The 71,797-nt window shown below is 46.3% G+C and overlaps 1 protein-coding gene and 1 long non-coding RNA gene across 5 annotated transcripts; one reads left to right on the top strand and one right to left on the bottom strand.

Annotated features, from left to right (window-relative positions):
• Positions 1-47,694: 47,694 nt before the first annotated feature.
• Positions 47,695-65,556, top strand: TRIM39 (tripartite motif containing 39). 4 transcript variants are annotated; one of them, XM_088662699.1, is made up of 8 exons: positions 47,695-48,183; positions 49,116-49,207; positions 50,254-50,778; positions 53,234-53,329; positions 56,190-56,420; positions 57,905-57,927; positions 59,084-59,199; positions 61,041-65,556. In XM_088662699.1, the coding sequence occupies exons 3-8, from the start codon at positions 50,362-50,364 to the stop codon at positions 61,586-61,588; spliced, it is 1,431 nt and encodes a 476-aa protein (XP_088518825.1). In that variant the 5' UTR covers positions 47,695-48,183; positions 49,116-49,207; positions 50,254-50,361; the 3' UTR covers positions 61,589-65,556. The 4 variants fall into 4 exon arrangements, with proteins under 4 accessions (XP_088518825.1, XP_034962914.1, XP_060127214.1 ...); XM_035107023.3 differs by having other exon boundaries at positions 53,231-53,329; XM_060271231.2 differs by having other exon boundaries at positions 48,992-49,207.
• Positions 65,557-67,969: 2,413 nt separating this feature from the next.
• LOC148687014 (uncharacterized) lies at positions 67,970-70,652 on the bottom strand. Its single transcript, XR_015948305.1, has 2 exons — positions 70,544-70,652; positions 67,970-68,490 (listed from the first exon to the last, which is right to left on the bottom strand). It is a non-coding gene; the product is annotated as an uncharacterized LOC148687014 (long non-coding RNA).
• Between the last annotated feature and the right edge of the window lie 1,145 nt (positions 70,653-71,797).

Here is a 71,797-nt window from a genome sequence, read left to right as displayed (position 1 = left end):
CCTTCAAGCTGCAAAGCCACTGTATGTACTGCAAAGTCTCTGTGAGGGATGTGAGATCCCAGGGATTCCAAGTGCATAACCATGAGTACTTAACCACGAGTGCTTAACCAAGTGCTTATCCCTGAGACTGGCATATTTAAGATTTATTATTATTATTATTATTATCATCATCATCATTTACACATATATACAACCTGAGCCTAAGATGGAGGGGCTCCCAGCATTAATACCCAAAAAGTTCTTGCTTCTCTTATAATGATTGACTTCCAGGAGAAGTCAAGCATAGCTCTTGCTCACAGCTTCCGCCTGCAACCAGCTCTGAGCTCACACGGATTCTGCACTCGCTAGTGCCTTTCTCACTACCAGCCAGGTGAGGGAGGGGGGGGGTCCACCCTTTTGTTTAGACGGTCAGCCAGTCCATTTGTCTGCCTGGCTTCCTGCCTGCCTGCCTCCCTTCCTCTGTTCGCTGCTTTACCTTCTTATTTATTTATTTACTGCTTTATATTTTTTAATAAAAATCTCAAAGCGGTTTACACCATATTAAAATCAACAAATCAATAAGTGGAAGTGGAATTTGCTACCAAGGAGTGTGGTGGAGTCTCCTTCTTTGGAGGTCTTTAAGCAGAGGCTTGACAGCCACATGTCAAGAATGCTTTGATGGTGTTTCCTGCTTGGCAGGGGGTTGGACTGGATGGCCCTTGTGGTCTCTTCCAACTCTATGATTCTATGAATAAAACATTAGCTGGGTGATGTTCCTCCGGCCTCATGAGGAGCCTCTTCAGTAGGGCTGGTGAGTCTGGGCCGCACCCCCTAGGCCAGGTGGAAAGGGCCTTCCAGGGAGCGGCCTTCATGCCTCGCAGCCGGGCAGTCTTCTTCCTCCCTCCCTTCCTTTTCCCTCCTCCTGCCACTCTCATATCTGTGGCCGACTGGGTAGGGGGCCCTTCAGGGCTGCTGCAATGGCCCATGCCAGCGACCAGATGCCTCTACCAAGGAACCTGGGGGTGCCTTTGTGACTGGCCTGACCGCCCAGAGCAGCGGAGGAGCAGAGGAGCGGCCAACGGGAACATGGGGGAGCTCCTGGCCACTCTGATCAAGAATGGAGATGTGCTTGCCAAATGAAGGTGATTGAATTTATGGAACTGGCTGAGCTGACAGGGAGACTACATGATCAGGGAGAAGAGTCAGTGGAAGAAGATTGGAAGAAATTTAAAGTTTATATAAAAAAAGAATTGCAATGTGGGAAGTGTTTAATTTAGATTTGGAAGTACATAAAGGTTGTAGAGCAAAGATATGTTAATGTTAATGTATTATAGGATTTAGGTATAAGTATTAAATAAGAAATGAAATGAATGTTAAGAAGATATAAGATGACTGGAATTATGATATATAAATTACTATAGATGATTTACAAGGAAACACAGTGAGGGGGGACACGAGGAAGTCATAAATGTTAAGATATAAGAATTATAAATATGAACTTTTTTCTTTTTCATTTTTATGTATTTTGTATTTTTGTGTTTTATGTTTTCTTTTGTCTATTTTTGTATTTTGTATTTTTCATTCTTATAAAATGAATAAATATTATTTGGGGGGGGGGAAATAATGGAGATGTGCTGCTTTTGCACCCTCTGGGCCTGCCCCCTCAGCAGGGACCAACCTGCCTGTCAGGGCTGGAGTCAGATGCATGTCAGCAAGAAAGAAAGCAAATATCTGCTGCCTGTGAACTCTTTATTCAAGGAAACGAAATACAACTCAGCCTAGTGGTCTCAGATTCTTTCCCAGTAGGTCTTGCCCCTATGGAACAGTTGCCAGGACTGAAGGTCCCCACCTTCTACCACCCTTAAGGCCCTCCCAGATGTTCCCAAAGCAGTCTCAAACCGTGTCAATGCACCTCTGACCTCTGTTCTGCTCTTCTCATTACTCTGCTCTTCTCATTACTCTGTGCATTCTTGGAGGCCAGGGAGGAAGGGAGCTTGTCACAGCTGGAGGAGAAGACTCCCTGGCTTCTTCAGCAGCCCCTTGATCACCATCGCCGCCCTTTGCTTCAGCCTTGGAGTCTGAACTGCTCCCTGTCACAGGCTCCTCCTGCTCACTAAACCCTGTTGCCCCTTCAGCTTCCGACACCTCTTCTCACCAATCTTCTCCCTTTGACCTCTCCTCTGTGTCCCATCACCAGTCCCCTGGCTCTGAGCCTTCCTCCTCTGGGGGGTCCCCCAGCTGGAGCCTCCCAACACCTGCCGACAGCCCTCCTCATTACCACCTTGGGGAAGGGGTCTTCCCAAGACATATGTCTTCACAGTGACATAGCACTAACCTCATTGCTCTGGGAAACTTCTTGCCCTCAATTCATTGACCTCTTTCCCCTAACACACTCTGCCAATATTGTAGTGTGCTTTGTTTTCCCCTGGATTTTCAGGATACTTCTAAATTTTAGCAATCTGAATGCCACAGCTAACTAAATTCAAGGACTTTGAAGGTGCTGCTCCCCCATGGGATGAAGGGGTTAATCTACGCCAGCTCCCCACCTGTTATGTACTGAGCTGAATCATAGAACAATAGGATCCAGAATCAGCAGTCTGATTGGTCCGCAGGAGCCACCCAATCAGGCTGCTGGCAGAAGTGAGTCCACAAACTGATTGGCCCACAGGTGTAGCCCTGAAGTAGCCAATCACGCAAGGCCCATTGTGTAAATAATGTATATAAGCAGATGGTTTGGGCCATTCTTCTCTTCCTCTCCTTGATGACTACGAGCTGAATAAAGAGCATGAAATTCACTCTCGACTCCAAGTATATTTCACCACCCATCAGTGTGTTTTGATGCTGATGGCAGCTTGCAACAGCCTCTTGTGCAATGAGCCATCCTCTTCCTGGTGTCATGCCCCAGTGAAGAGCTAAACAATGACTTCCTCCTCCACCAACACCACATAAGCATATAGAGTTTTCTTATTGCAATACAAACACTTTATGCTGGCTGCTTTCACCTCCTTTCTTCCTCTCCCCCCGCCGCTGACAGCAAGGACAGATCCTGGGATCTGTCCTTTCTGTCGGCGGTGAGGGGAAAGGAACAAACGGAGAGAAAGCAGCCTTTTCTCTCCGTTCGTTCCTCTCCCCCCCACCGCCGACAGAAAGCACAGATCCTGGGGTTGCTGGCTCTGTCGGGTGGGGGGAGGGAGAAGCAATCCGATCCTCTGCTTCTCCCTCCCCCCGCCGGACAGAGCCAAATGCTGGCTCTGTTGGGCGGGGGGAGGGAGAAGCCGAAGACCGATCGGATCTTCTGCTTCTCCCTCCCCCCCACCCGACAGAGCCGGCAACCCCGCAGCGGGGGCTTTTCGCCATTTGCCTTCCCCCCCAGGGGGGAATTCCTCCCCTTTTTCCCGCCGCCGCCAAGCCAGTCCCCCAGACGAAATGCCCGCTTCCGCTTTGACTTCCTCGGCTATGGCAAGCAGGCAGACAGCTGGCCTGCTTGCCTTCGCTGAGGAAGCGCTGTCCCATGCCGGCGGTGTGTGGCAAGGCGGCAGGGGGGAGGAGTGCTTCTCTCCCCCGCCGCCTCGCAGCGCACCTCCAGCATGAGACGGGGCTTCGGAGTGGCGGTGGGCGGAGCAGCGGTTGTCTCTGCCTCCAATCCCTGTGTCCCTGGGGCACATGCGCAGTAACCCAGGGACACACGGAATGCTGGACGCAGAGACACTTGCACTTTATTATATAGGATAAGCTTTTGTGTCTGGGATCATCTTCACTATACACTTCAGTTGTCCAATCCTGCAGGCATCAAACACCCATCTTCATCACAGCACACAAAAGCGTAGAGTTCTTTTCTGTCGTTGCTCAGGAATTTGCGCTGGCATAACTTTGTGCTTTTGGCAATGCAGGTCCTTCGTATGTGCTTTACGGCATCTGTTTCAACTGTGGAGACAAAGGCCAAATGAAAGTACGTCCTCAGTACAAGTAGAGTGCTAAGCCAGGCTGGTCCACCCATGAGGCAAGGGGAGGTAACTGCCTCAGGCGGCAGAATCCACAGGGGCAGCAGAACTGGCCTCCATCGCCCACCACTGCTGCCACGGTGCCAATGACAGCAGCAGCATGCTCTTTGAAAGCCACATATGGCTCCTTCTTGGCAGCTCCCACCACCATACTGCCTCCACTCTCGGTAAATAGGAGGTATCTCCTCCCACCACACTACCTATATATATAAAAAGGTAGGCATTCCGCACACGGATGAAACAGCCTTTCTCCATAACCGCTGAACCGTAATGTTGAGATTCATTCCCTGTCCTGCAGTCATAGGATTATTGTTTATCTTATGACTGTATGTGTTTCCATTCCCACAGAGTGGATGTGACGTAGACAGGATGTTCGTCTACTGTTGTGTTCCTGAAGTGGAACTGTTGTTCCTTTGTTCTTTCTCTTTGCTGCCTGTGATGCTAGAGAGAGGGAGCCATAATGAAAACCTCCAAATCTGTTTATATGTAAATAAACTAGCTTAGCCAGAATGCTGCGCTGCTGAGTCTGTCACGCAACTGTGCAAACCTCTGTGGATCTCTAAAGTGTGCTGGTGCTTCACATCACCAGTCACTGTGAAGTTCGGGCTGAAGAACGCTCAAGAAGTAATAATAATAATAATAATAATAATAATAATAATAATAATAATAATAATAATTTATTTATACCCCGCCCACTTGGCTGGGTTTCCCCAGCCACTCTGGGCGGCTTCCAACAGAAAAATGAAATAAAATAATCTATTAAACATTAAAAGCCTCCCTAAACAGGGCTGCCTTCAGATGCCTTCTAAAAATCTGGTAGCTGTTTTTCTCTTTGACATCTGATGGGAGGGCGTTCCACAGGGTGGGCGCCACTACCGAGAAGGCCCTCTGCCTGGTTCCCTGCAACTTGGCTTCTCGCAATGAGGGAACCGCCAGAAGGCCCTCGGTGCTGGACCTCAGTGTCCAGGCAGAACGGTGGGGGTGGAGATGCTCCTTCAGGTATACTGGACCGAGGCCATTTAGGGCTTTAAAGGTCAGCACCAACATTTTGAACTGTGCTCGGAAACGTACTGAGCAGCCGCTCCCAGTCACCAGTCTAGCTGCCGCATTCTGGATTAGTTGTAGTTTCCGGGTCACCTTCAAAGGTAGCCCCACGTAGAGCGCATTACAGTAGTCCAAGCGGGAGATAACTAGAGCATGCACCACTCTGGCGAGACGGTCTGCAGGCAGGTAGGGTCTCAGCCTGCGTACCAGATGGAGCTGATAAACAGCTGCCCTGGACACAGAATTGACCTGCGCCTCCATGGACAGCTGTGAGTCCAAAATGACTCCCAGGCTGCGCACCTGGTCTTTCAGGGGCACAGTTACCCCATTCAGGACGAGGGAGTCCTCCACACCTGTCCGCCTCCTGTCCCTCACAAACAGTACTTCTGTCTTGTCAGGATTCAACCTCAATCTGTTAGCTGCCATTCATCTTCCAACTGCCTCCAGGCACTCCCACAGGACCTTAACCGCCTTCACTGGTTCTGATTTGAAAGAGAGGTAGAGCTGGGTATCATCTGCATACTGATGAACACCCAGCCAAAATCCCCTGATGATCTCTCCCAGCGGCTGCATGTAGATGTTAAAAAGCATGGGGGAGAGGGCAGAACCCTGAGGCACCCCACAAGTGAGAGCCCAGGGGTCCGAACACTCATCCCACACTACCACTTTCTGAACATTTCATCCCACACTACCACTTTCTGATGACGTCCGGTTCACCACGGACATCTTAGGGAGCGCAGGATAGCCCTTCGGGGAATCCTGAGCTTTTTGGGGGCACACGGAGGTATCGCAAAGGCTCTGCGGACCTCCTAAACCCCAGGGGGGGGGTTACCCTGGGGGTCATGGCACCCAGCGGCGCCCATCGTGCTCTCCTGTACCCCGGTTTTTCGTCGTTAAGAGCCGAGGAAAGGATCGAGCTGCGGGCGCGAAGGGGAGAAGACCACTAGCCCCATTAAGCGCAGTCTCTGGCTCCTGATGTAAAGCGGTGAGCATCCAAGAAAGAAGAAATTCGTGGTGTATATAAAAGGAAATTAAGGATTACCTGAGAGATTTGGCGAATTCGGATGGCTGAGGACGCAAAAAGGGAGTCCGTCCCAGCAGCGGTGTGAACATGGCGCAGTTGTGAAATCGCAGGAATGGAGAACTCAAAAGTGAAACTGCCTGCTGAGTGAGGTACGCTAAAGCCCTTTGTTACTTTGTAATGAGGCAACTGTTTTTCTTTGTTTAAGAATTGAATTGGAGTTTTGTAAAGAGTTACTTTGTCTCCTTGCTGGGAAAACGGACCCTGCTGTGAGCCTCAGGCTATATGTGTCTGATTTCAGCTCAAAAGACTTAGCTGCCTGCTACGCAGCAACTTTTAAACCTTATTAAACCCTTGCTGAAGGGGTGTAAAAGGCGGAAAAGAATTTAAATTGTGGCAACACTGAGGAGGGGAAGGACTTTACTTAATTTTACGTACATGCCTTTTGGCTTTGCATATATATATACATTTATCTCTTTTGAGAGAGCAGCGGAACCCGCTCTCTTTGTTGCCTTGAGATCGGAAAAGGATCCAATTGGATTAAGCCTGTAGCGGCTGAAGAGGATTTATCTTCTTTTTTGTGGTATATCTCCTCCTTCTTACTGTCTGTGGTGGTGTATTTTTGACTCCTGATCTCTCCTGTGACGACCTGGCTCTGATCTGCTATGGCTTTGGCGTTAAAACCTGCATTTTTCCCCTAAAAATTGGATTAGGCCATTTAGAGGCTGAAGAGTTGCGAGACTTGGCTTCTTTTTTACAGGTATCGTGGTGGATTAGGCCAGTAAGCGGCTGAAGACGAAAGAGAAACTAACCAGTAGAACAATAGACAAAATTATATCTGTTTATTGACTGAGTGGTAAATGGAAAAGTACTGAGAGAGGGGGGGAGAGGGATATCGGGTGCCACCCGGTGGGGAAAATATAATACTGCATGTTTATTTGGAAAGTGTATTAGAAGTGTATTAGAACGCCACCTGGGGGCCATTCCGGTATTACACCTATTTATAGTTGTGGTATTAGAGCTCCACCTGGAGGTCGTTTGGGTATTACACCCCTCTAAATTTGTAATATTTGAAATAAGAGCGCCACCTAGAGTTTAAAATTATAATTACAGGTATAATTTGAAGAAAATGGCAGGAAAAGATGGTAAAGACGGAAAAAAAGGATTGGCAACACCAACAGAGAGAAGAGGATCAAAACAAGAAGAAGTCAGGGATCTAGATGTTTTATGGCAGAAAATTAAAGATGAATTAAGACAAAATGAAAAACGTATGGAGAAGAAATTGGGGGAAGTACAAGATACCTTAGATAAAAAATTTGAGAAAGTGGAAGGAGCAGTGGGTGAACTCACAACAAAAATAAAGGACTTAACAGTGAGATCCAAAGTAACTGATGAGGCGGTGAAGAAAAATCAGAAAGAAATCAGAGATGTTAAGAAAGAATCGGATAAAGTGAAAGAAAAAGTTGATAAATTAGATAAAGCTCATGAACAGATGATGGATAATTTGGCAATGATGGAAATGAAACAAAAACAATTAAATCTGAAATTAAGAGGTATACCAGAAGAACAAGATGAAGACATTAAAGCAAGAATCACCGCGGAACTAGCGAAATGGATGGAGAAAACAGATGAAGAAGTGAATAATTCCATTGTCACTGCATTTAGGATTAGAGTAAAATCAGCCAAAGCCAAAGCAAAAAAAGCACCAGGAGACTGTTTGGTGATCTTCAACTCAATGGAAATGAGGAATGAGATTTTGAGATTAAGCTTTACTAACAAGTTGATCATTGGAGGAAGACCTATAATAATCTTTAAAGAAATACCCTTCGCAAACGGGACGCGTACAAATCAATGGTGTCATTATTGAAGAAGAACGGAGTACAACATAAGTGGGAATATCCAGAACGAATAATGTTCTACTACAAAGATAAGAAACATATACTGACGAGTATGCCAGACATCGGGAAATTTCTAAGGAAATATGAGAAGTTCCTGGGGCCGTTGGAACCAAGTTTAGCAATTTTAGCAGAAGAGATAGAGGAAGAAGAAGAAGATGTCAGACCAAGGAAGAAAAGAGGAAAAAAGAAAGAAGAGGAAGAAGAAGAAAAAGGAGAAGGAGAATCAGGAGAAGAAACAAAACCAGAAGAAGAAGAAGAGGAAGATAAAGATAGTAATATAACACCCATCCAAGACTAAATCAGATCTTGTAGTAGAATTTGAACATGGCACTTAAGGTGTTGTCATGGAATGTAAATGGATTGAATGATAAAAAGAAAAGAAACAAGATTGAACATATTTTGAAGAAAAAGAAATTGGATGTGATTTGTTTGCAAGAAACCCATGTAGCAAAGAAACACAGTCATATTTTAATTAATAAAGGATTAGGAAAGGAGTTTATAAATTCAATTGTCAATAAAAAGAGAGGAGTAGTCTTATATGTAAAAGAGAAATTGGATCCGAAACTGATCTTAAGGGATGAAGAGGGAAGAGTGATCGTTGTGCAGATAACATTTTATGGAGAAAAATTGTTTTTGGTTGGAATTTATGCACCGAATGAAAACAAGGCAGAATTTTTTAAGAAGTTGGAAGAAAGTTTAACGGAATACATGGATCAAAAGATCATTCTATTGGGAGACTTTAATGGAGTGGCGATACCACACTACCACTTTCTGAACACGGCCCAGGAGGAAGGAGCGGAACCACTGTATGACAGTGCCCCCAGTTCCCAACCCCTCTAGACGGTCCAGAAGGATGTTATGGTCAATGGTGTCAAAAGCCGCTTTAGAGATCCAGCAGAATTAGGAAACAACTCTCACCTTTGTCCCTAGCCGGCCGGAGATGAGAAGCAGAAGTTACTATTGTTTAATTTTATTTTTGGGGTTGTCATTTATTTTGGTGGGCATTGTATGATTTGGGCATTGTTGTGTGTTTTGTGGTTGGTTGGTTGGTTTGGTTATTTGGATTTTCTAATTTTGGAGTTGGAGTTTTGAATGTAGGATGTGGTGTTGGTTTTTATTATTGTGCTGTTTGCAATGCTTTATTTCTCCCAGTTGGGGTTGTCATTTATTTTGGCGTGTAGTTTATGATTTTGGTGTGGGTGGTTGTTTTTTTGGTTTTTTTTATTTTTGGTGTAATTTTTTGGAATGTAGGGTGGGATGTATTTTTAAAAAAATGTGTTGTTTGTAACTTTTTTAAAATGGTTTTTATTGTGGGTATAATTGAGGAGTATTTGGTGTTGAGGAAGGTGGAAAGAGGTCCGCTTGGGCAAAATCCAAAGCCAGGGGGGAGAGGTCTGTTTGGGCAAAGAAAAGGATCAGGGGTGATGGTGCACCCCAGGACCCAGAGAACTACTTTATAAATCCCAACCGGGGGGGGTGAAATAGTGAAGCCCCAGAGCCCCGCAGCAACAGAAGGCATGTTCCGAAGCGCCCGAGCTGTTCAGTTCCATAAAAAACCCAGGAAGTGGCAAGGGGAAGGTAGGGGGTTGTAAATCGGGGGGGGGGCAACACTCCCTGGAGACAAGAGAGGGCTCAGACAGGGGGGTGGGGGAGGGGGTCTTGATAGCTCATGAGTCAGGACAGGGTGGGGGCAGTCACAGGGATGAACCGGGGGTGGGAGGAGGAGGGGGCAGGATAAGTCATGTGTCTGGACAGAGTGGGGGGAATCACAGGAAAGAACCACAGCAACGCGTGGCCGGGCCAGGTAAACTGGACAGTTAAGTCCAGTCAAAGGCGACTATGAGGTTGCGGCGCTCATCTTGCTTTCAGGCCAAGGGAGCCGGCGTTTGTCCACAGAGAGTTTTCTGGGTCATGTGGCCAGCATGACTAAACCACTTCTGGCACAACGGGACACCGTGACGGAAACCAGAGTGCACGGAAATGCCATTTACCTTCCCACCACAGCGGTACCCATTTATCTACTTGCACTGGTGTGCTTTCGAACTGCTAGGTTGGCAGGAGCTGGGACTGAGCAACGGGAGCTCACTCCGTCGCGGGGATTCGAACCGCCGACCACCTGATCGGCAAACCCAGGAGGCTCAGTGGTTTAGACCACAGCGCCACCCACCTGTCCTAGGGGTTGGAGCAGAGAGAATGCAAACACCCTCGACAGAATCCTTACCATCCATAGTTATTAACTGCAAGCAATATCCGTTCTCGATTGTGCATTTGCTTCTCCTAGGCCAGCACTGCATATTCTCCTCTGGCACCAGTTTGCAGACCTGGCATTTTATTGCTTCTGCTGTAAAATAAATGCATCATTTCAGCTCTTCCTGGCAAGCAACCTGCGTAGGTGAGAAGGATCTAAGAAGAGTTCTGCTGTGCCAGACGACCGGCCCTAAACATCCACCGAGCTCACCATCTCACTTTTCGCAACGACAAGGTGGATGCTTCCCAGAACCCTCCCACAAATTTATTTGCACCATTTCTGCCCTGCCCATTCAGCGGCTGATAGCAGACCTTGGGGAAAATCCTATGTCCCCTGAATGGGAGCTGAGCTATAAAAGTGAATCCCAGTTTCCAAAGCGCATGTGTCTTCTTGAGTTTGGGGGTATGTGAAAGGGAAATAGCTAGCTAAGGGGAAGAAGTGTACTAAAAGTGGGTTCTTTGAAAGGGGGGAGGAAAATAGATTGTGCCATTTTATCTATCATCTATCTATCTATTTATCTATCTATCCACACTGCTACCTTGGTTCACAAACTTAATCCGTTCCGGAAGTCTGTTCCAAAACCCGGCGGGGGGGGGGGGAGAGAGAGAAGGAAAATGGAGTATACATAGGAGATCAGTCATGGGCAGGTGGGAAAACACAGTGGGGGGAAGGCACTCTGCATATGTACAGAGGACCCTCTTTTGCATGCAGGAAGCCTGGGGAGAGGTCGGCAGAAAAGGAGTATGGTGGGAACAGGGGTATAGTGAAAACCCAGGTACAAAGGAGGCTGCAGAACAGGAGGAGCTGGATGCTGCAGAATTGTGTGTGAAATGGGGGCTGGGAACGGGGGCAGCAACGGGGGGGGGGGATGAGTGGATAAACAGCATGGGGCAGTAGCACTAAGCAGATTGCTTCATCAGCACACAGATTTCTCCTTTGAAAAGGTCTCTCCCACTCCTCCCCCCAGGGAACCACAAAATCTGTTTCAGGGCTTTCTCCCAACTCTCCAGAGCAGGTTCTGTTTTTAGATGGCAGTGGCTCGCCCTGGGACCTTACTGTAATCAATAAAAATAAAAATATGTTACCTAACAGGAAGAATAAAAGACTTGAATAATAATAGTTGGAACACTAGGACCCCAAGCCCTTCCAGCTTTGCTTCCTACCACTTGTAATCGCCACCAGTTGGAGGTCTCCTCCTCCCTTCTATACCCAACGTATCACTGCGCTCTCCTAGAGAGAACCTCCTGCAAGGGACCATCTTATCAGGAGGTCCGTTCCACACAATTTAGGTCTTTGGTGTGTTGTGGCACCTGCCTACTCTTTGGAATTCCCTTCCCTCCATTTTTAGCTGGTTGCCACCTCTGCTGTCTTTTCAGCACCTGCTGAAAGTTTCCCCCCCAAAAAAGGGACTCCCCTCCTTTCTCGTAAGCTGGACTTACCTCCTGGCCCAAAGCAGAAGGCAACGCAGGCAGCAAGTAGCCAAAGCTTTACCAAGCGTGGCCTCTGGGTCTGCAGGATGAAGCTGTAACACATCGTACAGCCTGTTGGCATGAAGGAGAAACTGACCTGACCTCTTGCTGCTGTGGAGTCTCTTTATCTTTTGTGGGCAGCTGGGTTTTTGCCACCCTGGCACCTGGGTTGTCTGAATGGAGGAGCCTGAAAAGGAGCATTCATTATATAAAGCCAAGTGAAAGCCTATTGGCTTCTCTCAGGTCACCTGACTGACGTGGGCTTGATAGCCAGGGCCAGTCCTACCCTGAGGTTGAAGGGTACTGAGTGGGCAATGCTATCTTTGTGAGTGCCATGCAGCCTCTTCTGTGCTCCTTAAGCCAGTCTGCTCCTCTCAGGTGCTATAGAGGATGCTGAAGTAAGATTCAGGTCGCATCCACACAATGCGTTTGAAGCACATGGCTCCCCCCCCCAAAAAAAAAATATAGGGACTGTTATTTGCCCCTTGCAGAAATATGATTCCCAGCACCCTTAACACACTCCGGTTCCTAGGATTCTTTGTGGGGGGGGGGGGAACCATGTCCTTCAAATGTATTGTATGGATGTCACCTGAATCTTACTTCAGCATTCACACACACACACACACCCTATGGTTGCAATCAGATGATGATTGCAGGATCTGGGTTTTCCCTATCCAATACCCATGGAACAGAGTACAGTGGTACCTCTAGTTACGAACTTAATTCGTTCCGGAGGTCCGTTCTTAACCAGAAACTGTTCTTAACTAGAGGCGTGCTTTCGCTAATGGGGCCTCTTGCTGCCACTGTGCCGCCGGCACACGATTTCCGTTCTCATCCTGGGTTCAAAGTTCTCAACTCGAGGTAACTCCTCCAGGTTAGCGGAGTTTGTAACCTGAAGCATTTGTAACCTGAGGCGTTTGTAACTTGAGGTACCACTGTATTATGGAAATATATTGTGCCAGAACTGAAGATGTGAGTCCAGTGGATGCCGTTATATGTTATGTTCAGTTGACATTGAAATAAGAGGGTTATCCTGTAACTTTTTATACCAGGTATGTTCTGGTTCATAAAGAAGCTTTTGTTCTACTACAGCCCCTCCAGACAGCAATAATGTGGTACTGTTGGGGAAACATCACAGAACAAACTAAAGCAAAGAAATTGACCACTATGCACTGTTATTGGGTCAAGAATATGCTGCAGGGGCTGGCTTTATTAAATCTGTTTATAGATAACCGTAGGCGTCCTATAGATCCCTGGTGTCCTAAGATCCTGTTACAAAGAACGTCCACACTCCAAAAGCCAAGCCAACCCTCCAGATGTGAAAGATAAGCAATTGTGGCCGGCAGTCTGCCTGATCAATGCTGGAATTTTAAATCTTGGCACGTTATAACGACTCCGTATGAAGTTCTAGGAGTTGCCCCTCATCCCTCAGTGCTTTATTGAGTCCTAAACATTCTCCCTCATACACATAACAGTGTAGGATGAACCCACAAACCCACAAACAGCGACAGCTTTACATTTACCACATTCACCTCACAAAACAAAACGCAGTGTATGCACTTTCTGTGTACATGTGGCCACTCTGTCCTGGATCAAATTCGTGCACCCGTCTCCGAATGTTCTGTTTCGTCATTTATCTTTCCACATGTCAAGCATTAGTTCTGGAACACAGAGCCATCCATATGCAGCGACTGCAGTAAATGAGAGCTTTGTGGGTTGTTGCTTTTTTGAGACAAATGACTACCCAAGCACAAATGACTACCCAAGCACATAACTTCCCTGAGCCTTGAAGTATATCATAGAGATGAGGCTCAATGTTTACAAAGGGCAGAGCTGAGATGGCCATTTGATAGAGCTAAAAGCCAAATGTTCAGCTTCCCTGGTGCTAATTGAGCCACTTGTGAATACGGCTCACTGGGTTTATTTTACACATGCTGTGCTTGCTAAGGGCTGATCTGACGAGATAGGGAGAACAACAACACAGATAAACATACTATATAATCTGCCACATGTAGAACTGGGATGGATTAACCTAGTTCGTCGTCACGGTCAGACGTCTGCCTGTCCTGAAGCACTATTGTGTGTTACTGCAGCTATCAAGCCCAGGTTGATCAGGTGACCTGAGAGAAGTCAATAAGGCTTCATCTGGACTTATATAATAGATGGCTCTTTCCAGGCTCCTCCACTCAGTCAACTGCTTCCCAGCTGCTAGGGTGGCAGAAACCCGACTGCCCACAGAAGAAAAATAGGCGCCCCAGTGGCACGATCTCGTTTTCTCTCTGTTCATACCAAAGGGCTATAAAATGGGTGACGGCTTCATCCTGGAGATTCAAAAGCCTCGTGTGGCTCCAACTTGGCTACTAGCTGTCTGCGTTATGCTCTGTCTCATGCCAGGAGGTAAGTCCCACCTACACATAGGTGCCAAATCCAAGGGCCCCAGGTCCCCTTCGGCCCCCAATAAAATATTTGCAGGGACTGAGGGGAGGGGCTCCAAAGTCGATGGGCATTGCAGCCTTTCTTGCTTTTCCACATTTAAACCTCATTTCCCAAGAAGCCCTGTAAAGGAATTTGTGAAAAGGTTACTAGATGGCATAGGAGCTGGGATTGGTCAAAAACCTCTAATGTCGTTTCTTATGGCCTTCGCAATTGAATCTAGAAGGGGTAGCTGTGCAGTGGAGGGGCATGGAGCAAGCAGAGGAAATCTCAGCACTTCAACTTCCAAACAAGAAGAAGCATGTGAGATTTGTGTTCTCTGGCTACTTCTGCAATGTGTGTGTGTGTGTGTGTGTGTGTGTGTGTGTGTGTGTGTGTGTGTTGCACAGTCTGTCCGCCATAAGATGCATAGATTGCTTAATCAAAAGAGAAAAATCCCTAAGTAGTTTTCATCTAACAATATGTGCATGCACGCACATATAGAAAGACAGGTGAACTAATATCAGTGTACTGTAAGAAGCAAAGATCACCAGTGTTGAAGCAATGATTCTTCAACATCAACTTCGTTGGACTGGCCATGTTGTGCGGATGCCTGATGATCGTCTTCCAAAGCAACTACTCTATTCCGAACTTAAAAATGGAAATAATAATAATAATAATAATAATAATAATAATAATAATAATAATTTATTATTTATACCCCGCCCATCTGGGCGGCTTACAACAGAAAAATAAAACACAGTAATCTATTAAACATTAAAAGCCTCCCTGAACAGGGCTGCCTTCAGATGTCTTCTAAAAGTCTGGTAGTTGTTTTTCTCTTTGACATCTGATGGGAGGGCGTTCCACAGGGCAGGCACCACTACCGAGAAGGCCCTCTGCCTAGTTCCCTGCAACTTGGCTTCTCGCAACGAGGGAACCGCCAGAAGGCCCTCGGTGCTGGACCTCAGTGTCCGGGCAGAATGATGGAGGTAGAGACGCTCCTTCAGGTATACTGGACCGAGGCCATTTAGGACTTTAAAGGTCAGCACCAACACTTTGAATTGTGCTCGGAAATGTACTGGGAGCCAATGTAGATCTTTCAAGACTGGTGTTATGTGGTCTCGGCGGCCGCTCCCAGTCACCAGTCTAGCTGCGGCATTCTGGATTAGTTGTTGTTTCCGGCTCACCTTCAAAGGTAGGCCCACGTAGAGCGCATTGCAGTAGTCCAAGCGAGAGATAACTAGAGCATGTACCACTCTGGTGAGACAGTCCGCAGGCAGGTAGGGTCTCAGCCTGCGTACCAGATGGAGCTGATAGACAACTGCCCTGGACACAGAATTGACCTGTGCCTCCATGGACAGCTGTGAGTCCAAAATGACTCCCAGGCTGCGCACCTGGTCCTTCAGGGGCACAGTTACCCCATTCAGGACCAGGAAAGCGTAATGCTGGCGGACAACAAAAGAGGTTTAAAGACTGTCTCAAGGCAAATCTAAAAAAATGTAGTATAAGCACTGACAACTGGGAAACACTGGCCTGCAAGCACTCCAGTTGGAGAACAGCATTTACCAAAGGTGTCATGGGCTTTGAAGAAACTCAATCTCAGGACACAAGGGAGAAACGTGCTAAGAGGAAGGCACGCTTGGCAAATCCACACCGTGGTCAACTCCCGCCTGGAAACCAATGTCCCCACTGTGGAAGGACGTGTGGATCCAGAATTGGTCTCCACAGTCACTTACGGACCCATTGCTAAAATCGTGTTTATGGAAGACTATCTTACCCGGCTATGAGTGATCGCCGAAGAAGAAGAAGAAGATAGAAAGACCAACAAAATTAGTCTTCTTGTTCCTATATATGCATAAAGACCAATAAAATTAGTAATATTTAAGACAAGTATGTGTCTGGGTAGGTTTGCTGCAAGAAATATGTTTTTAGCAGGTGTCTGGAAACAGGTGGCCACACTAGAAAATAGTTTCCTTACCGATCTGGAATGAAGATACATCTTTTTCATCCCCTGCTCGTGATGCCCTTCCGCTGCTTCTCTATTGGAGACACTTCTCCCCACAGTTTCCCTTTGGGTACATGGCTGTTAGCCCCTGCTCCATGATTTTGCATCCAACATTCCCTTTTCTCCCTCCCCTACTGATAAACCCTCCTTCTCTCCTACCCCACCATGAATCCCACAACTACATTTGTTCTGATTTAACGTGGCACAATCTACTTTCCTCCCCATTTCAAGGAGCCCATTTTCAAGGAAATCACTTTTAGTACCTTCCTGCTCTAAATCACAGCAAGCAGGTGCGGTGTCCAGGAGACCCCAGAGGGCAACCCCCACCATTTCCCCCCTAGGGAGAGTGGAGACCAGCAGCGCCTCCTATTCACCAAGAGGCCACTCTTTCTTTGGCGATCACTCGTAGCCAAGCAAGATTGTCTTCCATAAACACGGTTTTAACAGTGGGTCCATAAGTGACTGTGGAGGCCAGTTCTGGATCCACACGACCTTCCACTCCAAGGAGACACTGCTGTTCCGGCAGTGGCAGCAGTACTGAACAATGCATTCCTTGAAGGCCAGATCTGCTGACCCTGTGGCTCCTGCCGCCTGAGGTCATCACCTCACCTTGCCTCATGAGTGGATAGGCACTACCATCATCCTCCCAAACTCTTCATTTCCCTCTCAGACCATTTCTATCTGGAAATAAATATGCGGGAGGGTTCTCAGAAACATCTGGCTAGCGGCTGCAAAAAACACACAAGATGCTGAGCTCGGTGGATGTTTGGGGACCTTTCCTTTGGCACAACAAAACTCTTCTTACATCTTTCCCACGTGTCTGGGACTGGCAGAGGAGGAATGGCGGAGACCGCCTCCCCATCCTGACCCTTCCAGAGAGGAGGAAGTGGATGACAGTATAGATTTACAACAGGGGTTTGAGGGAGGTCATAGCTCAAAGGCAGATGAGGGGAGAAGCTGGGAGAGCCAGAACAGCACCCAGCTGACACGTCATTGGAAAGCATTCCAGACCCTCTGTCCCCTAGAACCCATTGAGCCTTAACCCCCCACACATATTAAGCAAAATAGAAACATCGTCACCCGACCCGACCCCACCCCACCCTCACCCCATCTACCTCTCTTCCCCTTTTCTTCCCAATGTCTCAACAAATGAAACTGATTTGTAAAAATGTTATGAGAGACATTGCACATATCTTTGTAAACCAAGAAAACCTTTAATAAACAAATACAAGTCTGCATCTGCAAAAAAAAAAAAGGTAGGATAGCAAAGAGCTCAAAGACAGAGGGCATGTAGCAGCACCAGTAGAGGAGGCGGCTGGGGAAGTGGGAGAGAGGGGAGGTGGAGATTCACTCGGGACAACGCCATTCTCCAAGAGGCTGGGTTCTATAGCCTCTCTCTGTAAAGATTGAAATAAAAAAGGACGGTAAGAAACTATTCCTTGTCTTTATACTTTCCTGGGCAACCAGCCGGGGGCTGCTGACACCACATTGGGGATGTTGTCTGCAAGGAAGAATTAGAACAATGTGTCTCTTTTGCAGCAGAAGCCATAAAATGCCAAAACTGCACTATTACTAATCCAGACACCGATAAGGCGTGCTTGCCTCCATTAACCTGCACACTCCCTGATGGATACTGCTTGGCTGTGTTATTTTACGAAGGTAAGGATTATTTCGTGGGTACCTACAATCCCTCTGGACATTCCAGGATCAAATCAGAAAATGGAATGGCTTCTGTAATTCTGAGACTGTTACTTGAAAATTGGGGCACTTGGAGGATAGTTTTTACCCAAAAAGAGACTAGTGACTATGCTTCACACTCAGCTTGTACTGAGGACATATCTTGTCCTTTCACCTATCCTTTCTCTCCCCAGCCAAACCAGGAGGTGCCTTGAAACATGTAGATAAGAGGTGTGTGTCCAAACACGCAAAGGTATGCGGAAAAGAACAGATGAGTAAGGACAAAAAACTACGCCGTGTCTTTGTCTGCTGTGATGAAAATGACAAATGTTTGATACCTAAAAGAAACCCAGCATAAAAGGAAGAGGACTTGCATCTCTGATTTCCCCCCACCTTTTGGCATTTAAATTGTAGATATTGTCAGGAACACTCTGCTCATGGCCCCATGTGATAACCCACATAGCTATGTCTTCTTCGTGTAGAGCCTTCTGGCTCCAGGTGACTCCACCCACCCAGGCTCCCCATTGGCTCTCCTGGGCAGGAAGTGGCTTAAGGGCCCCTCCAGGCTGATGTTATAATGAAGTTGTCTCCTGCAACATGTTTACTATCATAATTAGCTTTATTTTTCCCTTTCCAGAAATACGTGTAGCAAAAAAAATAAAAATACCATATACCCTCACCCCCCCCCCAAGAAACATTCCATGAATCTGCTGTATGGTCATGTAAATGATATAGTCAAAAAAATATGTGCTTGTAAGTAGTTTAGAATTGCTTACATCTGTCAGGTGTCTTCCACTCTCCTTTGCAGATTGTCCAAAGTAAGCCATTCTCTAAGATGCTTTGCTCCCTTTCCATTAGGGCAATATTTCATATTCTGTCCCACCATGCCTCTAGAGCTAAGTTAGTAGCTGTTCACAATATTGTGTTGTTGTGTTTCTAGCTGCAGACATGGCAAAGATTAGCAAGTCCTTAAAAAATAAATTCCTACGGCCATCTATAAACAGATTTAATAAAGCCAGCTCCTGCAGCATATTCTTGACGCAATAATAGTGCATGTTGTTGTTGTTGTTCAGTCATTTAGTCGTGTCTGACTCTTTGTGACCCCATAGACCAGAGCATGCCAGGCATTCCTGTCTTCCACTGCCTCCCACAGTTTGTTAGCATAATAGTGCATAGTGGTCAATTTATTTATTTATTTTGCTTTTGTTTGTTTTGTGATGTTTCCCCAATGAAACCACATTACTGTTGTCCAGAGGGGTTGCAACAGAACAAAAGCGAGATAAAAATGAAGCAGAACATATGCGGTAAAAAAAAATTACAGGATAACCCTCTTACTTTAGAATTCAGGCAAGCAGAATTCAGGCAAGCATCAGCAAAAGCTGTCATGCCTGTGCAGAAATGTGACATAAACAGAAGTTCAGTACCTTGGATAGCTCCAAGTAGACTGTCAGGCTTTATAATTGGGAATAGGAGAGTAATTTGATTCAGTAAACATTTAAAGGGTAAATTTCACGCTTTCCAAAACAATATGTGGACTGAAACACAGCTTTCTAAGTTACCCAAATCCAACCAGTATTGATAAAAAAAATCACATATGAGGGGGAAGTTTGTATAAAAATGAAGATTTTGGTGAAAATATCTTACAAAAACAGATCACGTTTGCGAAACATGCTTGCAAAATTGTGTACATTAGTCAAAGCTGCATATCAAATGTGCTCATTAGAAGTTAACACTCAAATGCTGGTGAATTTTAACCATGATTTTATTATTACGTAATTGCAAATTGCTGCAAAATGTAGAGAGCCAAATGTAAGATTGGTGTGGGGGGGAGCTATTGGTTTGGTTTGTTCTTGTTTTTATCTTGCATTTTTATGCTGTGAGCCACCCTGAAGTCTTCAGATGAAGGGTGGTATTCAAATGTATTCAAATAATAATAATAAAAATTGAGAGAACCAAAACTGGCAAATCCGCTCATCCTTAATACCGGCACACAAGCAAGGCTTAGGAGCATATGAAGCTTCCTTACACCAAATCAGACTGTGGCGTTTGTACAGAGCCCCCGGTCATTTCACGGACTATTGACCTGTACACCACTGCTTTATTCTTCCACTGCCGCCAACCAGGTTTCTTCTGGTGAAATACTGAGTCTCAGTCAGGTTGTAAAGTCAACAACGAAGATTAAAGTTTATTGAAGAACAAGCAAGTTTTAAATATGTTCAGAACAGTTTCTCAAATGCGTGCCCTTACTTAGATGTAGCACTATCTCACACTGTCACACTCTTCTTTCTCAGTTCTATCCCTGTCTCTCACTCTAACTCTCACAACCGCTATGTTCGTCTTTTTTTGCCTCTCTCTGACCCTCACTCCTCTTATCTCTCTATGGTAAACCCCTGGGCTGAGCCTCAAAACCAGGTAGGCTCCGCCTCTGAGCTTTCTCATTGGTCAATCTACATTAACCATTTCCATCCCCCTATACAAACATAATCGCAAGGAGTTGGCAAACGCCACGCAGACCATTGGTCCATCTAGCCCACTGTTGTCATTGAGAGGTCTCCAAGGCTTCAGAGTGGGATCTTTCCAAGCCCTCCCTGGAGACACAGGAACTGAATTTGGGACTTTTTGCATGCAAAGCACATGCTCTAAAATCAAGCTATATATCTCTAGCCAACAGATGTGCACAAAAATGCATACATCTGGGGAAAATGAGCATATAAATGCATATATCCATGATGAGAACATAGGGGAAAATACATAACATTAGGGAAGATTGCTTTGCAAAAATGTTTAGTCAAATCATTTTTATTGCCACAGATCAGCATAAGGTAAAGGTAAAGGGACCCCGACTGTTAGGTCCAGTCATGAATGACTCTGGGGTTCATCTCACTTTACTGGCCAAGGGAGCTGGCATTTGTCCGCAGACAGTTTTTCCAGGTCATGTGGCCAGCATGACTAAGCCGCTTCTGGTGAACTAGAGTAGCACACGGAAATGCCATTTACCTTCCTGCCGGAGCGGTACCTATTTATCTACTTGCACTTGACGTGCTTTTGAACTGCTAGGTAAAAGCACCTAAATACATAGGTAGAGCATGCTAAATAGGCAATAGGGCAACAATAGAAGTAAGGGGTACACATACTCATTCTCTCAATTATGATAGTCCAGAATAAGATAAAAACACGTGTTTACATTGGGCAAAATTGCTTTTCAAAATGACATCTTATATGTGTATATTAGGAGAAATTCACACTAACATGTTGATGGGTTTTCATGAGGACTTAAAAAATATAATCACAAACTGATGTGAAAATTGAGAAACTGAAATTAATAGATTTGCCCATCCCAGGGCTGGATTTAGGTTTGATGGGGCCCTAAGCTCCTGATGGTAATGGAGCCCTTTATATATCCAGCTGTCGTTTGTCAAGAACAACAAATTGTTGCTGTTTTTTTGTGTTGAATCTATGCCATGAATATATGCACTGTGGTTAAACCACTGAGCCTAGGGCTTGCTGATCAGAAAGTCGGCGGTTCGAATCCCTGTGACGGGGTGAGCTCCCATTGCTTGGTCCCAGCTCCTGCCAACCTAGCAGTTCGAAAGCACGTTAAATAGCCAACCTAGCAGTTCAAAAGTAGATAAATAGGAACCGCTACAGCGGGAAGGTAAACGGCGTTTCCATGTGCTGCTCTGGTTCACCAGAAGTGGCTTTGTCATGCTGGCCACATGACCTGGAAGCTATACGCCGGCTCCCTCGGCCAATAATGCGAGATGAGCGCGCAACCCCAGAGTCGGTCACGACTGGACCTAATGGTCAGGGGTCCCTTTACCTTTATATGCCATGTGGTCAGGGGCATAGGAAGATAGCGGCAGTGGGGACGGATCGCCCTGAGCGACGCGATCCCGGGGCGCCATCGCCGCTGCCCGCCCCGCCCCCAAAACGTGGCATGTCCCGCCCCAAAACACGCACCACATCACTGCGCACGGCGCCCCCAAAATGCGTGCCATGTCATTGCGCACAGTGCGCACTGCCCCCAAAATGCACAACGCGCACCGCCCCCAGAACGTGCACCACGTCACTGGGGGCAACGCGCCTGCTCTCCACTCCCAGTGGTGGAGCATGAAGCTCCGCTGCTGTATGTGGTCATTTATGGACCTAATAGGTATCTAAAACCATTTGCACATAACAAAATATGTATTTTATCAAAGTAATTGTTGAACTGAAATACAATTAATACAGCTTTTTTCCCTTTTAAATGTTTTAGGGGCCCCCAAGAGAGTAGGGCCCTAAGCTATAGCTTGTTTAGCTTTTATGTAAATCTGGCACTGGCCCATCCCTACATCACCTGAACCCTATCTCATGTTTAAGAGCTCATGGACATTGACAAGTGAGGTTCAGGTTTGGGCAACACATTAAATTGCAGCTTAACTCAGTGTAGTTTAGGAGGGGGTGGAGAACCAGGGAGGAATGAAGCAGTTGCAATCTCCTGAGAACCCACATGTTTGCACAATCCCAGCAAGCCATTGTTTTGCTTCCCGTGTTGTGCAAACCAGGCCATTGAAGGCGGCTGTTGATGCTAAGCATTAATCAAGGGCACCAGAGGCCCTCCAAGTTTAATGGACGAGTGGACGCAAGAAACACACGCCCCTAACGGCATTACACCTGTTGATTGTTTTATTAAACATTATTTTCATTTCATTTCTCAAGCTGAGGAGGTTTTGCCTCCGGGACACGCCACTGAACTGCAGGAATCATTCTGGATTTCGGCCTCACCGGTTTCTAACACCAACGCAAAGCGACTTTAAATGGTGGCATCGCTGCCATCCAAATTCCGAATTGGTCCCTTCGACGTTGTCGCAGGTGCCTCTGTGCTATTCAGGTTTTCGAACTGGCTCATTTCTTCATTATCAAAGTTCTTCCTTTAAAGACACCAATGTGCACTGGTTGTTGTTGTTGTTTTAAGGCAGTGAAAAGCTGCAAGGTCAACATCTCCTCTCTACACTAGTCCCCAAGCATACACCAGTTGTATACTGGTTTGATCAGTAGGACATTCACTCTTTTGTCTGCTTTATTCAAGTGCCTCTGCTATAATAATATGCTGTCACAGGGACTAGAGGCCAGCGGACAATCCTATAGAAGCCCACACAGAAGTACAGTCATACCTCGGTTGAAGTACGCTTCGGTTTGAGTACTTTCAGTTTAAGTACTCCGCGGACCCATCTGGAACAGATTAATCCACTTTCCATTACTTTCAATGGGAAAGTTTGCTTCAGGTTAAGTACGCTTCAGGTTAAGTACAGACTTCCAGAACAAAATACACTCATACCTCGGGTTAAGTACGCTTCAGGTTGAGTACTCCGCGGACCCGTCTGGAACGGATTAATCCACTTTCCATTACTTTCAATGGGAAAGTTCGCTTCAGGTTAAGTACACTTCAGTTTAAGTACTCCACGGGCCGTCTGGAACGGATTAATCCACTTTCCATTACTTTCAATGGGAAAGTTCGCTTCAGGTTAAGTATGCGTCAGGTTAAGTACAGACTTCTGGAACCAATTGTGTACTTAAACTGAGGTACCACTGTACATCCCATTTATTTCAGGGAGTCTTACTCCTAGGTACCGTATATTTCTCTCCATAAGACGCACCTTTTTCCTCCTAAAAAGTAAGAGGAAATGTCTGTGCGTCTTATGGAGTGAATGCGTGGTCCCTGGAGCCGAATTGCCCAGGGGCGAAAGGCAGATCATGCTTTTTTTTTTTTTAGAAAGAGCTAAAGACTAACAAGAGGGAAAGAGAGTGTTGAAAGGAACCCGCTCAGCAGCTGATTGCAAGAGTTCAGGGAGGGAGATAAGGGAGCTAGCTCCCTTCCTGGCCCACCCAGGCCCCTTGCCCAGGCCTCAATGTTGTCTGCAGAGGGAGGCTGTTTGTTTCCCCAGTGACATGTGACTGGCTGATTAGATTATCTGTCTGGAAACTGTAGAAATGGGTCCCTTTCCTTTCCTAGAGAAGCTGCAGAACTGTGAGTTGAACCCCATAAAAACAGGATTTGTTCCCTTTGCAAGGTAAGCTCAACAACTTTGAGCAGATCCTCAAAAATGGAGCTTTCCCCCTTTGCAAAACAAAAAACAAAACTGCACAACTGCGAGCTGGTCCCCCCAAAAACGGGGCTTTTCCCATTTGCAAAAAAAGCTGTACAACTTTGAGCTGATCCTCAAAAAAATGGAGCTTTCCCCCTTTGCAAAAGAAGCTTCCTCAAATATTTAATGGGGGGGGGGCAGAGGCACCTAGGCCTCTAGGAGTTGGCTGCTATGCCTAGAACAATTCAAGAAAGCAAAATATTTTTTTTCTTGTTTTCCTCCTCTAAAAACTAGGTGCGTCCTATGGAGCAAAAAATACAGTGAGTGGTTTTGGTATTGCCAGTTAAATGTGGAGGAACCATTCATCATTAGTCTCCCAGCAGCACTGAAGGGAAAGGAAGAAGAGGGCCGCAACCTGAAAACAGGAAGCTTTAGATTAAAGGCACAGTGACCCAGAAACACCATTGATAGTGCTTTGCCTTAACACACTGGGCAGGCTGGTGCTGTAACTGCATTCTATGGTGGCAAACAAAACGAGGGGGCTGGGAATGGGAGGAGAACACAGAAAACTCTGGAATACAGTGAGCTGACAATGAAGATGCCTGATTACTCCATGAAAATGGAATGAACTTTTATGGCAATTCCAGAGAAAGGGGTTACCATGGGCGGATCCAGGGGTTCCAATTGCAGTTGTCTTTATTAGAGCAGCAGCTAAATATGTAGTGCAAATCAGTTTTTGGATGCCTCCATTGAGTTCCACATTTGTGCTTTATATCCTCTTCACAACCTAGCATAAGTTTCTCAAGCCGCTTTTCTGGAATTGGGAAGAGAGAGAAAAGCGTTTGTACTGTATTAGGGAAATTCCAAGAAAATGTCCACCTACAAACCCTTTTTTTTCCGTATAGAGTTAACATGTTCTGCGTTGTTTTAAAGATAACTTTCCAAAGTTTCCTTCTCTGGTAACAGCTTTTCGAAATGGCATTTTACACATGAGTAAAGCAACCAGGAGCATGACACGCAAGATGACTCAGAACCTCTCTAATTCTTTTCTAAAGATTAGTTAAAGAGCTCTCCAAGGAAATAGACAATAGTTTAATGACCCTTTACTGTACTGAAAGTTTTGGTTTCGCATTTAGTGAACTGACAATATTTTTTATGTTAGGAATAAAATTGGATGTGCTTAGTTGGGGGAGCATGTTGCGTTGGTCACAAAAACACACACCCACACCCCGCACAACAAATGAATAGAAAAATCTATATTTTTTCATTTTAACCTCTTCTTTGAGGTTCTCAGCATTAAGAAAATGTGACAAGATGTTACCTGAAATATGTTTTACATGCAACATTTATGGTGACCAACGTAACACCACAATGTGCAGCTTACTTAGCATAAATATGTTGTCATGTGTGTCATATAAACCATTTTTTAAAGGACTATCACAATTCCTTTGTAGAGAATGTAATAAGTTGTACTATACCATCAATGTAAGGCATATTACAGTTTTACAAAAGAGATGGGAGCCTACATGAAAGGACACAAATTAACTATGGAACTGGAGGAAATTAATTGTTAGCCATCAAGGCTGCTTTGAAAAATAGCAACACCAACCAGTGTTACTGCCGAGAAACCATAAGACTGAATATGCATAATAACCAATAACATCTTCACTGATGATTGGTATAAAGACAATAATTAAAAAGAGGAATTATATTGGGATGTGCATTATTTTGAAAATGGCCTGCCTTACCAGGTTGGCATAAAAATATTGGGTGATATCCAGGCAACTCATACTCTGTATAGACCCACTGAAAGTAAGTTCAGTGACCTCAGTGGGTATACTCCACTGGATCTTGTCCAATGCAATAACATGTGAGGTTTGCTTTCAATTCCAGTTCTTTGGGGCAGCATAGTTCAAGGGATGCCTGGGAGCAGAATGCTGTCCCGCGTCCAACACGGCCAATTCTATAAAAGGGTGGCGCTTAGAGAATGCATGACCTCCAGAAAGGCTCCCTTACCCCCAAAGATTTTCAGGGTGAAGCAGGCACCACCACGGACTCGGCAGAAATTTTTAAATGGAATGCACGGTGACATTGGCCACATAGAGAAACACTGCCGGCAGACCAAGCCATCTTCTGTTAAAGAGACAGAGACATATTTTGTTGCAGCTTCTCTCTGCCTAAACACATTGTTCTTACCTTGAATGCTCACTGCACCCATTTTATCTTTTTTATAGTACTGCCTGAAGAGTACGTACCGTAGGAAGGGTTCTATATGTGTCTACTCAGAAGCAAGTCCTGTAGAGTTCAGTGAGGCTTGCTACCAGAATTGCAGCTTCAAACTGACCATGGAATAATAATAATATTCATTTATACATACATACATACCCCACCCATCTGGCTGGATTGCCCCAGCCACTCTGCGTGGCTCCCAACAGAACACCAATAACAATAATAAAAAAGCAACAACATCAAACATTAAAAAATTCCCTAAACGGGGCTGCCTTCAGATGTCTTCTAAAAGTCAGATAGTTGTTTATTTCCTTGACATCTGGCGGAAGGGCATTCCACAGGGCGGGCGCCACTACCGAGAAGGCCCTCTGCCTGGTTCCCTGTAATTTTGCTTCTCACAGTGAGGGAACCTCCAGAAGGCCCTCGGAGCTGGACCTCAGTGTCCGGGCTGAACGATGGGGGTGAAGATGCTCCTTCAGGGATACAGGGCCGAGGCCGTTTAGGGCTTTAAAGGTCAGCACTAACACTTTGAATTGTGCTCAGAAACATACTGGGATAATTCTCTTGGACTATCACCAGGCTGGAGGCACACTCTTTCTTGGGTACTGTGAGGGACAGGGGATATCGCGAAGTCCCTCCCCTCCTGAGTTCAAGCCCGTCCCCGAGCAAAGGGGAAAGCAGGGAGAGTTCCGATTCCAGTGGGGAAGCAGGAAGTCGTGTCCGAGGCTCAGGCAAGGTAGAGGAGCCAGGGTCCCAGGTGGGACAGGAAGGGGCAAGTAAGGGGGGAAGACCCATCCCCCCAACTCCAGAATTACGCAGGAAGAGGAGGGGCAAGAGGATGGGTCTGCCAAAGCTTTTGTGTTGGAGAAAGACGCGCCAAAAGCCATTAGGAGGTTCTGAAACCGACTGACAACATCGCTCCGTGTAAATAGCAATGACTTGAGCACTGTAAATACGCAGCACCAATAAAAGAATAAAATGCAGAGCTGCGTAGCGTCGTTACTCTGAAGTAGTCCACTCCGGCCACTGTGACAGCAACCTCCTAATCATTTTTGGGCTACTTTGGAGTTGCCGGGATGAGCGTGTCAGAGGCGGAGAAGTGGCGGCAGATCGCTGAGCAAGCCCAGCTAGAACTGCAACAGCTGTCGCTGCAGGCGCAGGGAGAATTGAAGGCAGCTAAAGAGGAGACTAAGAAGGTCCAGGACGACCGGCTACAACTTGCGGAACAGGTGAGAGAGCTCCAGGAAAAAGAGCAGCATTTAAGGGCGGTGGCGGTAGACCTCCAAAACAAGCTGGATGCAGAGAAAAACAAGGCGGGAGGGGCACCCCAAGTCCAAGTGCTGCCAGGAAGGAGAGCCGGGACCCTAGTAAGCAAGTTCAATGGAGACCCGAAGGAGTTTCAGGGCTTTGAGACTGAGATTGTGTATGCTCTTGAGCTGCACCACGATGAGTTCCCTGATGATGAGCACAGAGTAGCGTTTATTGTGGAGCACCTTACAGGGGCGGCCAGGGAGTGGCTAAGACCGTTAATTGCAACAAGGAATCCTTGCATGAAGAATGTCAAACTATTTCTAGAAGGTTTGAAAACGATGTATTCGTCCGATAGTCATATGGACCAGACTAAGGAGGAACTTCATAATTTACGCCAAGGAAATATGACAGTTCGCGCGTATTGGGCGAAATTCACCATGCTGGTGCACAGATTGGGGTGGGATCTGGAGTCTGCCCCAATGCAAGCGGCGTTTTACTTGGGGTTGCATGAGGAGGTGAAGGATGAGCTCTCGAGAGGTCCAAAGCCCAGTAATATGGATCAACTGAGCAAAGCGGCTCTGGCGGTGGGGGTGAGGCAGGAATCCAGATGGAGCGACAAGCAAGCAACGCGCGCAAAGCGGGCTTGGTTCCCACGGTCGCAGGAGAAGCCACTCCCTCAACAACCCTTTCAAGCCACGCCTGGGGCCAGTCAGGACCAGGAACCCATGCAGATTGATAGCGCGCGCGCGCGGGCTTTTCAAACCCCAGCGGCGCCAAGACGCAAGGAGGGAAGGGGTGGGAATTGCTTTCTCTGCAACTCCCCCCAGCATCTCGTCAGAGACTGCCCACATCGCAGGGAGTGGCAAGGAAAGGCGGGAACGGTTGTGCCCTCCCCCACTGACGCAGCACCACAGCAGGGAAACGGGAAAGCCTGGCTGCAGGAGACAAGGGGCGGCAGCCAGGCACAGTCAGCAGACAACAGCCCCAGCCCACCCACCCGCACAGAGAGGAGCAGAGCCAGCCCACCCCTCCCAGAGCAGGAGTGGTTCTAGAAGTGACGCTCACGCTCCCAAATGGCTATCCATTGACGGTCCTCGCCCTAATTGACAGTGGTGCCTCAGCCAACTTCTTCTCGAGAAACTTTGCAGAAGAGCACCAGATCCAGCTTCTGCAGCTGGATTTTCCTCTGCACGTGGCAACCATTGACGGCAGAGAGCTGCTGGGAGGGGCCATCACTCATCAAACCCCCCCCATGAGAATGACGGTTGGAAGGCACTCAGAGACACTGGCATTCAACGTCACCACCATCTCAGACCCCCCAATCGTTTTGGGCATGAGCTGGCTGGCGCGCCACGACCCCTCCATAAGTTGGCATCAGAGATGCATCGCTTTTGGATCGGACTTTTGCCTGGAACATTGCATGCAGCACCAACCAGGGGAGGGGCCTCCGATAGCCACGGTGGCCACCATGCACGTCAAAGGGGGTGAGGCGATACCCAAACCATACTGGGACCTGCAGGAGGTCTTCAGTGAAGCGGAGTCCGACCACCTGCCCCCACACAGGCCTTTTGACTGCCAGATCAACCTGGTGCCTGGGGCAACTATACCCCCAGCCAAGCTGTACGCCATGTCAGACCAGGAACTGGAGGATCTGCGCGCTTTTATCGACAAGAACCTCAAGCGGGGGTTCATCAGAGAAAGCAAGGCAGCAGGGGGCAGCCCGGTCTTCTGGGTGGACAAGAAAGACACGCAACAGCGCCGTCTTGTGGTGGATTTTAGACGGCTGAATTCGGTGACAGAGCCAGTGGCTTTCCCCATGCCCAGAGTGGATGATCTCCTGACAGCGGCACGCAGAGGCAAGATTTTCACCAAGCTAGACCTGAGGGGGGCGTACAACTTGATCAGGATCCGGGAAGGCGATGAGTGGAAAACCACGATGTTCACGCCTCTGGGCTCTTTTGAATATCTGGTGATGCCCTTCGGGTTGCAAGGGGGCTCAGCATGCTTCCAGGCCTTCATGCACCACGTCCTGGGGTCCCTACTCTTCAGGAAATGCTTGGTCTTTCTGGATGACATCCTTATTTACTCCAACGACCCAGTGCAGCACGTGAAGGACGTCAGGGAGGTGTTACAGCGCCTGAAGGAGAACCACCTGTATGTGAAGCTGGAGAAGTGCAAGTTTCACACCAAGGAGGTGGACTTCCTGGGCTACAAGCTGTCAGACAAGGGGCTGGCAATGGACAAGGACAAGGTGCAGACCATCCTGGACTGGCACAGCCCCAGGACGCGCAAAGATGCCCAACGCCTACTAGGCTTTGCCAACTTCTACAGGAAGTTCATCAAGAACTTCTCTCGAGTTACGGCTCCCATCACTGACTGCCTGAGAGGCAAGCAGAAGTTCAGGTGGACACCAGAGGCGCAAGCAGCGTTCGAAAGCCTCAAGAGGGTGTTCGCCTCAGACCAGAACCTGTTCCACGTGGTTCAGGACGCGCCCCTACGCATTGAAACAGATGCTTCTGATAAGGCTGTGGGCGCCATTTTGTTGCAACTGGACGCCAACAGAGAGTGGAGACCCTGTGCCTTCTTCTCCAGGAAGTTGACCCAGCCCGAGCGAAACTACACAGTTTTTGATCGGGAACTTCTTGCGATCCACGCGGCGTTCCAGCACTGGAGACACTTCCTGGTGGGCGCCAAGCACCCCATCCAGGTGTGCACAGACCACAAGAACCTGGAGTTCTGGAGAACTGCCAGGGTGCTCAACCAGCGGCAGATACGGTGGGCGGAGTTCTTCTCGAACTTCAACTTCTCCATACACTACATCCCAGGAGAGCAGAATGTCAGGGCGGATGCCCTCTCCCGCAAGCCAGAGTACATGGAGGAGGAGGCGCCACCAGCCCCAAGGCACATTTTCCCCCCGTCGGCATGGTCCTGCGGAGCAGCAGTGGTGAGCGAGGCAGAACTCACAGCACTGACGGCAGCGGATGAATTTGCCAACCGCATCTTCAGAGAACTGAGAGGGGGGAGGGAGCAGGCAAAAGACTTTGCAGAACGCAGAGGGCTGCTTTTCTACAAGGGTGCGCTGTACCTACCCACCACCCAGCTTCGACGTACGGTCCTCAAGCAGATGCACGACAACCCTACAGCGGGGCATTTTGGAAGGAACAAGACCACTCACCTAGTCATGAGACACTTCTGGTGGCCAGGGGTGAGGGAAGATGTTCGAGACTATGTAAGGGGCTGTACCACCTGCCAGCGGGCGAAGGTGGTCAGAGCAGCGCCACCAGGGTTGCTGGAGCCCTTAGCCACACCACACAGGCCGTGGGAAGTGGTGTCCATGGACTTCATCACAGATCTGCCTTCGTCCAGGGGTAAGACTGCAGTGTTGGTGGTGGTGGACCTCATGTCCAAAATGTGTCACTTTATACCGTGTGCCAGGGCAGTCTCGGCAGAAGAGACAGCCAAACTGTTTGTTGATCACATTTTCAGACTGCATGGATTACCTTTAAGGGTTATTTCGGATCGTGGCCGCCAATTTGTTTCCAGGTTCTGGCGGCGGCTCATGAACCTCCTGCAGGTGGAGGTCAGCTTGTCGACGGCTAGACACCCGCAGACCAACGGACAAGCGGAGAGGGTCAACGCCATTCTGCAGCAGTACCTGAGATGCTACGTCAGCCAGCGGCAAACGGACTGGGTGGATCGCTTGCCACTAGCAGAATTTGCCTACAACAATGCAGTGCACGTCTCCACAGGGGTGTCGCCCTTTAAGGCCAATTACGGGCGCGACCTCAGATCTTTCCCAGAGAGGGAGAGGGAGGAGGAGGAGGAGGGCCCACAGGCTGAGGATTGGGCAGAGGAACTGGAGACGGTGCACCAGCAGCTCAGAGAACACTTGGAGAGGGCCAAGGAAGCGTACAAAAAGGGGGCAGATCGCCACAGGCGACAAGGGGAGGTCATCAGGGTGGGGGACAAGGTGTGGTTGTCCTCGGAGGGCCTTCCCACCAGAGGGAGGTGCAAAAAGCTGGCACCCAAATGGCTGGGCCCCTTCACGGTCACGCAACAGGTCAACCCGGTGGCATACAGGCTGGCACTGCCAGAGGACATGAGGGTGCATCCAGTGTTTCATAGATCGCTGCTGTCGCCGTACAGGGAAAGCAGCAGGCTCAGAGACAGCGAACAAACCCCCGAGGGAGGGGGGGAGAGGGAAAGCAGGGAGCAACTCAATGAGGCCACGGCCATCCTGGATTCAAGGTGGGGGGTGGGGGGCCTGGAGTACCTCATGGCATGGGAGGATGCTCCACCGTCCCAGAATGAATGGGTTCCCGCCACTCAGATACAGGAGGAATTCTTGGTGGAAGAATTTCACGCCCTCTTTCCCCACAGACCCAAGCCCTGGCACATGGAAAGGGAGGGGGAGGAGGAGGAGGCACGGGAGAACAGCTCACCATGGCGCTGGGAAGCGGAGTTTGAGGAACCAGAGGATGAGGTATGGGTGTCGCCAAGATCCACCCAGTCAGAGGAAGGAGCAGATTGGCAAAACATTTTTACCCCCACCAGCTCTGACGCCACGGACTTTTTGGGATTCCCGTCCTCCCAGGCGGAAGGGGGGGGCTCGCAGGACTGGGGGGAGGTGTTCACACCAACGGGCTCGGAGAGCACCGAGTTTTTAGGCTTCCAGTCGTCACCGACACATGGGGGGGGCCTGGGGAGGGGTGAAGGAGAGCTTGGGAGGGGGGTGGATGTGAGGGACAGGGGATATCGCGAAGTCCCTCCCCTCCTGAGTTCAAGCCCGTCCCCGAGCAAAGGGGAAAGCAGGGAGAGTTCCGATTCCAGTGGGGAAGCAGGAAGTCGTGTCCGAGGCTCAGGCAAGGTAGAGGAGCCAGGGTCCCAGGTGGGACAGGAAGGGGCAAGTAAGGGGGGAAGACCCATCCCCCCAACTCCAGAATTACGCAGGAAGAGGAGGGGCAAGAGGATGGGTCTGCCAAAGCTTTTGTGTTGGAGAAAGACGCGCCAAAAGCCATTAGGAGGTTCTGAAACCGACTGACAACATCGCTCCGTGTAAATAGCAATGACTTGAGCACTGTAAATACGCAGCACCAATAAAAGAATAAAATGCAGAGCTGCGTAGCGTCGTTACTCTGAAGTAGTCCACTCCGGCCACTGTGACAGGTACATTTTCAAAAATTGCATTTCAAGAATTGGAAGCTATCGTCACCTGTAACTTTGGTGATCCCAACCTAAGGGGATGGCTCCCCCCCACACACACACAGACAAAAGGGTCACTGTTCCCTCAAAGCATGACTTGATCTTTTCCCATAAAACCACATAATTCCCATGGATTTCAGGAGCAGGCATCCAGTTTGGTAGAATTAAGCTGCTTGTTTCAGGATAATATTGGGCAAAACCTTTCTAATCATGCCACAATGACCTTTACTAAAACGAACCTCAGGGGGAAGAGGACATAAAGTGCCTCTAAGCACAGAGAGATGTATATATTTTTTAGATTCCCACGCAATCTGCAAGCCCTTCCACCTCTTGCACACATCACCACAACAAGTACATTGAAAGTTAATCAACATCATGGTAACAGTGAGCCGCCTTCGCCTCCAAGCAGCGTAGGTCTGCAGGGATGTAAAAAGGCAGCAGTCTGCATTCCAACCCATACTCATCACAACCAGCGCTGTTTCCGTTGCACTGTGGTTCGGTTTCTGCCAAGTGCTGTGTTAGTCATCTCACTCTCCGCCATTCAAAGTAAGGTACATAAATTGTGGAACCATTTTCACAACTTACATTCATTTCAATGCAAAGAAACCATCAAAACAATGCAAGAGAACAATCATGTGCTGTTCGCAAACATAAAAAAGCAACAGTAGGAAATAATACGCATCGTATTTGCTTATCTGATTTCCATACCTGACCACAGATGAACACCTGAACTGGAGGTTCCACTCCCTTTTCCTCTTCTGACATCCTGATATGTGTGTGCTCTCCAAAGGCGGCAAACCTTTTCTCAGCTAACCTCCCATCACCACCCTGCCCCCCAGAAAATGTCTCTGCAGAAACTTAACATTGCTCTTGCAAATTACCTTCCAAATTCAGAAAGCAGCTTGGGGATTTGTCACTTTTTAAGAAGAGACAGGAAAGTGAAGTCAGGTGGGGGAGAGGGAGAGTGATTTAACATGTCTCTGACTGACAGAGGTCACCTTACTTTTTGACAGGTCTCCTGGTACGAGGCAGAGGAAAACACAGACTGCAAGTAGCCAAGGCTGGAACACGACTGGCCCCCGAGTCCTGAGGAAGAAGATGTCCCCCATTTGACAGACTTTTGGCACTGAGAGGACGAAACTAACTGTTCAGTTGTTGTTGTTGTTGTTGTTGTTGTTGTTGTTGTTGTTGTTGTTGTTGTTTATTTTTTAAAAAAATATCTACAACTCCTACACTCCAAGGATCAACATGTTCTCTTGGCGATGAGCCAAAGGGTCATTGCTGGTCTATGGAATGTAAGACCCTCCCAAGTGAAATATCGAAACACCTCCCACTCCCTAAATCTTGACTCTTCTGAGATTGGCAACTGCTGCTATGTATCTCTCATTTGCTTTCTTCTTTACTCATAATATAGGACTGACTGTCCTTAGTAATAGACACCAATGGGTCTGCCCCACTCTTAAAATAAAAAGAGGGAAGGAAATCCCTGTTTGGATTTTTTAAAAGGGTTTGGTTTGGTAGTGCTGCAAATCTTGGCGTCCCCCCCCCATACACCTCCACACACACAAAGTCCGCTGATCATTCCTTTTTGCATCTGGATGCTGCTGTTTTCATAGAATGGTAGAGTTGGAAGGGACCCGAGGGTCATCTAGTCCAACCCCCTGCAATGCATATGTTTTTCATACCTGTATCTTGACTTCCTTCCATGGCGGAACTCAGCAGCTTGCCAGGCAGGCTCATCTTCAAGGAGTTTGATTTGACTGGAACTCTGCTCTGGAAAATGTCAAATAAATTCATCCGAACCCCCCTGGAAAGCATAAAACAAAAACAACTAGCCCCTCTTTTTTGCAGGAGGCTATTTTTGGAAGCAGGGGATTGGGGAAGAGGTTTTGGCCCAGCATTTGTGTGGACAGAGGGATTCCTTACTGCAAACACCATGTAACTTTTAAAAATCAAAAATCTGAATTTTTATTGAAAGTTTTCAGCATATAATACAATAATGATAAAAAAAACAAATCTAAATTAAAACAGAGAAAAGAAAGAGAGAGAAAAAACAAAGAGAGAAAAGAGGAGGGAAAGGAGAGAGTCCTGTACCGTATTAAGGGTAGATCTTGATCCTTATCTCGCACAAAAGGGAACTTCCATTTCTTCTCCCAGCCTCCCACCCTGGGAGTTCTTCCATTCCCTACCTCTCACGCAAGGTCCTTCGTCACTCCTCCATGACCTTCCTGTGAGCATCCTCCTCAACTCAGCGTAGAGGACATCAGAAAACAAAATACAACTTCAACAAAAATAAAATCAACCAAAAACAAAACGCACAAAAGCTAAATATAATAAAAAGAAAAGAGAGAAAGAGGCATAAGGTAAAGAGATAGAAAGGACTTCCGATTCTCCATCGGTCCATTATGTATATTCAGACTATTCAAAGCATTCAGAACATTCACTCCAAGACAAGGTCTGGGGATTCCTCAATCTGCTAGGCGGTGCTTCCTCAATCTTCAATCTCCAAGTTCGTTCGTTTTCCTTTCCACGCAAAAGATCCAAAAGGTGCTCTTCAATTAGATACACAGAATATTCTTCCTCCGGCCCAGTGTATTCAATTTTATCTCCAATAAGTTCCCTTAGTAAGGTAATAATCCAGAATTACTTACTTCTTGCATGTTAATTGGTTCATACCCTATTCCCTTCCCCTCCAGACCCATTTCCTATTGATTTCCCATCTTAATTGAGAAGAGAAAAAGTCACAGAATCGTAGACTTGGAAAGGACCCTAAGCATCATCTAGTCCAGGCACCACCAACCTTCGGCCCTCTAGATGTTTTGGACTACAGTTCCCATCATCCCTGACCACTGGTCCTGTTAGCTAGGGATCATGGAGTTGTAGGCCAAAACATCTGGAGGGCCGCAGGTTGGGGATCCCTGATCTAGTCCAACCCCCTGCAATGCAGGAATGTGCAAATGCCCCTTATGGGGATCAAACCTGTGACCTTGGTGTTATCAGTACCACGCTCTAACCAAGCTGTCCTTCCATGTTTCTATCCAAAGAACCATCCTTTTCTCACAGTGGCCTATGGGATGCCCATGGCAAGCCCCCAAGTAGGATCAGAGAGTGTTGGCTTTCTCCCTACCTGTGACTCCTAGCAAACGGATATCCAGGGGCATACTATCTCCAACACTGAAAATGAGGACTAGCATCCGCACACCAGGGATGCGGGTGGCGCTGTGGTCTAAACCACTGAGCCTCTTGGGCTTGCCAATCGGAAGGTCGGTGGTTCGAATCCCCGCAACGGAGTGATCTCCTGTTGCTCTGTCCCAGCTCCTGCCAACCTAGCAGTTTGAAAGCACACCAGCGCAAGTAGATAAATAGGTACTGCTGTGGCGGGAAGATAAACGGCGTTTCCATGCGCTCTGGTTTCCGTCACGGCGTCCCATTGTGCCAGAAGCGGTTTAGTCATCCTGTCCACATGACCTGGAAAGCTGTCTACGGACAAACACCGGCTCCCTCGGCCTGAAAGCGAGATGAGCGCCGCAACCCCATCGTCGCCTCTGACTGGACTTAACTGCCCAGGGGTCCTTTACCTTTACCTCTAATGACATAATGGGATATAAGTATTTTTATATTTAAATAATAATATAAAAATACTTATATCCCATTATGTCATTAAAAAAATACATCAAACCAGTTTACCGCAGCACAACATAAAATGGTACAATATAAGCCATTAAAACAGGCATCGGTTAACCCTTATGGAGCCACAACGTTGGTTGGGCTTACCTCCTGCTAGGAAGCAGAGGAAAAACAGGGAGGAAGTAGCCCAATCCGAGCCATGCCTAGCTTCTGGCGGTCCTCATGTAGAAGCCCTGTCCTGTTGGCACCAACAGAGAGAAAACAACTTCTCATTTGTGGGTTGAAAGGCGACTGGTGGGCCATGAGATCACAGGCAACTTTTTGAACGTTTGAGTCGTAGGCGAGATCACAGCATGCGCACACAAACCGACTGGCACACATAACTCTGGGAGTCTTGGAGCTCCCTTATCACAGAGTGGGGTGAGGGTACATTCAGTTCTCTGAAAAAGATCAAATACACTCATATTTTCTTTGCTTACATGTCCAACCTGTCCTGGATATTGTGGATGCTGGCATTGCGACATTCTGCCTTCTGATTTTGCTGTCCCCAAATCATAGAATTGTAGAGTTTCGAGGGACCCCCATGGGTCATCTAGTCCAACCCCCCTGCAATGCAAGAATCTCAGTTAAAGCATCCATGACAGGGGGCCGCCCAATTGTTCTGCTCCTGAAAAAAGATACGCAACATCTCCACTCCAACCCTGTACATATTTTCTTTCTTTCTTTCTTTCTTTCTTTCTTTCTTTCTTTTTTACTTGTTTCTTTATTAAAAAATTATATTGCTTAACACAGGGGTCAACAAACTGTTTCATCTTTTTCCAAATAATTTTTATTGAAGATTTTCAATTTAAACATTTTTCACATCATCATAACATAATCAATTAATTCTAGGAAACAATAAAAAAAAGGCACAAGAAAAAAGAAAAAGAAGAAAAAGAAGAAAAAGAAAAAATTCTTTAAATCTTATCTAATATCCTTAGCATAACTTCGGCTTCCCCATCCCTCCCTCCCCGAGTTCATTTTATACCCCACTTCAGCAATTTTCTCCTTTAATCAATTACAGTTCATGATATTAATTATTGCTTAATCAATTATTTTCATCTTACATAAAATTTTATCCAAAAAATATTCAATCAAATCTCTAAACCCCATAGCCTATAATTTCCCTAAAAAATATTCCCAATTTTTACTTACTAAAATCACCATTTAATTTATTAAAACATTTTAAAACATTTTTTAAACTCCCCCCCCCTCCTTCCCCTGGTTGGCGATTTCCTGCAAACTTTGATCAGCCCCTGACTAGACTAGATTTTTTTTGGGGGGGGGAATAATGAACAAATTCCTATCCCCCACAAATAACCCAGATATGCATTTTAAATAAAAGGACACATTCTACTCATGTAAAAACACGCTGATTCCTGGACCGTCCGCGGGCCGGATTTAGAAGGTGGTTGGGCCGGATCCGACCCCCAGGCCTTAGTTTGCCTACCCATGGCTTAACATAATAAACAAATCTGTAAGTGGTTTACGTGAAAGAAGAATAAATGTGAAGGAGCATCTGCAGAGGGTCCTTAGCTTCATTTTCCAGCTTCTCCAGGTAAAGCTGAGAGAGATTCCTGAATGTCTTTCACTGCAGAGAATACCGAGATAGCCGAACCGATGATCTGACTCAGTGTAAGGCAGCCTCCTATATCTATATTCCAGTGTTGAGTAGATCACTTGCTGCTGTGTTCTTTTATTTTAAATCCAAAAGTTCAGATGCTTGCTTTCAATGAGTTGGAAGGTAAAGAATTGTGGCCACACTGCCCCCCCCACCGCCTCTAGGTGATTGTTGTCAGGGCTTTATTTTCCAGCCAGAACTCACTGGAACTCAGTTCTGGCACCTCTCAGGTGGGCGCCATTGCCATTATAAGAGAACAAGGGAGGGGTTCGTGGTGAGTTCCGGCACCTCCTTTTCCAGAAAAATAGCACTGGTTGTGGTTACTGTTGTGATTACTGTTGTGCAGAATGTGGTAACTAGGGCTGGGCGATATCTCGTTTTTCAGTATAGTGGTATATTTCATAGAATTGTAGAGCCGGAAGGGACCACGAGGGACATCTAGTCAGACACCCTGCAATGCAGGAATATTTCACCCAGTGTGGGGCTTGAACCCAAAACCCTGAGATTAAGAGTCTCGTGCTCTACCAACTGAGCTATCAACTCCCAGCTAAACATCTCAATATACCAATCGATCACAATGTCTGAAATATGGATGGAGCTATGCAGAGACACTGAGGTCCAGCTCCGAGGGCCTTCCGGTGGTTCCCTCATTGCGAGAAGTGAGGTTACAGGGAACCAGGCAGAGGGCCTTCTTGGTGCTGGCACCCTCCCTGTGGAACGCCCTCCCAACAGATGTCAAGGAAACAACCAACCATCTGACTTTTAGAAGACATCTGAAGGCACCCCTGTTTAGGGAAGTTTTTAATGTTTAATGCTGTATTGTGTTTTTAATAGTTGATTGGGAGCTGCCCAGAGTGGCTGGGGAAACCCAGCCAGATGGGCCGGGTAGAAATAATAAATTATTATTACTACTACTATTATTATTATATTGGCTGGCTTCATAGCTTTTCCTGCAGCATGGTTTTTGCCACCACCTGCTCTTGTGATTTGCTGGAGGAATCGATAGAAGCATTGGCTGACTTCACGGGTTTTCCCATATTGTGATTTTTGCAGAGTGTGCGTGCACCCACCCCATGATTTGTGATATGTTATTGCCAGGACAAAAATTATGAAATCACGATGTCATGATATGACCTTCAAACTGGTTTTGGATGCTATATTGATACTACGCCCAGGCGTAGTAGTGCCAAGGGTGATGGATTTGCCATGTATTGGATACTGTTTGAGATGTAATTGGTGGTGCAGAAAAATAATTGTCCCGGGTGTATTTGTTCCATTTTATGAAACTTGGTTTGGGTTTTTTTGGTTTTAGAAAGTTCCTTAAAAGGGGGGGGATACTGCCTATTCCAACATTGTAAACCTTCCAGGAAGCAGCCTTACAATGCATTTACCAGCATTGGGGGCATGCATGTAAGGAGGAGGAGAAGAAGATGATTTGGATTTGATATCACTACCCTACACTACTTTATCACTACCCGAAGGAGTCTCAAAGCAGCTAACATTCTCCTTTCCCTTCCTCCCCCACAACAAACACTCTGTGAGGTGACGGGCTGAGAGACTTCAGAGAAGTGTGCCCAGCCCAAGGTCACCCAGCAGCTGCATGTGGAGGAGCGGGGACGCAAACCTGGTGCACCAGATTACGAGTCCATCACTCTTAACCACTACACCACACAGCAGTGAGGAAGGAAAGGGTTAAGCTTCCTTTCCCCACACACTGCATTCCCAATGAAATCCTACAAACCCCATGCCAAACTGGGTTTTCCCAATGATGTCTTTAGCATCCCATTTACTTTGGCCATGAGACCAAAGATATAGTTTGTAGAGGAATGGGACCACTTTGTAAAGAGTCTTGCTGTGCTTAATTTAAATGTATCTCTTCTTCTCCAGTAGTTTCATCTGAGAAAACCAGGCCTGCAAGTTGGCAGTGGAAACTGGCTGCAGGCAGCACGGGTTGGCTGAAGGGCGTGTGCTCAGCGACAGTCTCTCTCTCTATCTCTCTCTCTCTATATATATATATAAGCGGAATGCAGTGGTACTATTACTTCCCTTGATCTAGATGCTATACTCCCATTGATGCAGCCCAGAATTGCATTGGCTTTTTTAGCTGCTGCATCACACTGCTGACTCATGTCAAGTTTGTGGTCTACCAAGACTCCTAGATCCTTTTCACATGTACTGCTCTCAAGCCAGGTGTCACCCACCCTATATTTGTGCCTTTCATTTTTTTGCCCACATTTCTCCCTGTTAAAATTCATCTTGTTTGCTTTGGCCCAGTTGTCTAATCTGTTAAGGTCATTTTGAAGTGTGATCCTGTCCTCTGGGGTATTAGACACCCCTCCCAATTTGGTGTCATCTGCAAACATGTTTCAAGCTGCCTAGGTTTGTGGCCCTCACAGTGTCCATGGGAGGTGGCATGACTGATGGCTGAACAAACACTCACTTTTTTGGCATCTGTTAATTAATTGAAAGACTTCTGGTCGCTTCGACCCCTCTTCATTCTTCTCTCAATGGCACACAAAGAATTAAGACACACAACATTGCCATCTATTATTGGTCAGTGCAATAAGCTTTATCGGCACAACAGGAGTATGTGTACAGTTTGTTATTGTCTGGGTCGAATTTCCATTGGTCACACCTGTCGTCATCCACGGTCGTGCAGCCCAAGATCTTCTGCCACAGCCGGGGACCTGGGGTGGTGGGAAGAGGCACCGGGCGGGGGGGGAGGGGGAGGAAAGTGTTTTGATTCGTGTTGTTATTCATATTCAAGGGCACTGCATCTTGTTTTGCTGCTTGAAGTGAAGCAGGAACATGCCACCACCCCTTCCTGCTGCCCACGACACACCAGCCACTGCTTCTCCACTGGTGGTGGAGGTGGGGGGGGTGAGTGGCGGAGGTGAGGCAGGCACCATCTCTTGGGCTTCTTCCGCCACTCAAGGTGGGTGCCTCACCTTCGTTCATCAGTAGACCAGCCCTAGCTGTGAGTCCTGACTTATCTAAGCCCACCTGGGGGCTCGATGCCCCAGCGGCAGCTGGATTAAAGTAACCCACAAGCCAAAGTAATATAATAATTATTGATTGATTGATTGATTGATTTATAGCCCGCCCATCTGGCTGGGTTTCCCCAGCCACTCTGGGCAGCTTCCAACAGAAGAATAAAATAATCGATTAAAGATTAAAGAATATGACTTTCCCCCAAAAGTAATGCTCTTGAAATAAGTGCTAGCTTGCAAAGAAAAGGTCAAGGTTACTAAGGAAACAAGATACCTTCATAGCTGCCAAGTACCCCGTTTTCCCCAGGAAACCCCCGTATTTTCTTACCGTTTCCCGCAGGTGTCCCGAATGGCAAAATACCCCGGATTCCCCCAGAGTACGGAGCTCCTGCCGGCAGCCATGTTCTGGCAGTGCCAACTTCTGGCACTGCGGACATTTTGGAAATGGGCACAGCGGCATCGAAAGTCACTTCTACGCATGTCCGGAAGTGCGTAGAAGCGACTTCTGGCGGTGCAGACATTTTGGAAATGGGCACAGCGGAATCGGAAGTCTCTTCTGCGCATGTCCAGAAGTGCGTAGAAGCTACTTCCAGTGCCGCAGCACTGCTGATCCCGGATTTTTCAATCCGGAACTTGGCACCTATGCATACCTTACCTCTATAGATTCTCAAGATTATGCAGACCATTTTGTTCCTTTTGGCTGCGCATTTACTCCCAAATGGAATGCATGGTATCCACGGCCTCATGCTAGAACACTGTCGGCAGACCACCGCATCTGTCGTTAAGAAAGAGGATTAAAAATAATAATGCGGTTGCTCCTAGGATCCACCCCCTTAGCAAGTGTCTCCAGATCAAGTTTATCTAGATGCTGGATAGTAAAAAGGGGTATTATCTTCCTCCTCCTTTTCTCCTTAACCCAGGAATGCTCATGAAAATGGCGCTATGTCATGATATGGTGCTGTTCGCATTGCTATGTCATGACATAGTGCCGTGTGCAAGGAGTGTGACAGGCGCTGTAGTATAACTGCTTTAGCTCCTCTGGAATGAGGATGCGGGTGGCGCTGTGGTCTAAACCACTGAGCGTCTTGGGCTTGCCGATCAGAAGCATAGCTGCCAAGTTATCCCTTTTTTAAAGGGATTTTCCCTTATGCTGAATAGGCTTCCTCGCGAGAAAAGGGAAAACTTGGCAGCTATGATCAGAAGGTCAGTGGTTCAAATCCCCTTGACAGGGTGAGCTCCCATTGCTCCGTCCCAGCTTCTGCCAACATAGCAGTTTGAAAGCACACCAGCGCAAGTAGATAAGTAGGTACTGCTGTGGCAGGAAGGTAAACGGCATTTCCATGCGCTCTGGCTTCTGTCACAGTCTCCCATTACGCCAGAAGCGGTTTAGTTCTGCTGGCCACATGACCCGGAAAGCTGTCTGTGGACAAACGCTCAGCCTGAAAGCCTTTGACTGGATTTAACCGTCCAGGGGTCCTTTACCTTTACCATTTATATATATATATATAACTGCTTTAGCTCCTCTGGAATGAGTAACAATGGTTCCCAAAGACAGTGTTAAATAGCATTAACGATCCAATGCTAAAGCATTTCAAAACATAATCCAACAAGCAACTCAGTTTGTGTATACCAGGAGTGGCAACCTAAGGTGTGGGGGCCGGATGCGGTCCAATCGCCTTCTCAATCCGGCCAACGGATGGTCTGGGAATCAGCGTGTTTTTACATGAGTAGAATGTGTGCTTTTATTTAAAATGCATCTCTGCGTTATTTGTGGGACATAGGAATTCGTTCATTTTTATTTTTTTTCAAAATATAGTCTGGTCCACCACATGGTCTGAGGGATGGCGGACCGGCCCACGGCTGAAAAAGGTTGCTGACCCCTGGTGTATACAGACATTAGAACATTATCAGGACTTCGTAAAACAAACCATTACAATATATCAGACAAATACGTATTCAATATGCCCAAGCAACTGCATGTTCTTAGAGCGCTCATTCTCCCTCTCCCCCCCCCTTCAGAGTTAGCCTTTGAGATGACTTGCTGTTTATTTCCTAAAACATTTTCGTATCACCAAGGCAATGTGCAACAATTATACCAGGATACCAGTACAATCTAAACCACTGAGGGACCCAGGTGGCGCTGTGGGTTAAACCACAGAGTCTAGGGCTTGCTGATCAGAAGGTCGGCGGTTCAAATCCCTGCAACAGGGCGAGATCCCGTTGCTCGGTCCCAGCTCCTGCCCACCTAGCAGTTCGAAAGCACATCAAAGTGCAAGTACATAAATAGGGACCGCTCCGGCGGGAATGTAAACGGCATTTCCGCGCGCTGCTCTGGTTCGCCAGAAGCAGCTTTGTCATGCTGGCCACATGACCCGGAAGCTGTCTGTGGACAAACGCTGGCTCCCTTGGCCTATAGAGCGAGATGAATGCCACAACCCCAGAGTTGGACACGATTGGACCTGACTGTCAGGGGCCCCTTTACCTTTACCTTTACCTTTACCAGTACAATAAAATACAAAGTGCCATACAAACTGTCTACAATAAGGATTGAAACGACTGGTAGCCTTAAGAAAACTGAGTTCTGACAGCGATTTGTCTTTCCCAAGTTCAAAAGCATTTTGGATATGTTGTTGTCCTCATTAGATCATGGGCTGCATGAAAGTGGGGATTTACAGAAAGGTGGCAGATGGCAAAGATTCTGAGTAAGTTTGCAGCTTGTTCACAGATATTGCAATATCACCTGGGACGAAGTGGCAAAACTATCTGATCTACGGTAATTCTACAATTAAAAATAATAAATTACCTTGTAATTTACCTTGAGGGGGAGAAGCAAATTGGGGGTTTGTCTTGTGGGTCATATATTTGAAACACATGGCTTCACTCAATGACTCCTGGGAACTGGAGTTTCTTAAGGGTGCGGAGAATCGAAAAACTGTAAGGGGTAAATTACAGGTCCCAAGAATCCTTTGGGGGAGCCATGTGTTTTAAATACACTTTAAATGTATGTGGTGGATGGGGGAAAGGGTGGTGGGATATGACGCCCATACCAGTGGCATCCCATGTATTATTATTATTATTATTATTATTATTATTATTATTATTATTATAGTGCTTTTTTCTTTTAAAAAAACATGTTTAGGGGTACTATCATTTTGAAATATTGCCCCTCAATGAGCCAAACTTATATTCACAAAATGTTTAGGGGTACGCGTACCCCTAATTATGAGGGCTTACCTCCTGCTACGAAGCAGAGAAAAAGGCAAGATGTCAGTAGCCAAATGTGAGCCATGCCTAGCCACGGTGGTCCTCGAGCAACAGCAGTGTCCTCTTAGATGGCACTAACAGAGAGAAAGTGACTTCTTGTTTGTGGGCAGTCTGGTTTTTATCCCAACCATAGAACACATCTACACTCCAGAGATTAGCCTTCGCTTCTGAAGGTGGATTGAACACATGGGTGATGGGTGGGCCATGAGATCACTGATTACCCTTTTAATGTTTGGATCTTAGGTGAGATAATTTTATTTATTTATTTATTTATTAAAAAAATTAAAAAATTACCGTATATTCTGCCCATCTGGCCGGGTTTCCCCAGCCACTGTGGGCAGCTTACAAAACATATAGAAATGCAACAAAACATCAAACATTAAAAAACAAAATATCCTACACAAGCAACAAACAAACCTAGAAATCAATAACAATAAACAGTTTACAGTTATACCCAAATTAAAATAACAACCAACTCCAGCTAAACATTTAACCAACACCAACCCGACAAAAACAAAACACAGGAATTAAAATTAGATACTCTGGGGGTTGTTGTTTTTTAATCTCCTTTATCCTAGAGTGGGCAGCAATAACTTAGCAAAGTACATTCAATTCTCTGAAAAAACAAACACACCCATATATTCTACGCCTACGTATCCAACTGGTCCTGGATTCTCTAGCTCCTGGCATTGCAGCTTTCTGCCTTACGATCATTCTGTCCTCATATGTTCTGCTCCAGGAATATCCCATTTTTATTTAAAAAGACAAAAAAAAAACTTGCCGTGCCTTCTCTCCTGCACTCTATGCTTTTAACAGGATGAAATCGACAGAGATGTCAAGGAGTATCAGTTTTGAAACTGCCACTTACTTTGGTGTTCTTCCACTTTGGGTTGTTGCCAGAATTGCAATTCCCATCATTGCTGACCATTGGCTAAATTGGCTGGGGATGATGGGAATTGTAGTCCAACAACATCTAGGGACCCGCAACTGAAGAACACCGACTTATACCATATTCATTATAACAGCCCCATCAATGGAAGCCCAATGCAAGGACTTCTGCTTGCCCAATGAGGCTGGCCCCCTCTCTTCCCCCTGCATACCCTCTGTGAGGAATTCCCAGTTTCCCTCATTGCTTTAACAACCGAGGCTCTCCCTGTGCTTCTGTACAAACGGGAGAAAACCTCCAGTGTCCCAATTGGACTTGTCTCCAGGGTACCTCAGGGCTCTGCGTTCGAAACCTATTGCCACCAGTGGGGTCTCCCTCCCATGGATCCCTACTGCTACAATGTGCCTCTCCCTTAGGCACCTATGTGTCTCCTTTGGCTTCACTAACCAGCCCTTTGTAGGACAGGAGAAAAAGCAAACAGTTTCCTCTTCCACAGGAAAGCTTTATTCTCGCCTCTTAGTCACACCTCCGAAGGTACTGAACATTTAGACACATTCAACTTTATTATTTAACTTGAAAACATGGATTTCTCTGGTTCTTAAAATTGCATATCTTATTTTCATATAATACAGCATAGCTGCCAAGTTATCCCTTTTTAAAAGGGATTTTCCCTTATGCTGAATAGGCTTCCTCGCGAGAAAAGGGAAAACTTGGCAGCTATGAATACAGACTTGTTAATACATCTCCTGCATCTTGATAATAACAGTTATAACCTTTCTTCCCATCCACCCGAACCTAACCTTCTGCTCCCTCTCTAACACTCTACTCCCCCAACTGCCAACTCCGCCTCCCAGGGAACATCTGCCTATCATGGGAGTGATAGGTTAACCCATGATGAACCGGAATCATCATCAGGCACTATTCCGCCACACCCTCCACATTCCCCGAGACTTGGGGGGGGTCAGGAGAACCCCCCAAACCAGCCACCTGGCAGGAAGAAGTGGGCTCTTTCCACATACTGAAATACTTGTGCGGCAGAACAACTGGCACACTTAGATCAGCTACCATTGTCCATCCACTGATTTCAACTTAGTTGCAATTTATTACCAAACTTAAAACCATGGAGAGACCTGGTCTGAATAGAGACATTGGATTCTTATCTCATTATACATGATCAAGCTATTTTTAGCCATCTCACCCCTTGCTTTTTCCTGTAAGACCAATTGCAGTCGTAAACAGTAGGGTTTCCACACCTATTAGCCAATCCCCCATTCCCACCACCCTTCTGAGTAATACCCCTCCCCACCCTCTCACTATATATAAGGGACTGGTGACTTCTGTTTCAGTGTATCTGAAGAAGTGTGCATGCACACGAAAGCTCATACCAATGACATACTTAGTTGACGTACTAAGGTGCTACTGGAAGGAATTTTTTAATTTTGTTTTGACTACGGCAGGCCAACACGGCTACCTACCTGTAACCAAAAACTGTAGTTTGTTAAGGATGCTGAGAATTGTAGTTTGGCCATTCCTTTGAGATGGTAAATACATTAGTTCTTGAATCCAGGTCACAGGCCCACCCTATTCATACACAAAATATGCCCTTAGAGCGGGATTTGAAAGTGAAAGGGCTACTGGGAAAGGTTTCTATTCTGCAGAGGAAATATTTAGTCTCATTAGGAGAGCCAAGATGGCTTGGGGGGGGTGTTGCTCTGTGTGTGAAAATGTGTCATTTCCTATGGGGAACATTTCCTAAACTTTGAAGGGTGAAGTACAGTGGTACCTCTGGTTGCAAATGGGATCCGTTCCGGAGGTCTGTTCGCAACCTGAAAAGGCCGCATCCTGAAGCGCCGCGTCTGCGCAGGTGCGTGACATAATTCAGTGCTTCAGCGCGTGCGCCGAACCCAAAGTAACCCGTTCCAGGACGTCTGGATTCGGCGCGTCCATATCCCGAAAAAACGCACCCTGAAGCACACGTAACATCAGGTATGACTGTATTGGTTTTCTGTGGAGTGTGTGCACCCTAACACCTGTGAGGAAAAGTTGCAGGAACTTTTTGGTTTCGAAAGAAGGCCAGTGAGAAGTTACATGATAGAAGTGTGTACAATTATGCAGCTTCATAAGAGTATATAAAGAATATGAATAAATGAGCAAATTAAGTTAATTTGGATATGCAGAAGATATTAAAAATAAATTTAAGGAAGTGCAAAAAGAGGGGATGGGAAGTCAAGCTTTGAAATGTCAAAATGATTGTAAAATTAGTGAAATGCATAAACTTGAAAAGTATGAACAATTTTTTATTTATTGTTTTCAAAAAAAAGTGACGAAAGAAGAGCTCTTCTCCCTCTCTAGTCACACCTAGAACTCGTGGGCACCCGATGAAAGTTGGAAGACTCAGGTGAAAGGAAGCACTTCTTCACAGGTAAACTGCGGAACTCCCTCCCACAGGAGGCAAGGATGGCCACCAACCCGGTTGGTTCTAAAAGAGGATTAGGTACTAGCCACAACAGGTACGCTCTTCCTCAGCAGCTGGAGGCAGAAATGCTCTAGAATAGCAGTTGCTGGGAGCCGCAGGAGGGCAGAGCAACTCACTGCAAGGCCTACAGAACAGGTGGAGCGAAAGGAATCCGGAAGGCGACGCCTTTTGTGAGTCTACACACACGCCACGCGTCTATGGAAAGCGGAGATAGCGAAAGCGGCTGGGAGAACCAATCAACCGTTAGCTCTATGGCCTCGGCGGCACTCGGAGCGTCGCTTCCGGTTACGTAAGAGCGGCTTCCTCTGGTGGCGTTTGCGGAAAGGGTTTGTTGTGGGAGTGGGGAGGGGGCGGTCGGCCGGACGTCCAGCAGGCCGTGCGGTTCGCCCCTTCAGCCGTCGCCCACATGCTCGGGGGGCGGAGTGGGCCGGGAAAGTGAGGGCCAAAGAGGGGCGGCGGGGCTGCCGTAACTGCGGCCGTGCTGCGCGGAGGAGCGGCGGGCTTTGTGGGGCCTTCCGTAATTGCCCCTCTAAAGCCCCCTCTGAAACTGCCCTTATTGCAGCCCCTCCGGGCCGTGAGATCCCCGCCCCTCTGGCTTCCCCCAGCTTCCCTGGTGCCTGCCCTAGTCCTAGAATTACAGAGCTGGAAAGAATCCTGGGGGTCATCAAGTCCAACCCCCTTCTGCAATGCAGGGATCTCAACTAAAGCATCCCTGACAGATGGCCACTGCCAGCCCTGCTGCCCTGCCTCTTCCTCCTCTGCCTGCGCTGAACAGGGTGAGCTGAAATAAAAGCCCTGTAGCTTCTTTCTTTCATACCAATGACATACTTAGTTGGTCTCTAAGGTGCTACTGGAAGGAATTTTTTTATTTTGTTTTGACTACGGCAGACCAACACGGCTACCTACTTGTATCTTCTTTCTGTTTATTGTGTGGCATTCTCTCAGTTCACCGCTCCTACACAGTGCAACGTGAGGGCAATACTGGGCCTACTAGGTTGGGCTGTTGTAAAAGCACTTGAGATAAACGCCTGTTAAGTGTTTTTGGGGAAGTGCTACATAAACGGTGACCAGCTATCCAGGAAGAAGGCTACTGTCCCCTTGTTAACTAAAACAGGACTGTTTAAAAGTGTGTTTCTCATGCATTTTAGCTTTTGCTAGATGGTTTGGGTTCGGAGGCAATGACCCACTATCTGGGCCCCACAGGGTGAATTTGATATCACTGTACAGAAGGGATCTGGAACAAAACAGGGATTGAGAGGGTGACCCTACTTTAATAGGGAGACAAGCAGGTACAAATGTATGGTTTACTCCAGGCCCAGAGTTTGGGTAAGAGTCATGAGCTACAAAATCTCTAATTTAGATCTTGCTTAAGATATAAATACCCTTGGGCAAGCCAGTGTTTTCTCAATCTCACCACTTCATCTGCTGTATAGGTATAATTTATAATACTAATTTTCCTTAAAGGTTGTTGTAAGGGTTACTGGATAATATATGTGAAGTACTTCGAACACTTGGAAATATGCTGTATAAATGGGAAGTATTATTGCTTTCTAAATATATTTTTTATTCTTTTGACCTGCCAAGGGAATAACAAAGTGTTAAATGCTGGACGACTCTTTTGCAAGGTGCTTTGGTGTTTAGGAACTGGAAGAGATCAACAGCCATAGCTAAACTGTTTAACTGTGATGTTAAATCATGCTTCGGCCAGGTCCCAATGGATAAATCTTTGCTGTCCGAAACCCTGCCCAGAGAGGAAAATACACTTGCAGTTGAGGAGCTCCAGATAACCCAAACAACAGGGTAGGTACCGGTAGTCTGGCATTGTCCGCCCTAAAGGGCTTTGAAGTACCTTGACAAATACTAAAACTGTTGTAATGCTGAGAGTGGACACTTTTTAATTGGTTAGTTGAGAGTCACTGTGATTATACATGATAAAGATTTTACACTGTGATTTTACATGATAAAGCTATTTTTAGCCATCTCATCCCTTGCTTTTTCCTGTAAGACCAATTGCAGTCGTTAACAGTCATCAACAGGTTCACCACACCTATCAGCCAATCACCCATTCCCACCACCCTACCGAGTAATACCCCTCCCCACCCTCTCCCTGTATATAAGGGTCTGGTAACTTCTGTTTCAGTGTATCTGAAGAAGTGGGCATGCACACGAAAGCTGATACCAATGACAAACTTAGTTGGTCTCTAAGGTGCTACTGGAAGGATTTTTAAAATTTTGTTTCGACTACGGCAGGCCAACAGGGCTACCTACCTGTAACTAGAAATAAGTGCATGTATTTGTCCTGGAAGACAACACTTCATGTTTGGTGATTGCTTTCAGAATTTTCAGTAAAGTTATAAAAAGAACAAAAACAAAATTCAGCAATGTCTGAAGGGCCACGAATTTCCCACGCCTGAGCTAGATAGAGGGTCCGTGATCAGAATGTGAAGGCTGTGGGGACAACATTCCATATTGTTTTGGGTCATATATGAGTTATTGTGTGCTTACACTATGCTCAATTAGAAATATTTCACGCGTCTGGGTATATGCTAGATCACATGGCTCAGTATTTGAGAACAATTGCATATTCTATGTATGGTGCAAATTTGGTGTTTTTATGAAAAAGTGCACAGTTGGGACAAATTGAACTGTGCCACCACTATTGTGGCCATATGCAGTGTTATTGTATGCTAGTGCAAGATCCCTTGCACTAGTGGATGACATAGTTTTAAGGTTGCACAATGAAGGAATCAAACACAGCTGTTGTGCTAGTGGAAGCTTGTTGCACAACAGCTGTGTAATCCATTGGCGAGCAATCTTTTGTAATATACTTGTTTTCCTTTGCACAGCAATGTTCCACCAGCACAACAAGGATATCGCTAAGTGATGTAGTGCTACGCTGGATACAGCCCTTGGTTCTGCCATCCATGCTTTCCCCCTCCTGCCTTTGAGGAGACATGGCCACCACAAACCCTTTGGAAAACCTCCAGGTAGAAGCCAGCTGCTCTGTTTGCCTGGAGTACCTCAAGGACCCTGTGATTATTGACTGCGGCCACAATTTCTGTCGGGTATGCATCACCCGCTGGTGGGAAGATCTGAACCGGGACTTCCCCTGCCCCGTCTGCCGCAAGACTTCGCGCCATCGCATTCTGAGGCCCAACCGGCAGCTGGGCAACATGGTGGAAATAGCCAAGCAGCTGCAGGTCACGAACAAGCGCAAGGTGCGGGATGAGGACTTATGCGAGAAGCACAATGAAGTCCTACACCTCTTCTGCAAGGACGACCAGGAGGCCGTTTGCTTAGTGTGCGAAATCTCTCACGAACACCGCTCCCACACGGTGGTGACCCTGGACGATGCCTCCTTGGAGTATAAGGTAAAGTAAGGATGGGACATGGCTGGAATCAAGTTTAAAAAAAAAAAGACGGGAGAGGCATGTACACCAACATTTGATTTTGTTCATAGTAATTGGTTTTAATATTTCTATTGTGTCTGTAAGTGACTTGGAGTCATTTCCGTGAGCAATGCGATTAGTGTATATAAATAACAACAGAAACATCACCAGCCGTGTGAGGTAATGCATTTGATGTTTATCTGCCCATTGCGGACAGATGCCCTTTTTTGCCATCACAGTGGCACATAAACGTGCACAGACTGTACATAGTCTGATTGAATAAGGAAGCCCAAGTGGGAACTGCAATAAAATGCTGTCCTATATTTTGGTTTGCTTGTTTAATCATTAAAGTGTTCAGCAAGCCAGCCACAGCTTCCTCCAGGGAACTATAAGTAAGCCAATTCACTCTCCCATTTTTTCTTTTCAAAGTAATGCTCAGCTGGTTGCTAGTGACCACTGACTATGCTCTCAGTCTTCATTGGGTTGTCTGGGTGGGGGCTGTTATTGTTGGCTCTTCTGGAAACCTCCGAGGTCCTCTGAGTATGCTGGTGCCTCTCTTTTGTTTTTTGTCGCTTCCATGTTAGTTGAATTTCTGTTAGTAATAGGAGGCACTGTGGTTGCCGTCAGAGGGCATAATAAAGGTGGACTTTGCTATTAGAGGATGTAATGGAGGTAAGGAATGGAAAGCCTTAAAAATAAGGAGAAGGAGCTTGAAATTTGATGTGAGAATTCAGTGCAGAGTTGAATGGAGAAAGGGAACTCAGTTGTTTTCAAGGGAAGGCTTAAATAATGAATAGGAAGGCTGGAAGAATAGCAAAATAAAGGCAGAAAATAACGGACACAAATGTGGGTAGGTGGCTCTTGTGTTTGGGAACAAGGTATGCAGCCTGCTGTAAGTGGGGATATGCTGCTATGGGGTGGGGTACACCTAGATCCAGCTTTCTCACTTGAACTTCAAGTGTCCAAAGTGGTGGCTTTGTCCAGCTCTTGCTTACTTGCCAGGCTACAGTTGTTTCTGGAGAATACTCTTTTTCATGGTTCCCCAAATTACAGCAACCTCTCCCTTGCTTGCATTACTGTAATCCCCCTGTACGTGGGGCTGCCCTTGAAGATGTATTAGTACAGATTGCAGCTGGCCAAATGTTGACTGGTACGTGTTAGACTTGTGAAGTCAGTTGGCCCATAACACAGGGCCAACATTCTGTTGTGGATACTACACCACACTTCAGCCAGGGGGATCAGCAGAACATCAAAGACTTCCTGCTTTCTACTTGACAGTCTTCTCCAGAGCTCCCAGTTAAGAAAACTCCTTACCCACGCAGTTCAATCTGGCCAAGGCAGAATAGAGTGGTAATTACCGTATGACTTCTCTCGATCTGGACACTAGACTTCTGTTGATGCAGCCTAGAATAGCGTTAGGTTTTGTTTTGTTTTTGCTGCTGCTGCTGCATCATACTGTTGACTGCTGTTAAGTTTATGGTCCATGAAGACCCCTAGATCCTTTTCACATGTACTGCTAGTATGCAATGTGTCCCCCATCCTATATTTGTGCATCTGGTTCTCCCTGCCTAAGTGCAGAACCTTACATTTGTCCCTATTGAAATTCAGTTTGTTATTTTGCGCCCAGTTCTCCAATCTGTTAAGGTCATTTTGAATTCTGATTCTGTCTTCTGTGGCATTAGCTACCCCTCCCTGTTTGGTGTCTGCAAATTTGATGAGCATCCCCTCAATTCCTTCGTCCAGGTAATTTATAAAGTCATTGAACAACAACAGGCCCAGGACAGAACCCTGTGGCACCCCACTTCTCACTTTTTCCCTGGATGACAAGGAACCATTAATGAGTACTCTTTGGGTTCGGTCAGTCAACCAGCTACAAATTCACCTAACAGTTACCTCATTCAACCCACATTTTACCAGCTTCCTCACAAGAATATCACTGAGGGGGCGGGGGTGTCAAAAGTCTTACTGAAATCAAGATATACTATGTCCACAGCATTTTCCTGATCCACCAAGTTTGTAATTCCATCAAAAAACGAAATCAGATTGGTCTGGCATGACTTATTTTTGAGAAACCCATGCTGGGTCTTAGTAATCACAGCATCCTTTTCTAAATGCTCATAGACCGCTGTTGAATTATCTGTTCTAGGACCTTCCCTGGTATTGATGTCAAGATCACCGGTTGGTAGTTACCTGGGTCTTCCTTTTTCCCCTTTTTGAACATGAGGGATTCCATTTTGGAGACTATAACCTTGATTTAAGGAGCTATTTGGCACTTAGCTTATATCTGAGTTTCTAACACTGGTTGTGGGTGTCTTAGAGGTGTCTGTTTTTGGCCACTGCAAGAAGCAAGATGGGTGATTCTTATGCTCATGACTTATACACTTTAACTACTATCCCTGTGCTAGCTCCCAATTATGTCATCTCCTCTTTCAAGCAGGAAAAGCTGCAGAAATGCCTGGAGCCACTTGAACGAAAGCTGCATGAGATCGGCCAGTGCAGATCCCGGGAAGAGAAGAAGCCCGGGGAGCTCAAGGCAAGTGCTGCTTGCTTTGGATTGTATTTCTTTCACTTGGAATTTTCTCCCAAAGCAAATAAATGCTGCAGTGGAAACCCTGTGAGCCTTGCTTGAATTCAAGTGGACTACTACTACTAGTAGTAGTATTAACATTTTCTCTCACTGAGGCAACTTAAGGCGCCTTCATAAAAACAAAAAACAAACTTCCATTAATATTCAAAGGGTAAAGGAAAAGCACACACATTAAAAACAAGAGCACATCACGTGTGCTTTAAAAGGCATATATAATTAACAGCCAGAGGCATATTTGAAGAGGAATGTTTTTGCGTTGCACTTAAAGATGTGTAACAAAGGCACCAGGCAAACCTCCCTGGGAAGAGCATGCCACAAATAGGGAGCCACTACAGAAAAGGCCTGTTCTCATGTTGCCATCCTCCAGTCCCCTTGCGGAGGGGGCACACAAAGAAGGCTTCAGATTACAGTTGGGAAGTCTGGGTGGGTCGGTTCATACCTATGCTGCTGGCTCTTCTTGCCTAAGTGCAGAACCTTACATTTGTCCCTGTTGGAATTTATTTTGCCCATTTCTCCAATCAGTTGAAAGTCATCTTGAATACTGATTGTGGTCTTCTGTGGCCTGGGCTACCCCTTCCAGTGTGGCGTCATCTGCAAATTTGATGAGCATCCTCTCAATACATAGAGCCCAGAACAGAACCCTGCAGCACCCTACCTGCCACTCTTTTTCCAAGATGACGAGGAACCAATAATGAGCACTCTTTGGGTTCTGTCTGTCAACCAGCTACAAATCTACCTAACTAACAGTTTCCTCGTTCAACCCACATTTTACCAGCTTCTCCACAAGAATATCACAGAATTCCCATGCTCCACCAAGCTTGTAACTGGTATCGAAAAAAGATAGAAAACTTAATAGCAAATTACTTAATAAAACCACTCGCTGTATAAAATAAAAGCTGGTACATTCGTCCCTTGGTTTTCAAACAGCTTAGTTCTCAAATGTTTTGGCTCCCGAATGCCAAGTGACTGTTCTGGTTTGCAAACTATTTTTGGAAGCCAAACGTCTGACGGGGCTTCTGCGGCTTCCAATTGGCTGCAGGAGCTTCCTGCAGCCAATCAGAAGCCGCGCTTTGGTTTCCGGATGTTTTGGAAGTTGAACGGACTTCCAGAACGGATTCCGTTCAACTTCCAAGGTACGACTATCTGTGATATTTTCATTTGCTGTGATACACCTGCACCAAGATTCCCTCAAAAAATAAATGCTGAGTACAGGCGTTTGGTTGGTGGGCAGGAAATACCCTTCGGCCCCCACCATGGCAGAATCAGAATGGTTTAAGAAAATACATTCTGTTACTTTTATGTCAAAACAAACCAATTATAAAAAGGAACACAGTAGCACACCAGAAAATTGTAATTGTACCAGAATTGCATACTTTGGGATAATGTGCTCTTTTTTCTTCCTTAGAGTCCTGACAGTTCTTTATGCTCCATTGCTTTTAATTTCTTTTAGTTTTAGCTCCTCTGGAAATTACTTTTGATGATGATGATGATGATGAAAAAATGTTTTGCAAAACAACAACAACCCACAAAGCACCCTTCAAACAACTTTAAAAGTGCATTACTATTAGTAACAGCTAAGAAGCCACACCTGCAAGTGGGTGGGAGAACACAAGGATTTTTCTTAGTGATACAGGTGAAACTGTGTAGCCCATTATGCTATGTAGCCACATTTATGTATGTTTATGCTCCTCTTATCCTCTTTACAAAGCCTGGGATAGCTGACAATTGTTCAAACATACCAAAGCATATTGAAACAATTAAAAAATAGAACAAATTTATGCCAGCTTTACAGTGGCAGCAGCAAGCAATGCATTCTTTAAGCATTAGTACCTTTTGGAACACAGAAGCAGCGCAGGAACGTTTCCTGGACCTTCCCCTGCTGGGCTTTGTCCCTCTCATTTGATATTCAGAGGTATACTGCCTCTGAACGAGGAGGTTCAGTTTGGCTAAAATGGCTGACAGGCTTGGCCTAAATGAATTCATCTAGTTCTTTTTAATGTTGCATTGAGATGCCATAGTACTTCCCATAGTAGAGAATCACATTACAGTGGACCCTCCGGTTATGTACCGCTCTGGATATGTAACTTTTGGGTTGCGAACGTGACAAACCTGGAAGTATATACTTCCGGGTTTCGTGCATGCGCAGAAGCGCTCTGCGCACCACACATGTGGGCAGAAATGCTCTATCGCACCGCGCGTGACACCTCCAGTTACGGACCCCCAGAACGAATTAAATTCGTATCCAGGGGGTCTACTGTATTCCAAAAAATATTAGATTGCCACACTTCATAGCCAACTTTCCCTCCAAATCTAGGTGGTGCACAGTGGGATAACTCTCCTCTGTCTTCACAAACAAAATGGTAACCTTCCAATTTCAAGAGGAGCACCAGCTTTAATCTGTTGGAGCACAAACCGCAAAGATTCTTGTGACACTCTAAAGGTTGACACATTGATTATGATGTAAGCTTTCATAGAATCCACCTCATCACATTATCATCATTCATCTGATGAAATGGACTTTGATTCACTAAATTAGTGCTCAAGGTGTCACAAGGCTCTTTTTGTTGTTGTTTCTGTACAGTAAGTTGGGCTGAGAGGGAGACTGTCCCAAGGTCACCCAGTGAGAGTCGCAACTGAGCAAGTACTTGAATTTGGGTCTTTCTGGGTCACGTCCTTCTGTAATGTGTCACACTCCGGTTTTGTGCTGTGTGAGGAAGTTCCCTCTTTCTGCCAATCCTGAGCATCAAGCTCATTGGGTTGACCTCATTGAGCCCTACCAGAACCCTTTCTTCCCACCTCCCTGCAGCGGAAGGTTGAAGACCGCCGCCAGCTCATCATCCGAGAGTTCGAGGAGATGCATTTGTTCCTGGAGGAGGAGCAAGAAGTGCTGATGCAACACCTGGAGGATGAGGAAAAGGAGATCTTGCAGAAACTAAAGGACAATGTGGCTGAACTGTCTGAGCAGCGGGTCTCCCTCAACAGCCTCATGACGGAAATCGAGGAGAAGTGTCTGCAGTCAGGCATGGAGATGCTCAAGGTGGGGTGTGCATCAGAGTCTACCTGGAGAGGGGGGGTCTTCTGCATCTGAACAAATGCTGCTTGGAACATCCCATTCCTCAGCAGCCCTTGAGTCTGCCTCCTTCCCTTACTTTTTCTAGTGCTCTAAGGCGTGGTAAACCACCAGTAAAGCTTAAGGCAGGCAGTAAATCAACAGTAGATTAAAACGGACTTGAATTATCTTTTGCACCCACGGATCTGAAAGAGTGAGCCTGCTCCCCCTTTTTCCTCAACTGCAGCCTGATGGAGCAAATAAAACTCTGAACAAAACTGAGCCAGTGTGGTGTAGTGGTTAAGAGCGGTAGACTCATAATCTGGGGAACCGGGTTCGCTCCCCGCTCCTGCACATGCAGCTGCTGGGTGACCTTGGGCTAGTCACACTTCTCTGAAATCTCTCAGCCCCACTCACCTCACAGAGTGTTTGTTGGTGGGGGAGGAAGGGAAAGGAGAATGTTAGCCGCTTTGAGACTCCTTGGGGTAGCGATAAAGCGAGATATAGAATCCAAACTTCTTCTTCTTAGGAAGCAGTGATTCCATGTGATGGGTTCAACGACCCTCCAGAGATCATTTGCCTCAACCAGTTGAGAAATGCAGTGCTCTTGGGCTGGGGCCACCGTGGAATGGGGTGGGCCTTCATGTGGGGTTTTGTTTCCAACATTGATTGTGCAACTCAGAGGGATGAGAGTAGAACAAAGCGTCGATGAATTCCAGTTTGCGCCAGCCCATTTCTGCTCCCCACTTCCTCCACCTCCCATCTAATGTTTCCATCAGGGTCTGTGAACCCCAGTTTCTATAGACCCTTTGGATGTGAATCTGTATGCCTCTTGTGGGTAGCAGGGCAAGATGCATAGGGCTCTAGCTTTCTGTAGTCCACATGCAAGCATGAAATCCAGTGTAAGGTCATCAGAATTGGTTTGCTTTGTGAAGGCAGATCCTTGGATAGATGCATATAGCTCAGGGGGAGACAACCTAAGGCCCGTGGGCCAGATGCGGCCCAATTGCCTTCTCAATCCAGCCCACGGATCGAGTAGAAAGTGTCCTTTTATTTAAAATGCATCTCGGGGTTATTTGTGAGGCATAGGAATTCGTTCATTTCCCCTTCCCCCCTCAAAATATAGTCCGGCCCACCACATGGTCTGAGGGACGGTGGACCGGCCCATGGCTGAAAAAGGTTGCTGACCCCTGCTATAGCTGATATTTCAGGACATTGCAGTGGCAGGCTGGAAGTTGATGCGGTTTGCACAAAAGGTCCAACACTTGAATCTTTTTGGTGCGTTTGGGGTGGTTTTTAACTGTTGCCTGTGCTTTTTTAAGCTAAAACAGCAGAATAATATGTGTTGCTTTAACCAAAGGTGGGATCTTCCTCATTTCACCAGTCTGCATAGATAGATTTTGCTTAGCAGTTGGGGTCCTTAATGACTACACAACTCTTAACCATTTTTATTTCTTGTCCTTCTCATGCAGGATGTGAAGCACACCCTTGAAAGGTAAGGAGCAAATTCTTTGGTTGTCACAACAGTCTCACTGCCTTTTATTATGGGGTCCTATGAGGGGGTCCTTGTCATAAACGGCTGTTGGACAAGTATTTGTCCTGGTTTGACACATAAAATGCTCTTTTAAAGACTGCTGGTCTCCTTACCTCTTCAAGGAGGGCTTCCAATGGATGCCTTTGCTGTCTCAAAGGAGGTGGGCAGCTACCAAAAACAGGGCCTTCTCTATGGTGGTGCCATCCACCTTCACAACTGCGGAAAGCTCTCCCCAGAGAGGTTTGCCTTGCAACCTACCTTACTGTTCTTTTGGCATCAGGTGTGATTGAAGGTATGAAAGGCCCCTGCTTTGCTGAAACAGATACTTGTAAGGACAAAGGCAAGGGGTTGGATCTAAAGGTGCCACTTCATTCCTAGTGGGAGTGCTTCCAAGAACAAATTGGCCTTTGATCAAGGCCAAGGCTAGTGGAAATGTGCCTGGAACAATGTGCCTAGAACAATGGTACCCTTTAACCCTAAACCTCCATGAAAATAAACAAGTTGCTCAATTATAAACTGGGAGATGATTCATCCCCCACCCCCACCACCACACCATGTCTGGAGACTCTTTTATATATTTATTGTAAGTATTTTTTATAACTGCCTTTCAATCATATTCCCAGGATAGTTTACAAAAATAAAAAAGCATATACATAAGTCATATTAAACTGAAATACACAAAAAAATATGTAAAAAGCAGCATAAGAGAATCAGTAGAATTAAAAGTACTTGTGAATCTCAAGAATTGTTACTCGCTTATTTACGTTTGTACACTGATATCCCACCTTCCTTCCATCCCAGAAGCCAAGGCTGCAGACATGTAGGTTCTCATGGGATCACTCATCCAGGCACTGACCAGACCTTACAAGTATTTGAAGTCTGGGCTCACAATGGCCATGAAATGAAAGATGATTGGGGGACACATGGAAGCAATGGACAGCTTCAGGGACAGTGAACCTGGGGCCCACCAGATGTTCCTGGGGTCCACAGCTTGCATCATCCCTGGCCTTTGTCCATCCTGGCTGAGACTGCTAGGGGTTGGGAGCCCGGCAACATCTGAAGGTTCCCCAACCCTGGACTTTCCCTCACCTAACTTTCTGTGCTCTTTTTCTTCCAGGTGTGAAGAGGTGCAGGCCCAGAAGCTGAAACTGGTCTCCATCGAGCTGGAAAAGAACTTCTGCAACTTCCCCAGGCAGTACTTCGTCCTGCGCAAAATCATCAAGAGGCTCACAGGTAAGCTGGCGTGGTGCCACATCCAGGCAATTTGCCATTTGGTCTGTGTGGGGGCTGGGAGAATTGGGCCTCTTCTCCCTTGCTCATAGATCAAGGGGTTCATCCACAGTGCCAAGAAAACTCTTTGAGTTTGGAATAGATTCTGCAGATCAGCATCATCCAAGCAAGTGAGCTTAATTCTGCTCAGTGCACACACAACACAACTTTGTAATGAACAATGTAATGAGTCCAGGAGAGGTGTGCTAGAATTGTTGACAGTGGGAGAGGAACAGTATTAGCCTTCCCTAGTCTGATGCACTCCAGATGTTTTGAGACCATCAACCCCATCCAGGACAGCCAGTGGTCAGCAGTAACGGGAATGATGCAGTCGTACCTTATACCCCGAACGCCTTGCGAGTCGAACATTTTGGCTCCTGAACACCACATACCCAGAAGTGAGTGTTCCGGTTTGCAAACGTTCTTTGGAACCCAAAAGTCCAGCGCAACTTCCACGGCTTCTGATCGGCTGCTGGAACTTCCTGCAGCCAATCGGAAGCTGCACCTTGGTTTCCAAACATTTTGGAAGTTGAACGGACTTCCAGAACGGATTCTGCTTGACTTCCAAGGAACCACCTTAGTTCAAAATAGCTGGATGGCCTCAGGCTGGGGAAGGCTGGTCTGTGTTTAGAAAAATGGCTGGAAGCAGAGGAAGAAGGAAGAGTAGTCATACAGGTTGAATGTTCTTGAGGATGTCATGCTCCCCTGAAAAGCAAAGAAGAATGCAAAGATAATTTTATGGCAAAACTAGGATAGATTATAAAATCTCTGTTAGAATATATTCTGGGGCAAAGTGTGTGTTAGAAAAGTTGCAGGTAGCAAGAACATTTTCAGTTTCAATTTAAAATGTCAGTTATATTTTGTTCTGTGACTCTTAGGAGGCCTATGGATGCCTTGAAACAACAGACAATAAATTATCTACATGGTTATTTTGTCCAGGGTTGTTGTTGTTTAGTCGTTTAGTCGTGTCCGAATCTTCGTGACCCCATGGACCATAGCAGGCCAGGCACTCCTGTCTTCCACTGCCTCCCGCAGATTGGTCAAACTCATGTTCGTAGCTTCGAGAACACTGTCCAACCATCTCGTCCTCTGTCGTCCCCTGTACAAAGATGGATAACCTCTCCGGAAAAGTGTTAGTTTTTATCCAGTCAGTGCATTATTTCAGTCAAATCAGATATTTAATTTTTTTCCAAATCCCAAACTTTTGCTGCTGGGGGATTCAAGGAATCCTCTATCCGTTCTAACTACTGCCTTCTGGATCAGACCTTGATTCATTTAAAATAGTCCCGCATTCTAGTTTATGCAGTGGTAGGGCAGGTGCTTTTGAAAACAGCTCACAAGGAAAGAAAGGCGATTCCGACTAAACATCAGGAAGAACTTTCTGACAGCAAGAAGCTGTTCTACAGTGGAACAATCTCCTTCGGGATATGATGGAGGTTTTTAAGTAAAGGTTTGAGGGGGAGAGTGGATTGAAACTGGCTGGAGAACCTCTGCTTGTAATGTAGCAAATATTATGGACAAAATGGAGAGATATAAAATATGGATTACAAAATAATATGCAGTTGAAAAGGTTGGCAATAGGACCCATGGAGGGGAAGGTGGGAAGTTCAGAGATTCGGAAAAATCTCTAAATATGGCTATGTATTTTGTATTGTATTGTTATAATTCTATATTTGTAAAATCAAATGAAAATTATTGTGTGTTGTTTTTTAAAAAAATAAAAAAAACACACCATCCTGAGCCATTGAGGCCTGGCCACCATCGCAGCGGAGCCTGAATGAACGTCTCTCTCCCTTTTCCTGCAGGAGATTTGACCCTCGACCCCGAGACGGCCCACCCCAACTTAGTGCTCTCCGAGGACCGGAAGAGCGTCAAGTTTGTGGAGCAACGCCTGCGGGACCTGCCCGACAGCCCGCGGCGCTTCACCACCTACCCTTGTGTCCTGGCGACAGAGGGCTTCACTTCGGGCCGCCACTACTGGGAAGTGGAAGTGGGCGAAAAGACCCACTGGGCCCTAGGGGTTTGTAACGAATCCGTGAGCCGCAAAGGGGAGACGACGTCCCTACCAGAGACTGGCTACTGGCGGGTGAGGCTCTTCAACGGGGACAAGTATGCGGCCACTACCACCCCCTTCACGCCCCTCAGTGTCGCCACCAAACCCAAGCGAGTGGGTGTCTTCCTGGACTACGAGGCTGGCAGACTTTCCTTCTACAATGTGACGGACCGCTCCCACATCTACACTTTCACTGACACCTTCACGGAGAAGCTGTGGCCTTTTTTCTACCCAGGAATCCGTGCCGGACGCAAGAATGCTGCTCCCCTCATCATTCGGCCTCCCACGGACTGGGAGTGACAAGATGGCCAATTCTTCTCCCTCTGCCCCCCCCCCCGGGCAACCTTGTTCTAGGATTAGCCCTCAAAGGTGGTTTTTATCTGAATGAAATTGAATATATTTGATTAGAGCATAAAGGAAAGTAGATAATTCAAATATCTGTTCCCCCCCCCCCAAAAAAAAAGACTAAAATATAAATCTAAATACCTTATCAGATGTATTTAAGACAGTTTCTCAGTGGAGAAGGATGCAAGGGAGCAGGAAACAAAAGTTTATCTGTTCCCCCCCCCCCCCGAAAAAAAACTAAAATATTAATCTAAATACCTTATCAGATGTGTTGAGGGAGTTATTTAAGACAGTTTCTCAGTGGAGAAGGATGCAAGGGAGCAGGAAACAAAAGTTGCATCAACCCCAGCCGGGAACGGCAGAAGGAAACGTGCAAAGGCTTTCAAAAACACCACTGAAGGTGAGGGAGGGGGACCCTACAGAAATGTTGGTATTTAACTTATTGGCTTCACATTTCCTTAAAGGGATGCGATGCTAATGAAGGGAATATTCCCACAAAAGCCAAGAGCCCGTTTTGGAGCAGTTCGGCTTTTGTGGAGGCCAGTGAAGAAATGGGATTCCTTCTGCTTTCCCAAACTTCAAGCGGGGCTTAAATCAGACGGTGATGCTGAAACTTCGGAAAATAAAAGAACAACAAAGCAAGCCACACTGTTTGCATTGGCTGTGGGCAGAGCTGGTCAGAAATGTGTGTGAATGAGAGCGTGGCAGACATGTGCTACATGGACAGTGGAGGGAAGTGACCTCTCTGAAGGGATTCATCATTGTGTGTGTAGATTGCAGAAACCATCTCTTTTTTCCCTTCGCTGCCCCTTCTACACCTTATTCCAGGGGTAGCCAACCTAAGGCCCGTGGGCCGGATGTGGCCTAGTCGCCTTCTCAATACGGCCCACGGACGGTCCAGGAATCAGCGTGTTTTTACATGAGTAGAATGTGTGCTTTTATTTAAAATGCATCTCTGGGTTATTTGTGGAGCATAGGAATTCGTTCATTTATTCCCCCCCCCAAAAAAAAATATATAGTCCAGCCCACCACATGGTCTGAGGGACGGTGGACCGGCCCACGGCTGAAAAAGGTTGCTGAACCCTGCTTTTCAGTGTACAGTGGTGCCTCGCTAGACGAATTTAATTCGTTCCACGGGTCTTTTCTTATAACGAAAAAATTCGTCTAGCGAATCCCATAGGAATGCATTGAATTTTTTTTCATTGAATTTTTTTGCCCATAGGAACGCATTAATTGAATTTCAATGCATTCCTATGGGAAACCGCGATTCGCTAGACGAAAACGAATTCGTCTAGCGAGGCAACCTCCGCTAGAAAAAACCTTTCGTTAAGCAGGGCATTCATTAAGCAGGGCATTCGTTAAGCGAGGCACCACTGTATACAGAAGCAGCCTCCTGTGGTCTTGGTAGAGTACTGTAATGTACATGTGAGAATAAAGCAGGCCAAGGATGGATCCTTTCCTCTTGAACACCCCAGCACTCCCTGGGTAGAGTGTTAAGAGATCTCTATGGACTAGGGCTGGGCAATACCCGGTTTTCAGCATCGCAATATATTGCCAGCTAAACATCACGATATACTGATACACCACAACGTCTGAAATGAGGCCTTGGCTGGCTTCACGGTTTTCCCGACATTGTGATTTTTTGTATAGCACACAAACGCACATCATGGTTCACAATATATTGCCAGGTCAAAAACTTTGGAACCAATATCGTGATATGGACTTGAAACCAGTTCTGGATGATATATCGATATATTGCCCAGCCCCGCTATGGGCTGCACAGCCCTTGCAGCTAGCTGGCAGATCTGGACTGAAGGGTATTGGAACAGAGTTTCTGTCTCAGACCCAGGAAGCAGAGCTGGTCTTAAGTCCCAAATTTTATCCAAAGGGCCAGTTGTATGATTTGTAGTTGGCAGCATCCATTGGCTTTAACTCAAGCTGCTATCCCAAAGTCTTTCATGAAATGAATGGCGTGTATTGTGACGCTTGCCTGTGGGCTGTGAAGAGGAATGCCTAGCGGCATTCGCCACGGGTAAAAGTAGTGTCCACAGATGAGTCAAGGGCAATGGCCTGCAATGGAGGGTGAACGTTTTCCAGTAGTTCACTTGAATGCAGGAAAAGTCTTCTCTGCTAACATTTCTATCCTGAAGTTCACCGATGTTGCACGGCTTAGCCAAATGTGAGGCGGAGGGAGCAACATAAAAAAACACTTCTTTGGGCCATGCTTTAGGGGAAGTCCGCAAAATGCAGCTGCTACGTTTACCTGTTTGGAACGCAGACTAATCTGGCTGCACTGTAGTGTGACATCATCACACAAGCTTGGAGGTTCTTAAGCAGAGGTTGGGTGGCCATCCCTCATTCTGTGATCTCAGCTTTGCTGCTCCTGCCTTAGGAAGCAGCCTTTGTTCGGGGAGTTTTCATGGAGGAATGGTGCTGCTGCTGCTTGAAGCTGGGGAAAGAAGCAGCTTTCGATAGGTGACAAGAGCAAATAAGAAAGGTAATGGGGAGCAGATGAGTATGCCAGTGTGGTGTAGTGGTTAAGAGCGGCAGACTCGTAATCTGGGGAACCGGGTTCGCGTCTCCACTCCTCCACATGCAGCTGCTGGGTGACCTTGGGCTAGTCACACTTCTCAGAAGTCTCTCAGCCCCACCCACCTCACAGGGTGTCTGTTGTGGGGGAGGAGGGGAAAGGAGATTGTTAGCCGCTTTGAGACTCCTTCGGGAAGTGATAAAGCGGGATATCAAATCCAAACTCTTCTATGCAACTTTCCCACCACTGCCACTCGTCGTCCTGAGAGATTCCACCAGAGTTAAAAATATTAAAAGTTATTACAGAAGGTATGTATGTTTGTGATTTGTAAAGGACCCCGGACGGTTAAGTCCAGTAAAAGGCGGCTAGGGGGTTGCTGCGCTCATCTCGCTTTTAGGCTGAGGGAGCCAGCATTTGTCCAGGCAGTTCAAAAGCACACCAGTGCAAGTAGATAAATAGGTACCACTGCGGTGGGAAGGTAAACTGCATTTCCGTGTGCTCTGGCTTCCACCATGGTGTCCTGTTGCGCCAGAAGCGGTTTAGTCCTGCTGGCCACATGACCCGGAAAGCTGTCTGTGGACAAATGCCAGCTCCCTTGGCCTGAAAGCGAGATGAGCGCTGCAACCCCATAGTCGCCTTTGACTGGACTTTACTGTCCAGGGGTCCTTTGCCTTTTTATGTTTGTGATTAGAATACCCTTGAGTGCAAAATATGTATGTTGAATAAAGATTCCAACGGCCTCCGAACATGGCAGGGGAAATTCCTCCACAGCAAGGCCCTCCAGATGGTGATGGACCACAGCTGCCACAACCCCGGACTCTCGACCATGCTGGCTGGAGGGGATTGAAGTTAGAGCAGTGGTGTCCAAACTTTTTTCAAAGAGGGCCAGATTTGATGAAGTGAAGGATTGTGAGGGCCGACCAAAGTTGCTGACCTTTTTTTTTAGGGTTGAAGTTGTTGAGGGTTTTTTAGGATTTTACCCCAGGAAATGAACTGCCACAGGGACCGGATTAAACCGACCGGCGGGCCAGATTAGACCCCCCAAAACAGACTTTGGACATGCATGGACTAAGGCAACATCTGGAGGGCCACATGTTTCACCACCCACCCCGTTCTAAGACGTTCAATTCGCAGTTCAGCCTCAGGTTAGCTATAACCCACCCCTCCCGGTGATGCCCTGTTGGGCTCAGCTTGCCTCCACCTTCCAATGGTAGTGTCTGGAGTTGTGTGATTGACTTGTGTATGTGTGCGTCTATGCGGGTGAGGAAGCTCTGACTTGGGTGCGTCCAACCCTTGAGCATGAGTGGGCTGGCAACCCACAGCTTAGGGCAAGGTCTATGTCTTGTGGCTTTTAAGATTATTAATAAAATCTCTTTGTTTTATTTCGCAATGATCTATGTGTGCGCGTGTGTCACTTCTTGGGCACTTTTATTTTATCGGCCGGGAGAAAGATGTCAGAACCGCAGTTCTTTCAGCAGCAACATAGGTAACACCAGGGGCTTTACCTTGCCCAAGGTGCCGCATTTTGCAGTAGCTGCAGCTCCCAGGCCAACTTTCGGGGCAGCACCACACAATGCAATGCAGTAATCCAGCCTAGAGGTTACCAGTGCATGTTCAGACTATCCCTGTCCAAAAATAACTACAGTATAGCTGCTTTACAAGCTGAAGCTTGGACCTGACCAGCCTAGTGGAACTGGCTTGTGCAGTGTTGGGAGACGCACGTGACATTTCATGTGTGCCCCGCTCCGAACTTAAAAATGGAAAGCGTAATGCTGGTGGTCAACAAAAGAGGTTTAAAGACTGTCTGTCTCAAGGCAAATCTAAAAAAAATTAGTTTAAACACCGACAATTGGGAAAAACTGGCCTGCGAGCGCTCCAATTGGAGAACAGCCTTTACCAAAGGTGCCGTGGGCTTTGAAGACACTCGAACTCAGGACGCAAGGGAGAAACGTGCTAAGAGGAAGGCACGCTTGGCAAATCCACACCGTGGTCAACTCCCGCCCGGAAACCATTGTCCCCACTGTGGAAGGACATGTGGATCCAGAGTTGGCCTCCACAGTCACTGACGGACTCACTGTTAAAACCGTGTTTATGGAAGACAATCTTACTCGGCTACGAGTGATCGCCAAAGAAGAAGACAATCTTGGGGCAACCTGGCGCCTATGCCTGGTGCTTTTGTGAAACATTCCTGCTCCTCATGGCCTTTGGCTAATTAGAATCATAGAATCATAGAGTTGGAAGAGACCACAAGGGCCATCCAGTCCAACCCCCTGCCAAGCAGGAAACACCATCAAAGCATTCTTGACATATGCCTGTCAAGCCTCTGCTTAAAGACCTCCAAAGAAGGAGACTCCACCACACTCCTTGGCAGCAAATTCCACTGTCAAACAGCTCTTACTGTCAGGAAGTTCTTCCTAATGTTTAGGTGGAATCTTCTTTCTTGTAGTTTGAATCCATTGCTCCGTGTCCGCTTCTCTGGAGCAGCAGAAAACAACCTTTCACCCTCCTCTATATGACATCCTTTTATATATTTGAACATGGCTATCATATAACCCCTTAACCTTCTCTTCTCCAGGCTAAACATACCCAGCTCCCTAAGCCGTTCCTCATAAGGCATTGTTTCCAGGCCTTTGACCATTTTGGTTGCCCTCCTCTGGACACGTTCCAGCTTGTCAGTATCCTTCTTGAACTGTGGTGCCCAGAACTGGATACAGTACTCCAGGTGAGGTCTGACCAGAGCAGAATACAGTGGTACTATTACTTCCCTTGATCTAGACGCTATACTCCTATTGATGCAGCCCAGAATTGCATTGGCTTTTTTAGCTGCTGCATCACACTGTTGACTCATGTCAAGTTTGTGGTCTACCGTGTTTCTCATATTATAAGACACGTCTTATATGTATTTTTTCCTCAAAAAAACCACACTATGGCTTATTTTCAAGGGATGTCTTATTTTTTTCCTCCTCCTGCCGCGGCCGGCATTGCTGCTGCGCCTATCACTATGTCTTATTTTCGGGGTATGGCTTATATTCCTTGAATGCTTAAAAATCCTGCTATGGCTTATTTTGTGGGTATGTCTTAAAATATGAGAAACAGGGTACCAGGATTCCTAGATCCTTTTCACATGTACTGCTCTCAAGCCAGGTGTCTCCCATCCTGTATTTGTGCCTTTCAATTTTTTTGCCCAAGTGTAGTACCTTACATTACATAAACAACCAATAGTCTTTTAAATGGGGGGGGGGTTATGTTTGTTACTGCATTACGTATTTTTGTGTTTATAAACTGCGCTGTAATCTGAGTGAAGGCCAGTCTAGAAATCTAATATATAAAAATATTATTATTATTATTATTATTATTATTATTATTATTATTATTATTATTTATACCCCGCCTATCTGGCTGGGTTTCCCCTGCCACTCTGGGCAGCTTCCAACAAATACCAAAATACATTAAAATATCACAGATTAAAAACTTCCCTAAACAGGGCTGCCTTTAGGTGTTTTCTAAATATTGGGTAGTTGTTTATCTCCTTGACCTCCGATGGGAAATAATAAGGAAATAATAAATAAACCTCAGGACTTCCTTTCACTTTGCCTTACAGTTTATCTCCTAAGAAGCCCTCCTTGGAGTGATCCTACTCTGTGCTTTGTGGCTCAGGGTGGTCTAAATATTGGGATGTAAGTGGTGGCAAGAGCAAAGGATGGGTGCAAGCCAAGGCACAGACAACAACTTCCTGTTCTTTCTATTCCTAAACATTTATAAACCTGGATAGGACTGCCAAAATGAATTATAGTGAGAGACTGGCATACTGCTTTTTAAAAATATTTAATTTCATCAAGTGTGATTTTCCAGAACGTGGTCTGTGATTAGATTGCCTAAGCATATAGAAGACACAAAGACCTTAATAGGGAGGAAGAAGTGGATTTTTCAGATTTTACGATGGTCACACCACAGCTGCCCACCCCCAGATTGTTCTGGAAAGCTTAGTTAAGAGTGTTAGGAAGTCCCACGCAGAGCTACAATTGACAGTGCTCTTAACAAAACTACGGTTCCCAGGATTCTTAGCGGGGAGGCATGCTGCTAAAGAGATATAATAGTGCTTTAAATGTATGGTGTGACTTTGGTACGGCCCAAAGTGAAGAGATGCATACGCTTCTGCCCATTGGTGGCAAATCACACCATCAATATAGCAGCCTCTCGTTGCAGAAGTTCCTCCTCCAGCAGCAGTTCACCGTTGTTCGTTGGCCTTTGAGGTGCCTCTTTGTCATTCCACAGAAATAGGATTCAGGCATGACACAGCCGTAGGTACGGAACTGCTGGAATCCCTCTAAAAGGAGAAGCATAGAATCGTGCCCAAGGCATGAGAAATTTATATCCACATGCTTCCCATTCCAACATCATTTCTCATGCCCTGGGCGTATAGATCAGGGGTAGCTCCTGTGGTACGATCCAGTTATCCTTGGACTACAGCTCCCATATGTCCCAGCCAGCACCATGGTCGGCGGTCAGGGATGACTGGAGCTGTGTCGCAACAGCATCTGTTGCCCATCGGCTTCTGCATATTGTGGTGTTAGCCATATAAACCCTTAGCCAGTGAGTGGCACCATGCAGGGAGGTTAGAAAATTAAAGTCAGGCATCCCCAAACTGCGGCCCTCCAGATGTTTTGGCCTACAACTCCCATGATCCCTAGCTAACAGGACCAGTGGTCGGGGAAGATGGGAATTGTAATCCAAAACATCTGGAGGGCCGAAGTTTGGGGATTAGGGTGATGACTTTTTCTCTTTTTTTCTCAAAAATTATTTCCTGTAGCACAAATGGATGAACTTTTGCCTATTAATGACTAAAATGAGGTATATTCCATTGAAATATTTTTAAAAGGTTATGCACAAACTGTTTTTAATTTTTTTGTATGCAGTTTTACCATTTCATAAAATTGTATTAACAATTCTATATATATTTCGTATCAAATTTGGACACAACACCACATTCCACAATGGGGAGTGTTCTTAGCAACATAGGGTATACAAATGTCACACCTGTGCAAGGTAAAAGCCCCTTTTTGGGACCTCAAAACTCAGCCAGCAGACCCTGCCGGACATGCTGGGGAAAGAACCTACAGGAGAGGTAGCAAAACATCGTCCTCTAGTGGCGTCTATACTGTTACTGCAGCTAAAAAAAATGCTTCCTTGTGTGTTTGATGACCCTATATAATGTTGTATATATATATATATATATGTGACTCTAAAGCTTGGGTTCAATTTTATATCTGCTTACAGTGACTTCAAAAATGGTCAAAAAACTGATAAATAAATTTTTTTAAATCATTTTGTGCATGAGGTTTTTTATCAAATATCTTTGAAAGTAATATTTTATCTAATCTTTAATGAAAGCTCATCAAATTATGATACAGGCAAATGAGGTTGTAAAAAAGTCATCACCCTATTGGGGATGCCTGATTTAAGTCAGTTACAGTTTCCCACTGCCAACATGGCATCCTGACTCTGTTAGCCCTACATGGCTTCTAGCTACCACTTAAAAAATACTCATTCTACATTTGTAAGGAAACAATCTTTTAGAAGGGCAGAACCTTTGGAACTCCCTGCCTATTGACATCACGCAGGTGCCTTCCCTGAAAACACAGAATCATAGAAATGTTGAATTGGAAGACACCACAAAAGGTCATGTAGCCCAACTCCTGCAATTTGTTTAGCCAAACCTATCCAGACATACAGAATGTTCACATGCATTTAAATCTTGTTTTTCAGCTATTGTTGATTTTAATCCATTTCTGGAAGGTTTTAAATGGTTGATTTAGCTGATGGTTTCATTGTTTTATTCTTTCCGTAAACCGCTTTGAATTTTTTAAAAAATTGACCAGAAGAATTAGAAGCCAGGAAGACCAAAATGTCAATAAGGAATGGGGAAAAGATATCATTTACCTTAAAAATCATTGTAAACAATTAATTTTTTTTTTAGTAGGACTGGAATGACACTTGTAGTTTAACGTTGGACAATGGTTGCAATACAGTTTCAATAGAATTGGATTAAAAAGGAGGTGCAGAAAGAAAAAATTAACAAAGACCCACAAAAGGGAGTCCATGGGAATTTATGGAATTCTCTTTTTGTTTTGGTTGTTTGACAATTGCTTGTAAATTTCAAAATCTGAATTTTATTTTTATTTTATTTAGAAAAAAAATTACAATCAAGCAGTATATCCATTTTAAGAAGCACAATTAAATAGTTGCAGGAAACCACAGGAGGGGCAGATCTTGTACCTATTGCAAAAGATGTGTAGCTCAGGCCACCCCCGGAATCTGGGTTGGTGTAGTTCCAAATCGAGGAAAACTGGGAAAACTGGGACAGCAAAACTCTCACTTACCCAGACTGACGGTAATAGTCACACATCGTTTTCGGCCTCTGCACACGCTCCTACCAGCGAGGCACGTGCCGTCTATTTCATAGAGACACGCTTTGCAGTAGAGGCTCCCTAAAATAGGAAACAGGATGAGACCTGCTAGCAACTCCTTGAAAGCAAAGATTTAATGGAAGATGCTGCCCCACAGAGCTTCAAGTACAGCTGGGAGAGATCCATGCCAGAACCCCTGGAGGGCTGCTGCCAGTCAGTGTGAGGTAAAGGTAAAGGACCCCTGGACGGTTAAGTCCAATCAAAGGCGACTATGGGGTCGCAGTGCTCATCTCGCTTTCAGGCCGAGGGAGCCAGCGTTTGTTCACAGACAGCTTTCCAGGTCATGTGGCCAGCATGACTAAATAGCTTCCAGCGCAACGGGACACTGTGATGGAAACCAGAGCGCATAGAAACTCCGTTTACCTTCCCACCGGAGCAGTACCTATTTATCTACTTGCACTGGCGTGCTTTCAAACTGCTAGGTTGGCAGGAGCTGGGACAGAGCAACAGGAGCTCACCCCGTCACGGGGATTCGAACCGCCAACCTTCTGATCAAGCCCAAGGGGCTCAGTGGCTTACACCACAGCGCTACTCACGTCAGTATAGAGAATACTGAGCTAGAAGGACCCAGGCTCTGAACATGTTAGCATCCTATGTTCCTAGTTGTGATGACCCACCTCTAGAACTCCGCTTTCTTAAATTGTTTTGTTATTCTTTAAGATGCCTTTTTTTAAAAAAAAATCTTGTAAACCATTTTCTTCAATATTAAAAATTTCCAGGTGTATGAAAGCTGGACAGCCTGGAAAAGGGGCCCATAGAAAAGGCAATAATACAAGAACCAGCACAATCACAGATCATAATTTTAACTGGAGAACTTACCAACCAGTCCCAGGCAGAGCAGAATTGAAGCGCAGAAAAGGAAAGCCCGGGCCATGTTGTCCTCCTCAGTCGGGGACGATCTGCTCCTGCTCAACAGACAAAGAGCAGAGTACATAACCTGACTGTTGTTTCACTTGCATGCCACTTTTGTACATTACGGCACTCGAGGCACCTCACAATCCACAGCGTGGGCACCTGCAGGCAGTGTTGTCGGATAACAGTTTGAAACATAGCTAAGAATGAAGCAAAACCCAAGAATCTCATTTCCCTTACAGAACTGCAAGATAATGGAATACCAGCAAATCACAGATTATACAACCAATTAAACAAACGAGGCAGGATCTACAG

Source organism: Zootoca vivipara, chromosome 2 (genome assembly GCF_965207765.1).
Source record: "Zootoca vivipara chromosome 2, rZooViv2.hap1.1, whole genome shotgun sequence".
Classification (NCBI taxonomy): Eukaryota; Metazoa; Chordata; class Lepidosauria; order Squamata; family Lacertidae; genus Zootoca; species Zootoca vivipara.
Note: the sequence above shows the minus strand (reverse complement) of the source record. Positions and strands in the feature narration are given on the sequence as shown.

Excerpts from the sequence above, each read along its gene's own strand:
- TRIM39 (XM_035107023.3), top strand. The coding sequence starts at position 50,362 with ATGGCCACCACAAACCCTTTGGAAAACCTCCAGGTAGAAGCCAGCTGC. Across the intron at positions 50,779-53,230 it reads ATGCCTCCTTGGAGTATAAG|CAGGAAAAGCTGCAGAAATG; the intron begins GTAAAGTAAGGA and ends TCCTCTTTCAAG. Across the intron at positions 57,928-59,083 it reads GTGAAGCACACCCTTGAAAG|GTGTGAAGAGGTGCAGGCCC; the intron begins GTAAGGAGCAAA and ends TTTTTCTTCCAG.